Consider the following 72,089-nt stretch of genomic DNA (forward strand, 5'->3'; position numbering starts at 1 on the left):
GTGAGAAGCAAGAAGGTAAATTTAAAATGCTACAAAAGAGAAGATAAAGGAAAGAGAAGTAATTAGATTGGATTCTCCCCAGTATAGATTTTCTTCTCACTAACATTAATGGAAATCTACTGCGATTGGAATGGATGTTCTTATTTACAAGTGATTTTGAATGGCTGTGTGATTAACAGACATTCTATGCATCAGATTTGGGATGTGTGGCCCTCAATGGGCCTCAGTAGAGGAAAAGCTGGTAATGCTATTTGTCCTTCCCATGTGAATAAATCAGGTACATAAAGCAAGGAAAGGAGTACTAACTACCATTTTTATAAAGGAGAAATAAGTTCATGTTTTCTGTCTAATTTGTTTTAAATTACCTCTGGGGAGTCCACTGGGAAATAGAAAACAATGATGTTACTTAATGGCTGAATATTTATTAGTGCAGACAGTGTATGCTTATACAAATGTATTGCTGGAGATTACGAGCTTTGATTGAAGTCTGTGGAGATACCATACTGTGAAACTAATATAGTGATGATGAGGCCCAAAGGATCTCATCTCAGTTTGAATTTTGTTACAGGGATTTCTGTCAAACTTGAGCTTTTTAAAACAAAACCACATTAACTCTTTGTACTGTGAGCCTTTTATGGTGATTGTGTTCTTTCTCCTGGAATTCTTCTCTTTTGCATCTGTCTAGTTTTTCCAAAACTACCCTGTATGACGATGTTTAGCATTTGCTAGCCTCTTTTTAACCTTCTATCACATTTATCTTGACAGCATGCCTGAGTTTTTTTCCAATTGAAGCAATGGTTGTGACTGTGATATAGTGACTTATGTCATTTTTACTTGCACTCTGTTTTCTTTACTTTTTTTTTCCTTGAATAGAACCAGAAGGTTTAAGTTTCTGATACTTGTGAAAAATTCTCTCTATTCCAATAACTAGTTTAACCCCAAAATTATAACATCAAGTTTTATTAATCAAAACTTGGACAAATCTTAAATATTAATAGTTTGCTTAATAATTAAGAAATCCATTAAGAATAGATTTTTAAAGTGTGTGAGTGCAATGGATATGACTCCAGATGGCTAACTAGAGTGTAGACCTGCCTTGCTTTAATTTTTCTATATCTAAGCTATCCAGATGCTAAGCACTGGTGTTTCTATCGTAGCATAGAGATAGCAAGGCCTCCTAAACTATTACTAGCATGTAATCTGAATTTTACAAATCTAATTCAGAAATTTCTGATCTGTCCTATAGCCAAGCTAATAAAGAATCACTTGAACCTGAAGGCTATGGAATTTCATAAGTAAAAATGTGACTGGGTAATCAGAGCTATGCATAGGACAAGAAAAATAAAAGATGTGTAGGTTTCTGTAGTTGTGATGTTTGCCTTTTTTTTGAGTACAAGTTTTTATGTTACTTAACATTTAGTTAAGATATATCTGTAAAGAGTGTGTTAGCTACCTATACTGCCAGCAGAAAGTATTGCCGTAATATTAGCAGTATATGTAAGATCTGGATATCTTTCAACTCATATTCAAGAAGTAAGTGCTACTCTGCAGCAATATAGATCCAATTTGGCTGTCAGATGATTCATAAGTGAAAGTATGTCCCCAAATTATAACATAATTTCCAATAGTTTTCTCTGAAATTGCTTTAGATTTGATAAAGTTACTGCCAGAATGAAGTATATTTTCTTTGCATCAGTCTTTTGAAATAAGGTTATATTTTTAATTTATTTCTAATAAGTAATACATACTGTGAATAATTGTTCTTTTTTATAGATGACTGCTAGAGCAGCTTGGATTTTATAATAATTCATGAGAAATTAATAAGCACTCATAATGAATAAACTTAGGGACAGTTTAATGACTATTCATCAGCAGTTCATGCACAACAAATCCAAATGTTTATCAAAGATGCTCATAAACATAGTGCACAAGCAGCTTTAATGAACTGATAAAGAACATTAATGAACATTCATTATGAATTTCCCTTTGCTGGGAATGACATCCTCAGAGGAGATCTTAACTTTTCAAATTACTTCCCTTTTAAATAAATGTGGATATTTAAAAAAATGCTAGTACTTGAGATAGGAGTGAAAGCAAAATACAGATTAATTTTTTTTATTGAGACCAGGTATAAGCTTTGTTTGCATCTAAAACCACCTGCTCTTGTCATGCTTCATATAAGACATCTTCAGAGACCTTTTCGCCAAAGGTCTGCCGGATTTATAGAGAGTTGGCATCTCCCAGTTTGTGGATTGATGTCTTTGGTGTGGATTTCATGACTGTTTTCCACAGACATTTTAGCTGTTCCAAGAAAATTCTGTGCATTAAATTCTGTCTTAAATATTAGTGGAAAAATATGTGTTTCTTGCCTATCACAGAAGCAATATTAAGTAGAACTTCAGTGCAGCAAATTAAGTCATAAGTTCAAGCGACTGTAAACTTCCTCAGTTAATGGTTAAAGAAAAAGGAAAAAAATATTTGAAGTTAGGAGCTATATATTATTCCTCTTGATTATCATTTCACTGTTGAAAAATGGCTACATGCATGTTATATTTTATTCAAATCACATTCATACTCCAAAACAAAAAGCTTCTATAGTATTTGTTATTTATCATGGTTCATTTTCTTTGATGACACCATTAGTCATATGTAGACTAATCTCTTTTCACAATCATACAATACAGCAATGGGTTCCATGTTATTTCTAGTAACTGATGGAACTCTCCCTAGTATAGTGATGAAGACCTGGATGAATGACCGTGTAGCTATATGCTGGCTCCTTTTCCCAGCAAGTTAAAATGCCATGTGCATCATAGCAACCACAATCCCACTGCAGAAACATTGGAGGTCAGCTGCATAAAATCACATTTATCTGCAGAGGAATTGGAGGAACAAAACTATTCCTTCAAGTGGGATATGTTCTTTTATCTCTGATTCAGAGGTAGTGCAATAAATTGCACTGAATTTGCTTTGCATGCAGAATAACTTAGCTCCTTTTGGTTTTACCACTACTAAGAACTCTACAGATACTCATACAACACATTGTGCTCAAAATCATGTTGGAGGCAAAAAGGAAACTTACATACATAAAACCTAGAATTTAAAATTTGTATAATCTAACTACTCAAGTGATTATTATTAGTCCACATATAATTATTGCAAAAATAAAGAGGTGGAATGGAAAAGTCTAAGTAATGGCAATCCAGTTAAGTTGCATGTAGACTTGTTGAGTCCTGGTGTTGTGCTCATGCTGCCGCTGCCTTTCTGGGTCCTAAGGGCACAGATTTCAGTCTGATGTGTGTGTGTCCATCTTGGTGGAGGTGGAGTACAGTGGACTTCAAGTCCTTTGATGGCCAGAATGTTGTGTTGGCTTTTTTGTAATTCTACTCCATTTGTGGTCATTTTTTCTGTTTAATAACTTATTATTTGTTCTCTTTATTACACCTAGAACTTTTTTGTCTAGCCATTTGAAATACTCTCAATTTTTCTTTGTTTTTTATCACTTATTACTTTTCTACTTGATTGCACATCTTTGTACATTTTCTTCATACATAAGGACTTTCCAAGCATAACAACTGTTTTAAAAGTGGTTTGCATTTGTGTTAGAAAATATAAGCAACCAGATATTTTTACCAGTTTTTTTACCAGATCCTTAAATAACTCGGACTTACAGTGCAGTCACCAGATTCTGACTTGTTTGCCCCTTGATGAGATTTGATTTGTCCAGCAGTGCTTCTGCCAGGGTCTTGCACAAGAACTCTGTTAGGGAGCATAGCAGTGAGAAAAGCCTCTGGTACTGGCATTCAATTAGATATTTAATCCTAGTAGGTATACTTTTGTGAATGAGGTTGACAGTGTGAAGATAAATCATATCCCTGAAAAATATTTTGCTTTCCAGGGGCCACAAAGGGTTCTCAACTAAAATGTGATTTCTTGTGCATTTCAATCGATTGGGAGTTTTTAATGAAAACAGGATTGCTGAGAATGTACGCATAGTCTATGATCAATTTGAGGCCATATTCTAGAATTCTTCAAAGACAGTGACTGTGTCCAAAAACTTCATAGGATTACAGGAAAATTCAACATTGAAGTCTTCTCAGGAGGGCTGTGGCATGAGCAGGGCCGCCTGTGAAGTCGGACTAGGTCATTTAGGGTTTAATCCACTTGGGTCATGGAAACCTCCAGTGCTGGTTTTCTGGGCAGCCTTTTCCACCACTCTGTTTTGCATTGTAACCAGTCTGCAGTTCACAAAGCTTTTCCTTCTATCCAATCATGCTCTCTCTTGCTTCATTCTTCCTGGTCTCTCATCCTCTCAGCATGCACTACTGTAAGGAGTCTGCTCTGTGTCCTTGTTAACCTCCTCCTAACTATTTAAATGTTCTTAAGAAATTGATTTAAAGAGCTTTTACACCCATATTGATAGAGGATAAAATATTAATTGAATTTCAGTGTAGAAATTAACAGTATAAGGATGTATATGGTGATGCTTTTTTTACTTTTTTTTTTCCTCACCAAGCTGCATATAAATCTTTGATCTTAGGTAGGTTTTCTGTTTTCCTGCATGGAAAAAAAAAGTTCTACCCTGACAGGATTATTCTTACTTTTTTGTCAAGCTAAATTTAACATCTGAGGTTCAGGTTTTTTATCGAATGGACACACACTAGATACACTGGCATCTCAATAATACCATTATTTGAAGAATGAAGTCTTTAATGTAGTGTATATTTTGAATTTGGACAGGTCAGATCAATAATATGACAACTGTTCCCTTTTAATTTCACCTAGAAGGTCCTGACTGTCCACCACAAATTGCCGCCGGCCATACGTATTGTTTTTTGTCTTTGGCACCATGCCTGCAATCTTGCAATACAACATGTCAAGAAGAATTTTGCCCAGAATTGTGGAACAAATTAGAGGTAGACAGGCATTTAAAAATAGATTTGATTTGCTGTATTTTGCAAGCTTTCTGAGGCAAAGTGATAAACCATAGCAGCTTGAAGTAATGTGATGAGAGCACTCTTATCACTCTGCATATGCTTAACAATGTTTCACTGTCATGCTGCCTTTAAAAAATGTTTACAAAACAGAAAAAAACCTATCAGTTTGATACAGATTTGTAATATCAGAAATGCTGAATCATGGATCTAAATAATCTCTGTGTATCAAAGCATTACATGTTGAATGAATTAATTGTATATTACCTGGAATTTCCACAGGTTGCTATTTTCCCCACTGTTGCCTGTATAAAAAGTTTAAAAGGTATGTATTAGACTGGGCTTTGTTGAACATTATGGGGTTTTTTATTTTTTTTTTTTTTTTTCAGAACTAAACTAATTAAAAAAACTTCTTTATTTAAACAGTGTTTACTGAACTTTCCATTTCCCATCTTGTAGTGTAAAATTTAAGTTTTGATGGAAAGTTTTGATAGCAAAACCCATAAGAAGGAAAATAGGATGTAATTTGATGAGTGAAAGGAAAACAACATCTAAACCAGTCTTTATTCTCCAAGACCAACGTGCTTAACATTGAACTTTCTTTAGGAACACTAAATATGTATGAGGCAGAGATAAAAAGACACAGTAAAATTACATAGAAAGAAATCTTGAGATGAATTAATTCAACATACAAAACTTTGTAGACATGATATATACTTCAGCATAACCAATGCTAATAATTTATATTAAAAAGAAATCCCACCCAAAGTGGGTTCAAGTCTACATTTTTGGATGGGGATTAGAAATGAATACCATGTCATAATTGAGTTTTTTCAAAAGAGGAACTCCATAAATTGAATAATTTATATTATTCAGAGCTGAAAAATAGGCAATATAATATAGCTGAAATAATAGAAGTCCTTTACATTTTTCAGCATAGGAATAAATTTATTAATTATGAGCTGGTAGCAACAGAAGGCTTTCTTTGAGATATGATGAAACAAAACCTTCAGGCAGAAATGCAATGAAGTACAATAAGCGCTTATCTGATCAAAACAGGATTGGCAGCCTTTATTTTTGGGGTGGGAGAAATATATGATAAGCACTGCTTAAGAATGAATCCACATGCAGCCTCCACAGAGCAGGACTGTGGGCTTTTTGATAATCTCACAGGGGGATTATTTAAAATCCCAGTAGGCTGAAAAAATTAGGCCTCCTCAAAAGTGTTGTGAGAGAAGAAAGACAAAGTAAGGTAGTTCATCCCAAGGAGAAAGAAAGGAAAAATGGTTGCAATAAAAGCCTGTTGTTAGAGGATATGTTTTAAAAATATCTTCTTTCCAAGTCTAAAAATATTAAAATATAAAAAATTTAAAATCAAATATATGCATGTTTGGTTCAAAACAGTGCATCCTAATGTTTTCAATTTATAGGTATTAATGAAAAATTAAATCTTGAAACAGTATCAATGATGTATAAATGTCCCAAGTTTCAAACATGTTTGCATTTTGTGAGATTTTTTTTTCAGTTTTTCTTCAGTTAAACTCGATATACTTTGTTTTTATGAAATATTTTTAGCAGTTTACTTGCCTTATTTCTTAGACTGCTGATTATTTTTTTTCCTGTTACTACACATTGAAAGCTCGAGTATACCACAGTACATTGACTGGAATCTGGGAAAGCAGAAATAAACAATGGTGGCAAAGGAAACTTTCTCTCACGTTTTTCTTCCCTAATAAACCAGGGAAGTTCTAAGTGAATCCTTGCTTAGGGAATACCATTGCACAGTTGATATTCTTTCCAACTTTGTGCTCTAGAGATAAAATCTCAAGTGAGCCTGTAATGATGTCTGGATATTTTATTCTATTGATTGCCTCCTCCCATGAGTTCATTTTCTCAATCAGAAATGTCCCTATAGCTGCTTTATTGCAAAAGTCAGGGAGTGTCCTTTTGCTTTCTCTTAGCATCCAGACTGCCAGATTTTCTAGTTTGGAGCATGTTGTAACCTCTGAGATATACAGAAATTCTCAGTTCATTTGGCTTGCTGAATATTTCTTTGCCATATGCTGAAGCTTTAGCAGAAGCTGAAGAAAGTTGGAATGTTCTTTGAGGAGATAGGAGATGTTGGAATGAAGGCCCTCAGAGTGATGACTGAGCAGTGCACTGATTGTTGATCAGTTTCTAAAATATTTTGGCCCCTTGTTCTGTAACATCTTGTGTAAGCCTTTACCTTCATAGGAGAGTTCAGAGACATAAATCAACGGATTCATTCCCTGATCACATCACTAAATCTGTACATTTTAAATCCTTCTTAATATAAAGTATGCAAGATACAAGTGTAGAGCAGAAAATGAATGAGGACTAATAACTGTGAGGGATTACTATGTTTTAGTAAACTGAAAGGAGCACAGGCTGTGCTGGTAAGTCCATTTGAAAGAAGGCTTTGTCTTACACAGATAACACTCTAAGAATGGGTCTTCAAATGTTTCTAATTAAGCCCTTTCTAAACTCGATAAAAATACTGAATTTTTTAATCACTGTTAGGTGTTTCTTTTTCATTGTGGGTTGCATGAATAAAATCTCAGATTTCTTCAAATGCTTTTCATTGTACAATTTTGCTGTTTCCTACAAATAACCTGTGGCTAGAACTGCAAATGCCCCTTCTTTGGTCATAAATACATAAGATTACGTATTATCAGGTTGCTAGGGAAAAATAAAGTGGAAAACAACAAAAGCACAATGGTATTGCTCTCAGAAAGCTGTCATTCATTCTCCTGGAACAAGCAATGTCAATATACTTTAAAATCGATGGTTTGGGATTTTTTTTTTCCTTTTTAAAATCACTGGGATGGGTTGTTTATGAGTTTGTAAGCTGGTTGGAGGAACTATTCACGTATTCGTCACATTCTTGTCTGCTACTAATAGGCCCTGGAGAAGCAGTGAGCAAATCTAGGAATGTTTGATGTCAGTGCTGTTGAAGTGACTCAGAACTTTGATCTAAACCCTGAACCATTAATATTGAATTAATATTAAAATGACATGCTGAGGGAAAGTTGTAGGATTTCTCCAGCCATCATACAATATGGTCAGTATTTAAATACATGTATTAATGACACTACAAGCAGGCAGTATATCAGTGAATTCAAATTATAGGTATGGACTTTCCTAAGACTTGGGCTTACCCTGCAATACAGAATGATTCCTGAGGCTGAGGACGAGCTTCTGACTTCTCTTACCTGCAGTTCCTGACACTGCTTGACTGGTTGGGAGCTTTCAGCAGAGTCAAGATGTTCTTTAGATCGAATCATCAAGCAGTATTTCCTAATATAGTCTGTCTGCTTTTCATTTATCCATTGCTGAGGAGATGTGAATGTAATCCATTCTGTAATGATGTTTTTGAAGTCCTTCTAGAGCTAGCTGTTTGGTCTGTCCAAGATACACAAACATTAGCCAATATTGTTTTGATTTAGTAGCTCCCATGAGTTCACCAAGTTGGTACGGATAAAACTTTTGTTTTGCAGTCTGAGGATGATATCCCCTTCCTCTTCCTCACATTTTTTTCCATCAGGCATGAAAAGCTTTGGCTTGCTAACTCCTGAAGGATTAGCCCCTGAAGAGCATAGCCAGCCTGGCCCTTTCAGGCAGGAACAGGAGAAAGCTGGGATGTCTCCATCCCCCTACACTGGAGGAGAACTCCGGTGGGACCAACTGCAGCATGCAAGGAAGGGAGCTGTTCCACTTCAGATTCTGAAAAGTAGACCTCTGAATGTAAAAGTAATTTAGCTCTCTAAATCATTAGATGTCTTAATTAGAAGTAGCAAAGTTTTCCAATATTTCTATTCAAATATCCCTTGATTCTTTTGTTTACCGGTTATAGGAATCAGTGTTTCTCTTTTTGTAAATTTTATAATTTAATTTTTCTTCTCATAACTGACCCTCGTGACAAAGAGGTTAATTAATGTTAATTCTGATGAGGTTTCTTAGGTATAGATTCCAAAATGAAAGGAGTCGATGCCACCCCATTATCTCCTGTGGATCCCAGAAGAACTTATGAGATGATGAAGTGTGAGTTGCTACTGACCTCTGAGGTAAATACAAGGGTAGTAAAAATATTCACACAAAAATTGCAGCACTTTTACCAGTCGTCCTCTGCCTTCTTTTATACTCTTCATAGCGTTTGGGTTTAAATGAGGTGTTTCACCATCCCACTTTTCCTGCAGTTTCATGTCACCTTTGTGTTTTTGCTACTCAAGAAAGGGGCAAACGTTTCTTTCTCACAAGTGAGCATATCAACCTACTTAGTTGAAGTTTTTTCCAGAACAGCAGAAGGCTGTGGAATTTATGCACAGGACTTAGCAACAGCCCTGTTTCCTTAAGTTATTTTTACTACTAGCTGTACTTATTATTGCCTGGGTTTTTTTCAGTGTATATAAAATAACTTACTTTTTGTCAAGTCATTGTCACTTCTAAAGCACCCAATGTAGTAAAATGTAAGTGCTGTGTTTCTTGTGGATTTACAGAGTTTCAGCCTTTCTACCTTTGGTACAAGTCAACAAGGACTTCTTGCCTGGGATGTGGTTTTAAAGGAGTGGATTATTCTTTTGAAAAGCTTTGATCAGTGCAGTCATATTGTTGAATCTTTTATCTTGCTGGTACATTGATTTTAGCCAAAGATTGCCTTTCATGAAACTCTGAACTTTAAAAGCAGCTCAGTTTCAAGGAAAAATATTCTGTGAAACATCTGAAAGCTCAGGTTTGATCTTTTTATGTGCATATTACTTCTGACTTATTTTCTGCGGGACTGTTGTATAATGCTTGTGCTTCTAAAATGTGAATTATTCACTACCAGTATGGAAAAAAATTGTGAAAATTTAAAAGTGCATGTAAATAATCACATAATTCTGACTTTGAGTTGTGAAAGCTTTTTTTTTGTTAATTAGTTACCTGGGCAAACCATCTATGTCTTGATGTTGTAATAGATATTGAAACACATAATTCAAGGGGTGAATATGTGTCATATATAATCTTAAATTGTTTTTCTAAATGTCTGTTATTCTTTGGTATTCTCTAGAAGCTTCTCAACTGAACTACATAAAACACCTTACATATTTTTTAAAATGTGTTGAAAGAAACACAAGGAAATATATGTTTGCCTGGAAAGCAGGACAAAGAAAGATTTGGAGTGTATATTACAAGCATTATTACTATATTGCATAATTTCTAGTATAATTGGGATATTAACAAAATAGACATAAGATAAGAAAGCATATTTGAATTCTGTGGCTCTGCTCTACTCTTGTGTGTGTTTCTGAGTTTGAAGTACTAAATTTCATGCCCCTGGTACTGTCTAACTATTAGCTTTATTATGTAAATTTTAGCAGAGCATAAAATGGCAGGAGAAAGCCTTCACATTATTTTTCTCTCTAAACAAAATATATCTGAACCAAGTTGCTCTGCAAAGGCACTGCAAGATTGCAACTACAAGATGAGGTCTGAAAACCTCATCTGAACAGCCAGCCAGGAAAAAAAAATCTGTGTTTAAGTAAGCAATGCTCTAAGTCAAGGTCAGTCTGTTCTCCCAGAGCACTCCAGTATTGACATTTATGTTCTCTCTAAAAGCTGTATCTCAGAAGTCTTCATTTCAGGATATATTCCCAAATGGTGGCTGAATGTGATAAATATATAGAGCTTTCAGAAGCACTGGAGCTTTACAGCCTATACCAAAGCATGTACAAATTAATGTCTTGATTTAATATTCATGTATAAATTCATATTCTTGAGATTTTCTTTTCTAAGAGTGTCTTAAATCTTTTATATTTACTAATTTCTAGAATTAAGGGAAAAGGATACAATATTGCTTTACATTTCAATTGTCTAAGGTTCCCTTAATAATGCTGGACATTAACCATTTGACCAGAGGGAAAAATAAAATTTTATGCCATATCTAAGTCTAGTCTTGCTGTTAAGCTGTATCAGTTTCTTCATTAGAATTAATATGTAGGAATTAAGATAATTTTTTCCTATCTTAATTGAATAAGAATCTGTGAAAAAGTGCATGATTCCAAATACAGTTGATAAATCTGTTTCTTCCATTATCTTTCAACAGTCTGTGGAACTAAAATTTGGGTAGCAATAGAAATCTATCTTTTAATTGAAAAATAACCCCAAAAAACTAAATGCAGCCTAAGATTTTTTAAAAAAATTACAGCCAATAGTGTCCTTTTTTTGGTGGAACTGTAAAAATCAGTCTTAATTCATTTATGAAGCCAGTAGTAGCCTTATTGTAGTGTTCCCACTCAAATAGCTCTTTAAAATGTGGCTTCACAATTACAAGATACTCCTCACAGACAGAAGTATTGGTTGTTTTGTATGCTCGTTTTGCTATAATTTGGTCTTCCAGTCTCACACTGTGCAGTTAAAGTTTCAAAAGCCAGTGTACTGCTAAGCAGTACATACTTCTCTAACACCTTCTTTATCTTTGAGCATATTTGTTTGCTTTCTACATTTAGTGTCAGGTTCAATAAGCCTGTTTTTGTCAGGAGGTGTTCCCGTGTTTACTAATGTTTTTCTGGGACTTTTTGGTTTGTCTATGTTCTTCACTCATTTTTCATTCATATGTGCAGGTTTATTTTCTGTTAATTCTGTTTGTAACAAATTCATTCATTTCTGCAAATATGAGGCAAATAGGTTAGTTTGTCAGATTATCTTTTTAGGCTGTTTAACAAAATAAAGCCATGAAAGTCTCTCTGTGAAAGCCCATGAAATCTCTGGCAAACTCATGTTAAATTATTTTCACGTCACAGGATTTTGCCTGTTTACTGTGCCAGCATTTAATTTCTTCTCAATTACAGAATCACAGAATACTCTGAGTTGGTATCATCCAGTCCCACTGTAAAGTGAAATGGGCCACGTGGGGATCAAACCCTCCAGCTTGGTGTTACGAGCACCATTCACTAACCAACCGAGCTAAATATTGTTTAATCCCACAGACAGCATGTTTAGCTGAGGTGCACTAAATCTAGGAATCAAGCATACATTTCAAGCCAGTCTTGTAAGCACACTCAATTATATAAACAGTAAAGATATGAAAGATTTTCTGTAGAAATTCATCTCACTTCTGTAGAACCATATCTTCAGGTGGGTGGGATGGCATTGCTGGAGATGCTATCATAGATAGGATATCTGCTCCTATCATATCATGTGATAGGAGCAGCAGCTATTCTCTATTGGGTTGGGTGCCTTAATCCACATCCAGTTTGCAGAGCCAAATTCTTGATTTCCAGAACTATATGATAGGTGACTCCTACAGAACTTATTCTTTTTCTCTGCTCAGCCTAGGAAAACAGTGTATTCAGAAACCATCAGCCTAAAGTGTCACACAATTAATCTTTCCCTACAATAATTCATTGTCAGTATGCAGATAAACAAGAATGTTAAAAAAGAGTTTATAAGAGAGTTTACAAATATGTTGAAAGTAAAAAAAAAAATAAAAATCTTTACTGCAGATACTATTGAGCTGCACTCAGATTCAAAATGCTGATGGCAGACTTGGAGGAAGATGTGAAGCAGCCAGGTGTAATGAAGTGCAGACAATGTTTAGCCGCTTTTTTTGATGCCTATATTGGTTAGTAGTAAAACATAAGGATTCTTTCTAGTCAGAGTTTCTCACTTCAACTCTATTAGCAGTAATTCCAAATATGTTTGATTTTATTGTTTGACAACTCCTGAATACTCAGTATTTCCATTGTTACTGGACACAAATTTATGTGACAGGAGAAGCTAAAAAGGCTATAGAGCATTTTTATTATTGCTCAGCACAGTGCATATGACTAAGAAAAGGCATGAGTTCTGTGCATTCTCACTACCCTCAGCCTAATTCATCCACACTGTGGCCTTTTCACCTTCATAAAATATTTGTAAGTCTTTTTATTGTGTACTCAAGATTTCTAGGCCAGTTATTTCCAGGAAATCGTATTTTAAGTCAGAACAAAGAGAGCACTGTCATAACATAAACTTCCCGTCCCCTAAAGCCACCCATTAGATTCTGCTGCTGCTAAAAGCCTGGAGCAGTTGGAAACTGGACCCCCATGGACAACGGGGTGAGGCTCATAACCCCAGCTGCTAAGAAAGCAGCTCCTGAAGGAATGCTGCACTATCTCCTGGTGACCATGGTGAATAGGGCAGCCCCTTATACGTCTGTTTTGGGAATGCACCTGGCCTCCCCGGTGTTTCCCATTTGGATGGGTGGAGGAGACCAGAGCCATGAGGTAGGGAAGCTCATATCCACATCTGTCCAGTTTCCACTCATCTATTTAACACTAATTGCCAACATGTTATTTTTCTTTCTACCTTAAAGAACAGGGAGAGTTCTTCAAAGAACTACTTTTCAAGGAGATATGTGGGAATTTTAGGTGTGAATTCTTAAAAAGCTTTTTGTAATTTTATTGACAACACACTCCTGGAACATCTTTGAAAATACAGATGTATTCACTTCATGCATAACTAGAAAATCAGTTTTCGGGAAAAAAAGGATGTTTTTAAGGAAAAATCTGGGCTCAAAAAGCTTTTCTCCTTAATTTTCTAAAATTGTTGAGGATTTTATGTTCAAAACATAATTCTACAACAGCCAGTAGCGACGATACTGTTTATATTTAGATTTTCTTGAAAGTTTTAAAACTCTTTGATGAGAAGGTTATCTTGTAATTGAATGTGTGTGCACAGTACATATGAAAAGAAATTCTAACTCTGCCTACAAAAGAATTGCATTTTTAAGCATTTCTTGCATGAATGAGCTAGGACTGTGATGTTATTCAGAGTCACGCTATTTAAACTCAGATACCAAATCAATGAAATCTCCATCACAATTCTAAGCAAATCTTGAATCCAGACAAATAAAAAGACTAAAGTCTGGTAAGAAAATACCCGAGGTGGAAAATACCCTAAGAGCTGTTGAAATGTTAACAGTAAGGGAGATTTACAGATCATGAGTTTGTTTGTCTTGACAAGCAACTGCTGCCAGTAAAAACAAGACAGAAAAGCAGTGCTTTGACTGACTGAAGCTGACCTCTGTCAGTTACTTTGTCAGAGAAAAAAATCACAGGATGTCACTGTGATCATGAATAGGCTCATAAATACTCAAATCTCCACCTTGTATTTTGAAATACTCAGATTTCAAACACATATGAATTTGGAAAAATTGAGTTGTGCTGATTTCTTGGAAAAGGAGTTGATTACTATATTATGCAAAGGCACTAGAGCAAATGTATGTGAATGTTTCTGGAGTTCCAAAAGATTAAACGTTATACTGTGACGGCAGCAGCTGGGGAGAGAAGCCTGAATTTGTGCACAGTATCCAGTCCCAACTCTGCTCCCAAATTTATGCCGCTGTAGGGTGCAAGGCATCAGGTCTGCATACAGCTACATTGTTGTCTGGCTGTGGGAACACTTCCCCAGCCATCTGGTGCTTCAGCAGAGTTCATCAAAGCTATTTCTATGTACGTTATTTCTATGTATGAGGAAAGGAGGAAAAGCAAGGCTGAGAGCAGTGGGGAGCCTGTCAGCGAGTTTGTCTGCATGGCATCATCCCTGTGAACTCAGAGTGCCCGGAGTCCCAGGGAAGGGAGCAAGGAGGCAGAGTCTTTCTACCTCTCCACAGAGGGTGCTGCTGCCTGCAGGTGTGGTTGAACTGCTGAGGAGGGGATTGACCCTCACAGTCTGGGCCCCTCTCTTTAGGAGGGACATCGAGTTACTTGAGTGTGTCCAGAGGAGGGCTACGAGACTAGTAAGGGGCTTGGAGCACAAGCCATACGAAGAGCGACTGAGGGAGCTGGGGTTGTTCAGCCTGGAGAAAAGGAGACTCAGGGGCGACCTCATCACTCTCTACAACTTCCTGAAGGGTGCCTGTGGTGAGCTGGGGGTCGGTCTCTTTCTCCAGGCGACAACAGATAGAACAAGAGGACACAGTCTCAAGCTGCGTCAAGCGAGATGTAAGTTAGAATTAAGAAGGAAATATTTCACAGAAAGAGTGGTCAGATACTGGAATCATTTACCCAGTGAGGTGGTGGAGTCATCATCCCTTGAAGAATTCAAAAAAAGACTGGATGTGGCCCTTGCTGCCATGATCTAGCTGAACAGTTAGAACATCGGCTGGACTTGATGATCTTATAGGTCTCTTCCAGCCTTGAACTTCTGTGATTCTGTGATTCTGTGATATTTGGATCAGAACGGCAGCAGGTTGGGCTATTGGATCAGGCATGCGGGGAGCGAATGCGTCTCTTTGCCAGACTACAAAAGGAAAAAATTGTTTGGAAGGTTACTAGAATTTTACAGTGTTAAAAGCCTAAAAATGTAACTATTATTCACCAGTAAAGAAACTCTGTTCAGAGTAAAGGTTGTCTTATTTTGAGAGAATTTTGTAACACACCAGTGAGGTGATTAATGTGTAGTTTTTGGCAGGACATGAAGGGCTTTGAGTTTTAACAATTTGCAAAGAAAATCTATGTGCTAAGCCAGTTATGAAGTAAAAGTCAATGTTGATGGTCTTTAACATCACAGTATGACTTTTAGACTTTTTTTTTTTAAATATCACTGCAATACAAGTGATTCTTAATGGAATTTTTATTCTGAAAACTGCCTACTGACTTCTGCATATGTAGGCATATATGTTTACAAAAAAACTCCCAACAGACTAAGGAGCTACCTCCGTGCACTATGGGAAGAAGAAGAAAGGTATAAGAATATGCTGAAAGTAAAGAAGAGAAGTTTAAGAGGTGCAATTTTTAGGATCTTTACTGAATTTTTCACCATATAGCATAAGACTTTCCAAATAAATTTTAGTTTTCTATCAAGACTCCTAGAAAATTAGTATGATGTCTGAAATAAATAGAGGTCTAATTTGATTCCACCGTCAATTTTGCAGAGCTAAAAGTACAAACAAAAATGAAAGACACAAAAGATATCCAAGCTTGTTGTTTCTTTTGCTGCAAGTACCAAATAGAATAGCAAAAAATTGCCTAATGGAAATGTTGAAATACATTGTGACATTTCTGAAAACCAGATCCAAAAAGTGTGTACATTTGCTAGCTGTAAGTGAACCATATACCTGCTAAATACTTACTAGATACACATACATAAACACATGCCTTACTGTAAATGATAGATGCTGTGGTTCATTCTTTCTTTTCTGCAACAGGTTTGGAACCTCCATTTGGAATTAATGCACACAAAACAAGGGGTTTTGTTAAGCAGGTGTCACCTTCGAAAAGTAAGGATTAAGTCTTACAGAGATAATTTGCTGTTTCTTCATCAGTTTCTGTGTTAATTCAGGAAGATGATTGTGCAGATCATAAGAAATGAAGAAGCATGCTCAGGTGATGTATATTCTGGTTTCTGCCTTGATGAATGCAGTGTTGATTGCTTCCTAAAGATGCAGCAATTCACATGTTACCACTTTCCAATGTACAAAGGCACATAAACAGGAGCCAAGAAAAGTCTGGAAAAACCTTGAACTTTTTGATAATGACCATCTTTGCATTGAAATTACTTTTCATAAAAAAACTTCATATATCTGCCTAGCTGTTATAAGCAGTAAACCTTTTAAGAACAAAGATTGTTATAATATTTATTTGATCAAATTAATAATATTTATTGTATTACATAATCTTTTATGGTAAAGAACAACACAGAATAGCACAAATCTGAGAAGTTACCCATCTTTTCACATAAAAATATCACCAGCATATTTTTGCATGAGGGACAATGTCAGTGGAAGAAGTTGTTCCCTGGCAAGCCATCAGTAGATAAAGGATATATTAATTGAAGAATTGAAAATGGAAGAAATGTGTATGGGAAAGACTAAGAGCAAATGCACAAAGGGTGATAGGGGGAGCACAGTTATCTCTGAGGATGAGAGGAACAGATGTATGGGTATATGGCTACTCAAAATTCTAAAAAAATTAGACACATATTCATAAGGAGAAATAAAATGTTCACTTTCAGTCTGTATTTTTCTGCAGAATTTTCTTGTGTGTTTTTTTCCCAGTCATAAAAGCCAAGAAAATAAGGAGTGTAAAAAAAATATATTGATATTCATTTAGATGTCAGGGTTTTATTTCCATGAAAAATGCAGTAGATGTATCAATAAACATGCTGAAGGTTGTAAGGATTATAAAGAAAATTTTATAAGTAATCTGATTTTAAATGAAGTTTAAGATCTAGAGATCAATGTATCCTCGTATCTTCAAAAATAATCAAAATAAACATAATTGAACTTGTAGTATTTGACCTGTAAGGCTGATTTTCAGAAATAATAAGTTGAGTTTTTCCAGCTTCCATTGATTTTACCTGGCAATCATTACAGAACTGAATTTGATAGAAGAATACAGATAGAAAGAGAGAAAGGACAGACAGGAAAATCATAAAATGTCTAGAATTGATCCAAAACTGAATAATCATGTGTTTTTTTTAATATAAATATTATTATCTCACTTGATGTATCAGGTGAAGTTCCTTTGCTCCTTCACATATCTGTTGGTAGCCTGTGATTCTGGTAGGAGGGAGAAGTAAAGTAACAGATGAGAAGACGGGGAAGAAGTTTTTGTCAGATACAGCTGGTTTTATGAAATAGAATCTGTGTGTCTGAACAGAAGATTAATTTTATGACTGACATCGACCTGAGGCTGTCTTGTCTGACATGACAGAAACTGCAGAAGGAGATGTGTGAAAAGCTGGGACTGAAATATCAGGCCGTGTAAATGTCATAGTGGTTATGCATTACACATTCCATCATGGGAAATTAAAAGGTTAATGACAATCCCTGTTTTCCAAAACAATACACTTTGCAATTTTAAATGTTTTGTCAGCAAAAGGAAAACAATGTCTAGGGGAACATGGGGGAAAACAATAAGCCCTTCTAACATCTGTTCTGGTTTTTACTCATGAAATAAGCTCAGGAAGATGCAACGGATTTGAGAATGTTTGCTGGGTGTGCTCTGCTATGGCTCAACCTCAAGGGCACAATAAACTTAGAACAAGTGCTTAGAAACAGATCAAAGATCCAGTGAATTATTCTGCATTTTTAACCTCTGACCAAAACACCATATCCTGAATACTGTTGCTGCTAATTGGAGAGCTTAAAAGATAAGTAGCATACAGGGACAACCATTGCCATAGGAAAGTAAAACTGTGTGATTAATTATGGCATATTCCCTTGTCTATTCAATATGTTTATGTAAAATATTTTTTTAATTCTTTCAGCAATAATATTAGAACTTTCCCCCTATTGAGTAATATTTAAATTCATGAATATGCAAATTTTAAAGGTGAGAATGTGCATAAATATCTATTGTAGTTATTGCTACCTACATAAAAAGTTAGGCAAAATTTTCAGTGAAAATTGTTAACTTACATTTTTCACAGTTTAGTGGCAAAAGTTAAATTTATTTTGAAATCTAGGTCCATTTTGAAGAGGTCAATACTTAAGCAACTCCATTTTCAATTTACACAATGGTTTATAACCCAATGATATTTCTTTAAAGTTCATTGAAAAGTCAATATCTTCTTTTCAGTCTGTCTTGAATAATAAGATGGCTCTGGATCAAGTTGGCTGTCTGTTAATTGTTGATGATAAAATGATTTGTATAAATTGATACAAAATACTTTGAATTATATGCATTTAATTTGATGACTTTTTTTGTTTTTTCCCATGTTTTGATGACTAGTTACCAAAATATGTGAAATACTTTCTAATGCTATAACAAACTTAAAAAACAGGGAAAAAAGTGCTACTGAATTTTAATTTCATGAACTGAAATTGAATTTCATATCAGTTCAGCACATTTCAACAACCAAATACAACTGAATAGTGAATAAATGCTTTCATTTGCATGTATAATGGTTTCCTTAAACAATAACAGAAGTGCTTCTTTATACATATGAAAATCCTAGGATATGAATTTGATTGAAGTAAATAAGGTTTTGTTATTTAAATTAATAGTCTTAAATCCTTTATCTTGCATACTGACAAGTCTGTGCCTGTGACCAGATTGGTCTTCTTTCTATTGGTTCAACCATGTACTTAGTGATGTGGAAGTGGGAACTTGAAATTCACTCAAAATTTCAAGATGCATTTATAAGCATTTACCTGGTAGTAAGAAAGTGTTATGATCTACAAAAATCTACATTTGATGCTATTACTGGATTTAAAGAGAAAAATATAAAAGTAGAAGATAATTCCTTTTAAAGCTAATTGTAGTCTGTGTTGTTTTGTATTAAAAGAAAAGCCTCTTGATTGTCACACCTGGGTATATGATCTATAGTTTTAGATTCAGAAGAAATTTTGGTCATAAATTCTTTTAGCATCAAAATATGACTTCAATATCTAGATTTTGCTTTTCCTAACCTTTTGATCTTGCTTTTTTATAATAAATAGTGATGGACATTTATTCCTGTTAGTTTGGTCTTTCATAGCAAATATAACAATTTCAGAATTTACAGTCTCATTGTGTAACAAAAAAGACTAAGACTCAGAGAATGACCTTTATTAATTGCCTATAATTTGTCAGCTGGCACATTAGGGTTTGGTTTGTTGCTTTGTAATGTTTTTCTAAATGAGAAAACTCCTGCTTAACATCATCAGTAGCAATTAAAAGAATTACATATGGCATTTTCCTTTTTTTAGCATAAGGTCAAGAAAAAAATAAGCCGATGCCATTTCATTAAAATGTAAATATGTCAAGTGAAATTTAGATAACTGAGTATTAATGATTTAATTAACAGGATGAAACCTTTCTAGAAGCAAAGAGAAGATTTATTAATACCAGTCTGAGCGCAGGTAATAACTGATTTCAATGGAGACATACTATCTTCAGTAAGCAAGTCTTTTCATAAAATCACAAGCTTGAATATATAATGGTTTATCTTTAGTGAATATATTAATGGAAAAATAAAAGCTGAATAAAAGTGAAAGAAAACTATCAGCTGTATCACAATTTCAGGTTAGGCAATTTAGATTTACTTCAATAGTTTTTCTAAATAAAGCTTTGATATGTTTCATGAAAGAAAAGTGCAATTTGCTATTAAATTGGTCTATTTACATAAGTTTTGAGAGGAATAACCATTCTTGGTAAAAAAGTAAGCCCTTGTACTCTATATAGCTCTGAACATTAATGATTATGTGCCAAATACATCTAGCAAATACATTTCTCTTCTGTAATTCCAATAGAGTTGCTGTTGCTGAATTCAGAGATTAATTTAGTTCTGTGTGCTTCAAGATCAATTACTAAAACTACAAGAGGTGCTAGTCCTCAAACACCAGTAATAAGCATATCAATTTAAAATGCAGGCCCTCAAAACATTTGTCTATTTGTCTTTTAATTCTGGAGTTACCCATGGCAGACAGGCAAAGATTTTAAACTTTGTTGGTAAAGTTAACTTATGTGTGTTTCAAGACATCTCTATGACTGCTTAAGCATTCGCAGTGCTTAATGGTCAGGTTGTACCACAGCAGTTACAATAGCTGTTGTTCGAATGTGTAAGCATTGTTACTCCACTTCAATTTTAGACATGTGCAATGGCTTTTAACAAAGTTTGGATCATTAATTTCATCACTTGAACCCATTGACCAAGTGATGTCAGGATGGCTATGAGTGAGGTTGTGCACTCACTCAGTTGTATCCGCTGCAGCTTTCCAGGTACCTGAATCAAAGCATAAAGCTGTAGTTAAAGCTTTTCATAAAGCCTGTTTGCAGCCAGGAAACTGCATGTCTAAAGCAACATTAGTGCAAGACATTAGAAGCAAACAGGGCATTTCTTGAGCATTTAAGTACAACTTGTTACTCATTTAGGATTCAAAATCATGACAGTTTGTCTCTATGTCATTAACACATCAGTTGTCTACTAGAATCTCCGGGTACTTTGGTACATCTTCCCTAGTATTGCGACACTGACTTTTGCTACTTTGTGCTATGCCACTATTTTCTTTCAGTTGTTATGGTCCACAGTTGAGTCCCTCTCATTTGCAGATTTGATTTATTAGAATAGCAGACTTCACATGGCATCCTAGAAAAAATACAGTTGTGTTGATCTGGCATTGGACAGGAAGATGGATTATAAATGTCCTATTGAAGTTTATTTAATGTCTATTCTAAAGGAATTCTTCTGAGAAACTAGCTTCCTATGGCTTGGACAGGTGCATTTGTAGCTGGGTTAAAAATTGACTGGATGGCCAGCCCCAGAAGTTGGTGGTGGATGTAGTTACATCCAGATACCACTACATACTCACTAGTGGTATGCCCCAGGGCAGAGTGTTAGGGACAGTCCTGTCAAATACCTTCACTATCTGAACTATCTGATTGAGAGAACCCTCATTGATTTCAGATGACAACATCTTGGGTGGTGGGAGTGTTAATCTACTGCAAGGCTCTGCAGAGAGACTTGGACAGGCTCGATTGATGCCAGGGCAATTGCATGGGGTTCAAAATGACAAAGTTCTGAGTCCTGCACTTGGGTTACAACAACCCCAGGCGGTGCTGCGGGCTGGAGCAGAGTGGTTGGAAAGCTGTCTGGTGGAAAAGGACCTGTAGGTGCTGGTAGACAGATGGCTGAATGTGAGCCAGCTTATGCCCAGGTGGCCAAGGAGGCCAATGGCATCCAGGCCTGTGTCAGCAGCAGTGTGGCCAGCAGGAGCAGGACAGGGATTGTCCCCCCGTACCCGGCACTGGGGAGGCCACACCTCAAATCCTGTGTCCAGTTCTGGGCCCCTCGTTTCAGGAAGGACACTGAGGGGCTGGAGCATGTCCAGAGAAGGGCAAAGGAGCTGGGGAAGAGTCTGGAGCAAAAGTCCTCTGGGGACCAGCTGAGGGAGCTGGGAGTGTTTAGCCTGAGAAAGGAAAGATTGGGGGGAATCTTATTGCTCTCTGCCACTGCTTGAAAGGGGGTTTTGGACAACTGGGAGTTGGTCTTTTCTGCCACTTAACAGGTAACAGAATGGGAGGGAACACTCCATTGTGCCGTGGGGGGTTTACATCAGAGACAGGGTTTTGTGGTGACAATGGCAGGGCTAGGCTAGGGGCTGGAGTCAATGATTTTAGAGGTCTTTCGGCAACCTTAATGATTCTGTGGTGCTCCGTATATATTCTATGTAATTAGAACTGCCATTCTGGATTAGACCTCAGGAAAGATGTAGGTGAAGTAGTACCATGGGACTTGCATCAACAAGAGAGGGTATGGAAGTTAAAATTATTGCTTGCCTGAAAAACCTGAGTATTTCCTCTTACAATATAGAATAGTATGTTAAAAATTATCTATAATGCATTCTGGGCATTTAATTTGTCTTGTTAAATAGTAAAGAGCTGTTTAAATTTGAGCAGTCATATTATGCCATTTGCTTTTTGGACTCCATTAATAAAATAAAATGGAAATAAACAGAATTAGGGAGTTCTTCCCACTTGCAGGACCAGTGGATTAGCAAGGTGCCAAGTAAAGCTATGGATGATGAATTTTCATTGGAAATACAGAGATATGTGTGGCCTGTGGTGGTTTGAGGTTAGGCAGCCACTGAGTGGCAATTCAAAGGACATTGAGCAGTGAGGTGTGAGAGAAGACTGACAGGGAGCCTTCTGAAGTACCTCTTCAGTTACTTCAGCAATATTAATGTCTTGAAAGCTGCTCAATTTAGATGAATCAAAAATTCTATGGTATAGGAAAAAAACACATTTTATGCATTAGATCTCTGTTTCTCTTTCATAATTTTGAAGGCTGATCATTGCTAGAGCAATAGTAAAAAAGTAATTTATTTACAGTGCCAGTGAAGAATTCTGTTCCTAGTCAGTTATGTGAAAATAAAATTAAACCAGACCAGTGTTCAAACACAGAATATTTTCTTGACTCTTGTGAGTTATATTCAAGCACAAAAAAAACCTCATTTAAAAAAAATCTTCCAATGGTAAAAATGCCCATAAACAAATTATTCTTTCATATTAACTGCTGCACACCTACATTAGTCTAAAATAAGAATGCTTTCAGGTATTGTATGGCTAATCCTTATGAAGTAGCAGGATTGTTGGCTCATGGCTATTGCTAGATTCTAGTAGTATCTGTTGATAAATGTTGGTTTTCTTCCAGTGATGATGTTTTAATAGTAGCCACTGAAGTTATGTAAAATTCTTAGTCTTCTTTAATCAGCACTGAATAGACAGTAAAGCTTTATTGCATTTATGTTAGGTCACCAAAAATTGCAATAGTCATGGAGTTTCTAAAGACTGCTCATTTCTAATATTAGTGTATTTTAGAAGAGTATTATTCTAATTGTTCATCTCTCAATATGCGGAGATTATTATTTAATACATTTCAGTCAAATTGTGGAAAGAGCAAAACTCACTGACACTTCTGAGACCTCTATTCACCAATGTCTTTATTATAACAGTTTCTCAAATGTAATTGCTCTGAAATTCATTTTCTAATCCTACAGTTTCAATTGTTGGCCAAAGATTGAATTAGGAACAAGAGCCTAGATACTCAGAGGATTCTCTGAGGACTTGGACTTAGGTATTGCTGTTGTGTTAGCAACTACACAGTAATTGTGCCTTTGACCTTAGTTTAATTGCAAAAAATGGTCTGTAATAAGAATTTGTATGAAATGTAAATAAATGTCAGTTGGTGTATTAACAGGCTAATTTATTCATTAGAATAACAATAGCAAAACAAAAGTAGTATTCATAAATAAAAGCCAAGCATATGTTGAGGCTGAGAAAGCACTGTATCTGTGTGGTTCCTCCAGTAAATATTTGGGCATGCAAAGTTACAACTCTTTCTGAGGAAATGCAAATGAATAAGGGGAAAAACAAACTGGAACACTGTTACTGGGCTGTTGGTATCAAAGTTTTTCAGTGATCAGACTGGGGACCACTTTAAATAATTTTTTTTTAAACTGGCACAGAAGTGAAGTTCTGAAAATTCCAGTGAGCAAAACTGGAGGACACAGCAAATAAAAGAGTCAAAATAGCCATATAGTCAGAAGTGAATAATTTTGAGGATGATTATTTGCTCTTTTATAAGAAGACCTCCTTAAGGATTTTCTTTGTAATAATATTTCACTGTTCCCTTCTACTAAGTTGAAGGAAAAGTGAAAGTGGTTTTAACTTTTGAATGAGTAAGCCAATTTTCCATCAGTTATGATACTGTGTGATGAGGTTGAAGAAAGATGGCTGGGGATAAAATTAGAGGAAACTGGGAAGTTATATTCACATCATAAAGAAGTTACAATGGTATGGAATTTATGGGGTTGCTACTTCTTGGATGGAATGCTGCTAGCATGCTCAAAACCTGTCCTATGATGATTCCCCATGCAATCTGCAAACATCAGCACCTGCTAGGGGGAATGGAATGGAGGATGAAGCAGAGTGGGGACACCGCAGCCAGGCTCAGTTGAAATCCTTGCAGGGAGGGGAACCTGGTGGTACTTTGCAGCTTGAGAATAATCCATGTAACACCTGTCAGTCAGGGAAGAGGGGAGAAGATGCCTTGTTGCCAAGCCATCAACTGAATCAAAATTGCTCTCCTCAGAGGAACTTGCTTTTTTATAATCTAATTGTAATATTGATGCACACCTGCATCCCAAAGGTACCTGCATCCAAGGTGCAACCAACCCTCACTAGGCATGTGCTCTGTATTTTATTGACTGCACACCCATCAATAACAAAGGTATAAATGACTAGAGTCACTCAAGTTCCACCTAACATAAAGAAATAGTATAAAAGTAAGCTGAGAATGGGGAAAAGTTAGGTAAGACTCTATCATAGTGCTGGGATCAGTTGACGGGCTGAACTTGTCTTCTCTCCTGTGGAGACACCTATTGGGTAAGAATCATAGTCTGTGCACACTGAATACTTTAATTGGGGATTAGAACTTGTCTGTGTATTGCTTTGAATACATTTTTGCAGTCAGATGCTATCGCTGTCAGTCCTTGAACCTTAACCTGCCACAATTTTATATTAAAGCAGAGTGTGACTGTGTTGGTGTAAGCCCTTCATGGCGCTTAGTCACCATGCAGTCAACATACTCAAATGAAGTGGAAGATCCACTGAGAGGTCCTAAAGTGGGAAGACCTGCTGAGGGGTCTCCTTTATGCCCAGGTGTGTCCCTGAGCCAGTCAGTCTGAGTGCTCTCTGGTCCAGCAGGAGCGCTCAATGAAGGTTGCCCCAACAGGATGCTGACAGGCTGGTCAGATACAAGGGTCTCAGCTTTCCTGGGGTGCTGAGAGACAAATTAGAAAGTAAGGGTTGAGGAAATCTCCCTTTCCATGTGACTTTGTGGATACTTGCTATGCTGTTCAAGAACATACAAAACTAGAGGAGGATACCATCCTATGCTTTTCAGAAACTTGTGAGTTTAAGAAGTATGGGTCCAATGTGATTAAGTTATTACTGATAAATAAGTCCAGACCAAAAAATATGTATAAAAACTAAAGAAGGAATAAAAAGGGGAATTCTGTAGAATGGGAATAGCCCATAATTCATAAAAGAGTGAGTGCATTGGGTTTTAGTGTGTTTAGAGCTATGAAAAGCGCAAACCAATAGCTAGAAACTTAGGGGGCTAAACACTAAACATAATTTTCTTGTGTGTAATTTGTGCATACTTTGTTTTCTAGCCAACTAAATTGAAATCAAGACAGCTAATCTCAATTGCCATAAATTCTGCTACTATATTCTGCTATGCAAAATTCATGAACAAAATAACTAAATAAGGAAGCACTCTAAATGAACTAAGCAGCACAATTATACCAAGATGCTTAAAGTGAAATCATGCAAATCCATCCTGGAAATATTTGCAATGTGTGTAAAATAGGTGTGAAAATGAAGGCATATGGCTATTTCTCACCAAGTACTCCTGTCACAATACCATAAAGTCATGAAAATATGTAGCAGCCAACATGGTATGTTGTAACAGATTTTGTTCAAAAATGCATAGAAAGGAAGCAGGAACTAAATTTTCAATAAGGAGGAGGTGAGAAATCAAGGTACGTGGACTAAATATCTGAGGGGGTAAATATTCACAACAATTGGTACATTCATATAGTCCAATAGAACTTTTGAAAAATTGCATCAAGACCTGTTCCTAGACATCTACATGCATGGCACTCTTGGGTTTTTCCAAACATACTGTTCACTCACTGCAGAACAAGACTCTTCAAATTTTAAGAAGCACTAAAGTTATACAGAATGAATAATTAGGTTAAGATTTCTTTTCCTAATCTGGTCTGCATACATGCTGACTGAAGCATCATATCAGATATTTAGGGTTTAATTTTTTGTAGTAAAGCACACACCAAAATCACTCAGCTTTACCTGGTTGGTGTGTGGGTGGTTTTGTTTGGGGTGGTATTTTGTGTTTTGTTTTGATTTTTGGCTATTTTTTCTCCTTCTATGGGGGGGAAAAAAAAATAATTTCAGATTATCCTAACAAAAATAAAGCAGAATCCCAGAATCCAGAAATGAAAGTAGTAACTTCATTGAAAATAGATGAGGGGGAGGAAAATGAATGAGTTTTTTTTGTTTGTAAAAAAAAAGTATAGTTTCGGTGTGAGAAAAGAAGCTAAATGCCTAGGGGGAGTATTCTAGGGACTCGTGGTCGATGGCAAGTTGAATCAGCAGTGCCCTGGCAGCCAGGAGGGCCAGCCCTGTCCTGGGGGCACCAGGCACAGCTTGGCCAGACAAGGGAGGGATTGTCCTGCTCTGCTCTGGGCTGGGGCAGCCTCACCTCCAGTGCTGGGGCAGTTCTGGGTGCCACAGTGTAAGAAGGATTTAAAGCAATTGCAGAGCCTCCAAAAGAGGCCATGAGGATCAGTGGAGGATGTAGAGGGGAAGCTGTATGAGGAATGGCTGAGTTCATTTTCAGCCTGGAGAGAGGAAGACTGAGGGGAGAAATAGCAGTCTACAACTTCCTCACAAAGGCAAGAGGAGGGGCAGGCACGGATCTCCTGTTTCTAGTGACCAGTGACAGGACCCCAGGGACCAGCAAAGTCATGTAACTGGTTAAACCTAAATGAGCATCTGGGAAAATTCCTAATCACCTTTACTTTGCCTCAGTTTGCTCCTCTGTTATTGTCTCACTAAAAAGAATTGCAGATAAGGCTTTGTTGAATTCCAAGCTTCATCAGCTGACTTTATCAAGCTTTATATGAATATTACTCAAAAGATAATATAGTTACTAAAAAAAAAAAGTTAGAAACATATAATTTATCTGCTTAAGCTGGTTAATATTCTCACAAATTATCTGGACAAATACTGATTCACTAAACAGGAACCAACGCAGGTTTTGGTGAAATAGCATTATTCCTTATTGTTTATGGAAATAATTAAGACATGTAGATATCCAAAATCTGGCAGTCACAAAGAAGAATGAAAAGTGGCAAATAAAGGCCCTGTGTTCAACTATTAAACTATATCTGTCACACATAATGAGTGCTATATAAAAATCCATTTAACAACAATGTCACTGAGCCCTGTCTTACAGATCCTTCCATGACTGATAATGTTTCACAACTACATAAAGACCCATGGACGAAAGCAAATTTGGAGCAGTCTAATCACATGAAGAGTTTTGCAGTCTATTCAGATTTATTTCCCAGAGTGTTGCTTCTTATGCTGTCTATTTCTGTTTAAAACGCTTATATACTTAATACATATTTGCAATACCTAAGAAGTAATCTTGTCCATTCAAACTCCACACATACTAATTTCCTCAAGACTCTTAAACACTTTATAGTGCTAATTATGTCTATTACTGTCATTTACTTTGAAATTATATGAGGGCTCCCTTCTGAAACAGAAATCCCCAATTTTGCTTAGTAATGAAGAAAGTTCTATTTCAGTAAGGCTTTCTGATCTAATAACTCTGATTTCATTTAGAAATAATAGATTTACTTGTACAAAGAATGGTGACACATATGTTTAATGCAGATAACTGCTTATCAAATTTGTTCTAATTAGACATTTTTGTATTATAGGATTAATGCAGACACTTTGGGGACACTGCACAAGAATCACGTGTAATTCACAAGTAAGATGATTTTTTAAAAGCAATTTTGCCTTTTTTTCATGCTGTTTCTCCAATGTATACAGGGTCAAATATAGTGCTAAAAATCATCAAGGTCTAGAATAAAGCTGAGAAACCTTTGATTCTAATGATGTTTGAACCCGATACATTGCATATGTCTGTGTCTTTGTGCATCTATGAATTTTGTTCATCTTTTCATGAATATGAATCCCAATTCAATCACCTTTTTGTTACAAAGAGCTAATTTACATAATTGTGCGCCATAGTTTCCATTGTGACCACCTTGAAAAAAAACGAATTACTAGAAAAACAAGCCTCTTATTCCATTAGTCTGAGGACTAGACAAAATGGCTTTTTACTTAATGAAGGCCTAGCACACTTTATTTACAGTTGTGTCCTCATACCAAAGGCATGGCTAAAGATGAAAGTTCCAGTCTACTGATCAGGGTCAAACATTTAAATCCTGGGGAGAATCTGCACATAAACCGTTATAAGTATATTTTAGTTTTGTTTTGAGTTGATTTTTGTCAGAGAAAGGTAATTCCTTTTGGCAAGATGAGCATGAGACAAGTAGTCTTGTGTTATATGATGCCATGAAGCTGATGTATTTCAGATCTTTCTTTGCCCTACACTGAACTGTAAATGTACCTGAATGCCATATAAGGCCTAATAATCATCTACATGAAGCTACTGTAAAGAAGGAAAGCTGGAGGGAACACTTGATCTTTCGAGAGTGCTAAAAATTACAAGAACAAGGAGGGGTCACTGGTTTTTCAAGCACATTTTGAATAAAACTGGAAAGCTTTATGAAGAATTGAGGAATTTTATCAGAAAAAAAAATCATTAACTGCTTTCTTCTAGGAATGAAGAGAACAGGAATTGAGTGGAACGAATCCAATTCTAAAAGTCACATCACTATAAAACAGAGATTTAGGAAAGATGGACAGATGAGTTCAGAATGTATTATATGCCTTCTATTTGTTTTGTTTTAAGTCAGGGCTTAGAGTTAAAGATACAAAGCTATGACATTATTTTATATGTACATACACCAATTTGAAAGGAAATCTAAAGAAGAAGATAAGAAGCAGGAAGAATAATATTGAGAATTTTTTTGTGAGAAACCCAAAACTTCATGGTGTTATACTGATAAGAAAGGGAGATAAACATGAGAAATCTGATCAGTTAGTTTTTCTGAGGATATCAGAAACATTTATCCTCTAGAAGAAGAAAAATTATAGTGGAAGGTAAATTCTAAGGGAAATCAGAGAAAGCAATTAGTGATTTATGCAAGTTACCTAAGCTCCATATCTCTTGGAGATATGGCAGGATATTTGATGTACTCAGGTGTTGATTTATTACTGTGTGATAGCAAGAAGTCTTCCTGACCTATGTTGCATGTTGGCACTCACAGCCTGAGCCATTTGGTCAGAGACTGTTGGGCACGTTCATATCTCAAAGCAGCCCAGTCCCAGCCGAGGGCTGTTCTGGTTCCACCCCAGCCACTGAGTTCCCCCTTTGCAGGTAGGGAGGGCAGCTGCTGGTTTGGCTCCAGGATGGAATGTCAAATCCAGTATGACTGCCAGACTGTGAGGCATTTTAACGTGCTTGGTTTATACCATGGGAAGTCTTAGGGAAGTCAAGGTGACCCTTCGTGAGATAAGTGCTGCTAGTGATGAATAAGGTCATTGCTGCAAACCGATTATCTACATGTCACTTGAAAAATAATTCACTTATTAGTAGAAAATAACAAAATCACACCAGCCTCAACAAATCTGACATTCCTGTTGAAGAAAATGACAGTAATTGGATACCAGCTTTTGCTGCAAAGAAGGCATTACTTTAATATTAATTCTATTTTATGCAGATATTAAAAATTGAAACAGTTGATTTTACTGACAGCAGCTAAATCAGAAATGGAAAAATACATTGGCATAACAGAAATATTCTTCAGTCTAATAAAAATCTAAAATAATAGGACATGGAGAAAAAAATACAAAAGTTCCTAAATAAAGTGATAAAAAAAACCATATACAAGAAAAGAAATACATCTAAGAAAAGAACTCAATGACAGAGAAGTATTAATGATCTTAATTAAAAAGTACTGGAGTCACTATGTCAAACAGCTTAGATTTTACCTAGCAATTGGAAACCCGGCAGGATTTATGAAGTGCATTTTTCTATTAATAGCAGTCCGTAGAAGTATCGGGAAAAAATGCAGAGAATGCACATTTCAGATCCACTTAATGACATCCATCACATCCCACTAGAAAGAGATGTTTAAGTTGTGTACCAATCTCATTTTGCTGATAACACTTTCCATCAGAAAAGATGAAACAAATGTGACTTTCAAAATTTAATCATGAAGGACAAGGACATTGGATAACAGTAACCACTTTAAATGTCTCAGGAACTTGCACTGTAAATGTGCATGTTATCAACTTGAAGGCAGAGCAACATACTTCAAGGCAAACTACCCAGATTATTTTAGTTCTTGAAGGAGGAAGGACACAAAGTACTTTAAATGCATTATGCAGGTAACAAAAGAAAGGTGTATTCTCAGCATCACATAAATATGAAACAGTCTGAGGGAAAAAAGAATCCTGTAACCAGAGGCCATTAGATCGCTTTAGATGAATAAATAACTCCCAATAGCAAAGCAAATATGCAAAATTTCATCAAAGCTACAGCATTGCATTGGTAGTAGGCCTGAAAGAAACATTTACTATACAGAATGATGATTTATTGACAACTAATACTGAACAAAAGAAATTATTTCAAAAATACATTTGAAATTACTGAATATTGTTTTGCAGTTGAAAGATACAAGTGGATTTGCAAGAATGCTGACTAACATGAGAGAATAATTACAAAGATCTTACTAAGAAAATCAAAAATTAGTCAGAGTCAGAAAACCTGATTGTAAAAATGATACTGATACACAGAATAACGATAATGTATAATACTGCTGAAGCACATTTTGTAATGCGAAAATACATAAGAAGGGTCAAAAAGCACATTTGCCTTTCTAGTCTTGCAGCTAAATAGAAAAAGAATAAAACTTATAGCTTTACTCTATTGGGGAAAAAAAATCCTTGAATACAAAACTTTATTGAAGGCTATTTTAATTATTTCAAGTATTTCCTTATTAGGCACACACTTTTTCCTATCCAACTATGAAGTCAGGGATGGCTATGAAAGGAGCCATAGGCAAAGTGTTTATACATATTAAATTCACATACAGCCATGTCACTGTCAGCGTGATTCTTGTGCGTGTTTCCTTTACTCAGGCACGTTTTTGCAGACATGTATTCATCTCCTTGGTCAACAAAGGAGGAGAGGGACTTTTTTACACGAGCGTGTAGTGACAAGAATTGGGGGAATGAATTCAAACTAAAAGAGAGATATTAGATATTATCAGGAAGTGGCAAAGATACATGTTTCTTTTGAGGAACATAGAAGGAGGAAGGTAAAAAGCAGTCTGTCAAATTTGTCTTTTAGATTGACTGACTTGCTGTGGAGTGGTGAGGCACTGGAACAGGTTTCCCAAAGAAGCTGTGGATGCCCCATCCCAGAAGGAGCTCAAGACCAGGCTGGGTGGAGCCCTGAGCAGCCTGGTCTAGGGAAAGGTGTCCCTGTTCAGGGCAGGGAGGGTTGGAACTAGATGGTATTTACGGTTCCTCCTAAGCCAGGTCACTCTGTGATTCTATGATCCTATGATCTTCTCCCATCATTGAGACTGTAAAGTGAACAATTAGCTCTAGATTGCAGAACGAATTTACATATTCATTTAATTCTCCATCTGATCTTTTACAGAAAGAGTTTTGATTTTTTTTTATAGTCAATTTATATGTAGCCATTGTTATTTCTTCCCATTTCATGACACCATTATACTGGTCAGAATAAAATCTAATCTGAAAGAGAAATTTGACAGACTGAGTGTTTTATACCTTCCTCCTTCTATGTTTCTCAAAAGAAACATGTATGTTTGCCACTTTGGGACTAATGCAGACTTGACTAGTTCACACAAAACTTTCTGACATCTTTCCTCAAGTTTGAACATTTTTGTCTTCATTGCCACTACTACTGAAGATATTGAATACACTGAACAAAACCATCATACTATTCATAATTAAATGTTGAAATGACAGAATGAATGTGTAAAAAACATTAAATTACTTAGATAGATATGTCTCATTGATTTCAATATGAAAGTATTAATTCCAGTATATACCTTTAATTCCCTAAGAATATCAGACCACACTCATTCTTTCTATGAAGACAGAAAGCTTGGTCTCTCGAATGCCCAATTAGAGAGCAATATTTTAGTTCAGGGGATTTAGCTTTTATCTATAACATTGCAATATTTTTATTTCCCAGAGTATCTTACATAAAGATTTATAAAAGAATTTCCATTGAATAGTAGTTCTCAGTCTTCCATCTGTAATAGAGGCCAGAGCTGACAGAGATATTTAGGAAAAGAACAGGAAGAGAAGTATGAAAGTATTTTTACCTAGCGTGTGCTCTCAACTTCTAGCACTTTATCTGGACAATCATTATGCAATTTGCAAAGAATACCTGATAGAAAGAGTAAAGAATATGAAGCCGGGCTCTTCTCAGTGCTACCTGATGACATGACATGAAACTCTGGGTGCAAATTTGAAGAGTGGAAATTCTGGCAGGGAATACAGTGAGGGTAATTGAACACTGGAATTAACTGCAAAGAGATGCGGATTCTCTGTCCTTAGAGTTGCTCAAAACCTAAATCCTAAAACCTAACTGGACACATTCCTGAGCAAGCTGTTCTGGCTAATCCTGTTTTAAGCAGGGTGTTTTTCCAGACGACCTCCAGGGGTGCCTTCCAATCTCAGCAAATCTCTGATTCTGTGATTCACTTACTCAGGGGTGAGAATATTTGTGATATCCATGAAAAATGCCACACTTCAGAAGTGCATATGGTTTTAAGTGCACTTGGAAAGCAAAGCCTGTGCTACTTCCTGGATCTAAGCCCAGGAGTTATAGAAGTCTAACCTACACCTCTAAATAGGCTTCTCAGGCAGAAATGTACTTCCTAGTGTATCAGTGATATTAGCAAAGAGAATACAGTTTGTAAAATAAAAAAAAAATAGCAGTTGGAAATTGATATGTAAAAGTGCCTCACCAAAATCCTTATTTTTATGCTCTCACTTGAGTTTAAATGTAAAAAGCCCCAGTGCTCTGCTAAAATTATAACTGATTTCCTTTACACTCACCTGTAGAAAAATAGTATCAAGATAAAAAATGCCTTTCTATGAAAATCTGGTAAAGGTAATGTGTTCAAAGTAAAAAAATAACAAGTTATAAGTAGATACAATGGACTTGTAAGATAAAAATTTCAAAGTGTATGGAAATACAAATAGCTGAAGAAAGCGTAATGACGCATAAACTCCTTATTCGACATTTCAGGTGGCCGGTCTGAGTCAGAGTTTTCCTACTTCCATTGTTCTTTCCTGGTCTTTACTGACTGTAATAGTAATGGAGAAATTTAATTAAGAACTGTTAGATCATGTATATCTTTCATGTAGAAACTACTGGAATTTAAAATTGTCCTTTTAACAAGGGAGGGATCTACAGAAAAGAAGGGCATGTAACTGGGGAGTGAACCTGAGGTTTCAACTCTCCTTCCTGTTGAAGATCTTCCATATAGCACTCAAATGCTCAAACTATTTGCTGAAGTTGCCTTCCTTTGATTTCCTTTGACAGGAACCCTAAAATAGCTCTTGCCTTGAGGCCACTCCAAAAAAGTAATAGATGCATAAATAGGCTATTAGTTGTCCCATAAAAAGAAAAAAAAATAGTGTTTAAATATCTACATATTATGGAAATCTTGAAAAAAAGTAGAAATCAGAAGGCACATAAAAATGCCATTCAGGACCAACCATATCTGATTTTTCTTATTATTTTCTTGTTATTTCCTGTAAAGATTGTCAAAATATTATCTTATTTTATAGAATATTCCAAACTTAGGATTGGATTTTATATACAGAATAAGAGATAGACTTTTTGTCCTAGACTTCACAGAGAGAGAAGAGAGATTTTTTTTCTCTTTTAAAGAGCAATTAAGTGATTTGCTGTTGGACAACTTTTTTGATCATGTACAAATAGGATTCAGATTATTTGACTTTCTGTTCTGTTCTTGATACACTCTTATTTCCTTCTGAAGTTTTTCTCAGGATGCCTAGAGGCATATTTACAGGTAAGTAAGCGAAGAGCAAAAAATATTTCAGGTTTGTAAATACAACTTTATGACACTTTTCAAATCAAGATTCATAACAACATTAGTGATTCTAATTTAGAAAGCATTTCAGAAAACTATTAGTATTGAGAAACTGTTCTTAATTAATAAGTGCATTTTTAACACAATAGGCACCATAATTACCTGTCAGTAGAAAATCAAGAAACTTTTATAATAGTGTAGATAAAAAGATGAAATTGTGCATTTAGTCTTATTCATGAACCAAGAATTAAAATAAATGTCATTAACAAAATTTTTAAAAAGATTTTGACTGAAACACCTTGGCAACTCCAAGCAGAATAATGATCAATTATATGTCTAGGATCTATGTAGTGCAATTAAAAGATTCTCAGAATTAGCTTTAAATGATATATTTGTTTGGTGTACCTCACGTGAAAAAATAGAAAATGAATTGCATTGAGCTAACAGAGTTATTCTATATTGAATCATTTTTCCTCTTAAAAGACAATTGAAAATAAGGCTAGTCATCCCTTTGAGCAGTTTTAAAACACTGTGGCATCTGAAATAAGTTAGTGAACATTACTAGAGAAATGGTAAAAAATAAAACATGCAGATTTTTGGTAAGGAAATTACATGCTGGCTGCTATCAAAATCAAATATCAGTCAAAGAAATAGAATTATCACAAGAATTGGACAAGGACTACTGAAGATAGAAACACACGGATTAAAGATGAAAAAATGCAGATCTAGAAGAACGTTGAGTATGCAATCAGTTTAAAACAATTCAGTCATATAAGTATTACATTAAAGGGTACTAAAAATAACATTTATCCTCTTTATCATTGAAAAAAAGAAAGTTGTTTGAATAGGACAGTTATCATATGTAGGTATGTAGAAAACATTGTAATTGGTAATGGAAGTTTGTTGTATTATCAATTTACCTAATTTTTGTGAATTAGCTAGTACATTTGATGGTATGGGATAAGGGAGAGAAAACAGAGCACAGTAACCAGACACAGAATTTTGCTTTATCAGGACATTTAACAAGGGATTTGATTCAACGGGGTATTTTCTTTCTTAGGAAAGGAACAACTTTTAGGCTAGAATCAAAATGTTTGATTGTAATCATGGTAAATTAGAAGTAATTTCAGCAGATAATGGCCATTTTCTTTAATCTATTTGTTTTCTGGAAAAGGAATGTATATATACACATTTTTACTCAATCCAGAAATTATCACTTTGTAATCAACCAAAACTCAGGTTTATCTAAAAATGGAAATCAGTCAAAGTTTCCTAAAGGAAGGTTTCTCTCAATATCTCTTTGGGAGTGTTTGAGGGCATTCTAATTATTGGTTCATGTCATTTGCTCATTACAAATGAGACTCTGAACTTTATGGATATTAGGAAGATTGAAGAATAATTCTTACTTCCCTCCTCAATAGGGCTGCAAATAGAACTACCCTAGACCCAGGGAATAGCAGAGCAACTTTATGGTGGCTGGTGGGAATAACACATCTTAGTATGCCTTTTAAATTTTTTAAATACTTTTTAAATTATGAAAAGCTTTGCACCTTCAATATTTAGAGCAAGTTTTTGAAATCTGGCCTGGAGACAAGTTTGAGATAATAAAAAAATAAAATGCATAAGTTTTTCTTCTGAGATTCTCTTTAGGTTTGGGTGACATGTAGTGTGAATCTAATATCAGTTATCCTTATGGTAAAATTCTGATTGCATGTTAAGATAACGCATCAGGAAACATATCTGTCAAGACATAGTCTGCAAATCATTTGACAATGATTCCAGCTAGTGGCACTGGCTAGTTTTCCTCAAATTGATTTATATTTTGTTATTAAAATCAAATTTCTAAAAGCTGAAAATTTGCATTTAAAAGTCTTGAAGACCAATGACCTTTTATGCCAAAAGTCTTTTCAGGTGGTCTGTGTGAGAGCCATTACTTTTACTCAGGAGCAAGGATGGGAAAAGAATGCATTTACAATAATTGCCAAATAAACATGTATAAACTGACATTTAAAAGTGATTTTATTTATTTTTTTATTTAGAAAACTGGTGTCCTTTCCAAGGAAAACAATGACATGGGAATAAAACATCTGGTGGGAAGGAAAGTTCCTCCTGTACAAACATAAATGTGAAAAGTCATGGCTCTTCACATTAATAGTAGAGGAAATCCCCTGTACATCAGGGAAATCTGTGTTGCACTAGTATAAAGAAATTCACTAACAATTTTTTTATTAGTGTATGTGAAAAAAAAAAATCCATATATTTCACCTGAAATACTTGATCTGTCCGAGAAAAAAGAAAAGCTTTGATATTGAATTAAATAAATAATGAATTAACTAAATAGTGAGTGCGGAAAAAAATGTTGCTTGGTGTTGTGATGCAAATAATGATATCCCATACAATGTCACAAATCCATTTGTGGCTATAATGGTGTATATATCCAGTTGTTTTTCTTCTTTCTATCACCTTTATCACCAAATTAGAACCAATATATTCTTGATGACAATCAGGCAACTGAGGACTGTGATTTGGAGAGATTTCTTTATAATGCAGAGGCCACAAAAGGCATCCTGGGTAACATGTGATGTTCCCATGCATTATTACTTTTTCTCCCTTCTTGTGACCTGCAGCAAGAGGAAAGGATGAAAGAGAAAGAAAAAAAACCTTTAACCAAACACCTCCCACCTGGAAGATGAGATACAGGAAGAAAGGATGTCATATGCAATGTTACAAAAGCTGTACAGACTTAAAATCAACTTTTATGTCCCTGCAAATTTTCTTGAACATCTCCACTCAGCTTACATTCCGAAATGATAGAATCACAGAGTATCCTGAATTGGAAAGGGCCCGTGAGAATCATTGAGTCTGACTTCTGGCCCTGGTGAGGGGGGCATCATATGCCAACTACATCAGGAAGTAAAAATCCTTCTAGAGTTTGTATTTCACAAAGTTGGTTTTCAAATTAAAATTTAGTACTTGTTGCATAATGAAGAATTTGTATATTACACTGACTACCATTTGAGAGTTTGCAAAGATAGCAGCAGTGTAATTCCACTTGTAAGAAACCTTTCTTCAGGGATTGCTGAAACTCTGCTGAATTCAGGCTTTTCAGAAGAGAATGTGGCTTTTCAACAGAACATGTCAAATGTCTTACATTTCAGTTAGTTTGCTTTCTACAAGAAGAGCAACATTTAGAGTTATACAGTACTAACAGAAAAAGGGTATATACTCTTGACAGAAGCTTGTCATAAAATGCACTAGAATCACAAAACAAAAAACCAGCTTGTCTTCCACTTGACATGTGCAGCTTAATGCAAAGATGAAATCAGGTATTTCTGGTGATTGCCAGTATAGTGTATACAGTGGTGTACAGCACTTACCTCCCTAATTGAGGTCAAGTGGTGTCTGCTTTTCAGGAGAAATGTTTTGTAAGAACCCATAGAATGCAAGTACTACCTGTTGTTTCTAATTTTACTAGGATTACTCTCGGTTTTGTATCCATCCCTTTCTAGCCCTGTTAGCCTGTCTTCACCAGGTACAGTTTTGCACAGTATTCTGCCCTATATGCTCTGAGTTTGCAAAAGTTTTGGCTAAGGCTATGTCACCTCATTACTCATTTGAGATTTTTTCAGTTTCAAACTGTTTGCAAGACAACTGATTCTGCTGTATCTCTGAAACTGCTGTATACAACACCAGATTGTGCACCGAGTCTGACATTATTCTGTATGCATCAGACCTGCAGAATATGTGCAGATCCATTGGGAGCAGGCATCACCTAAAGCAACCCCTTCTCACAGAGATAAATGAGTGCCCTACGTTTGGGAAATCTTGGACTTGGAAAGTCCTTTGCATTGAAATCACCTCTTACACAAAATATAACTATGATAAAATCCTAAATATCTGGATTCTAGTTTTTTTCTTTTTTACGCTAGAGCAATCAAGCTGCAGCACATCTGTATTCTTGGCAGACAGTTACTGTCAAATCACCTGCAAAACTAAGACAGTTCATTAAAGAGAACACATTTTTCACAAAGATGTCTTTGGCTCCAGTGAAAATACAAAACAAAGACTGCAAAATAAAAGGACATAGGAAAATAAATTCTTGAGGAATAGGCTCAGACAAGTGAGAAACACAGAGTTGGAGGACAACAAAAAGAGTACATCCAGTAAACATTGTAAACCAGTGAAATTGGTCAAGACAGTTCTTCAAGCACAAATCATATGGCAGAGCTAATGAGAGGAAAAGCTAAAAAACACCAGCTCTAAAATCAGATCTCAGGTATTTTGCATATGTGACAATAATATAGAAATTACTAGAAAATTGTTCTTAGTATCCATTTACTTTGAGAATGTAAACCAGATTTTACTTCAAAAGAAATTTCATAATAATGACTTTTCACATGGAATAGATAAAGCAAAATTAGAGATGAAATTCAACACTGAAAATATTTCTTTGGTTTTATTCCGGCTGACATCTTTGCTTCCTGGATATTTCCTTTTCTTTTATTTTTTTTTTTTCACTGTGGCAGACCTTTACCCTATTTGGCTTACATTTTAAGACCAAAGTTACTGCACCTTTCATTCCATGATTAATATTTGCAAGCCAGCAGGTGCTAATGGTGCAGAAAAGTGCATATGAGCTTGAGAGAATATTGTTGAATCACAGCATGAAGCCAAAGATAATATGGATATATACACTCTAGTTTTACTGACACAGACTTTGAACTGTCATAGATTTGGATAGCAGTTGGTCAAATATTTCATTTCAAGGAAATTATTTTTTTGTGTGTGTGTGCCAAAAGAAAATATGATGTTAATCCAGTGAGACTTGGGCCCCACGCTGCTTCAAATAAGATTAAAGGGATTGCCTACCAGGGTGAAGTTCTATTAAGTTTATAAATATTCATTGCTATATTGAAAAGTTTAAAGCAGACTGAATTTCAGTTAATTGCTCGCAGAAAGTAATCTTCTTATTTAAAAGAATACTGTTAATTAGATTTTCAAGGAAAAAAGACTGAAAACCCAAGATTTTTGTACAAAGAGAGGGCTTTAGGCAGCTGAGTTTTATGAAACACAGAAGTGATCAGATCTGTTATGAGGGTAAAATTAGTTACTACTTTGTTATGAAGATATTTAGGTATTTTCCAGTTACATGATAGTATCAATATTTTTTAAAAGGATTCTTTGCAAACGAATTTACTCAGCCAATCAGAAGTTCCTGGGTGTTAGTTCAAAAGATAGAGTCCCTGCCCATATCACGCAAAAGTAAATTAGTTAAAATACTTGAGCTATGTCGTGCAAAAACACAGACCAGAGGTGTCAGAGTAGAAAAATTATCTGTATCAGAGGGCATACAATAAAAAAAAAGCAAACCAAAACAAAACAAAGCACATCTCTTCCCTCCAAAAAACCGCATCTCCAGTATCAGCAGACAGCACAACTCACACCAGTACTGTAATGAAGACAGTGGCCACAAAATGTTGTCAGTACTGAAAGAATTACTTGGTGACTGTGTGAACAATGTTAACAAAGCAGCATTTTCCTTTTAACGTCTTGCAAAGTGCACTACTTTATCTGTATTTCCAGGAACAGCATTAACAAGGCATGTTGCAATTCAGCAAAACACAGGAAAACACCAGTGTTAAGAAAAAGTACTCCTGTAGTTTCTTTGCCAAGAATTGTGTATGCTCATGGAGCTCAAGGTTAGAAGCTACAATTTGTCTCCTAGTCAGTTTGTCACAGGCTGCAATAATTGAACAGTTGTCTATACAGAAAAAAAAAATGGAAAAAGAAAAGGAAAGGCTGAATTTGACTAGAGGCTCTACATGGGGAAATAAGTGGGAAATTAACTAAAATGTAAAATGAGAGGCCATAGCTTGTCTCAGTAACTCTCCAGAAGAGCGCTCCTTTGCTGTAAGAGTGCTGCTGTGAAATGGATTTTATTATGGTTTGGAAACATATTAAGATACAATACATTAAAGTTTTCTTTAGTACAACATTTTCTTTGCCAAATAGGCACTGAAAGAATGGCAACAGTGAAGTAAATAAATTCCTTCTTCTCATTAATTTCCACTTGTAGACAGTTTCAAAATAACACCTAGTGAAAATTTGTCACACAGGTTATGCTGGTAGAGAGAATCCACTTTGATTATTTACACCAAAGTTTAATCCTCCTTTTAACTTTTCACACTTAGGATATACACATCATTGGCTTTCAGTCCTTAGTTCTTTTTTTCTCTTCTTTTTAACTATTCAAATAAGGGGCTTTTTATAGTCTATTATGAATATACTGAATGAAAAGAATTTTTAAAGTCAGTGGAAAAAGCTCTCATTAAGTTCAGAAGATTTGAAACTGCTCCAGAAAATCTGAGAAAGTTTTCTTACTTTTTTTTTCATTCCTTCATGAAGTTTGTTTTCCAGTCTGCTGAATAATGAATATTTTGTTCAACATTGAGGGAAAAGGCACAAAATAAAACTGATTTGTTCTGAGGGGTAATGCATAACTACTTCTAGGTTGTTTTTAAAGTAGGAGTGAGCCCAGGAGATGAATCTGTAATTACATGGATCCAGTTGTTTTGATGTTTCTCACAGCTAACACAGTTCTGGATCTTAAGTAGGACAGATGATTGCCTCAGTATGAATTTGTGGTTTAACCCCAGCCAGCTGCCAAGCCCCACACAGCTGCTCGCTCACTCCTCCACTGGCACAATCAGCAAGAGAATCAAAGGGGTAAAAGCAAGAAAACTCATGGGTTGAGACAAAGCTTAACAGAGAGAATTAAAGTCGTAAAACCAAACCAAAACAAGGAATGGGATGGAGATCTATTAAGTTTTGCGTAGTTCTGAAAGCGTTGTTTCCTAAATTAAGTTCCCTGAGAGTGTGACTTTAGAAGAAGCAAACAAGTCAATTCTCCAGAAAAACACTATGAAAATATTATATAATCCCAGGAATTGATATTTCCCTAACAATTATGTAAGTATCTAAATTGCAATGAGATATGTCCTTGTTCTTTGAACTTGGGTTTAGAAGAGTGGTTATAAAACAATAAATTTAAAGTTTCTTAGCCAGAAAAACAAACCCTAAATCAGAAAGGAGGAAAATATAAAACCCCTTCAATACTTTTTTGAGATAGCTGCTCTTGTAAAACCCAAGATTGTATATGCATATTTCTAAGTTTTTCTTTTAAAATACAAAAAAAGCCTTCTCCTTTCCAGCATCTTATATTATACAGAAAAAAACACCTTTAAGAGGCTGCCATCTTGGTCCTTTTTCAGTCTCGCCTGTATCTAGAAAATAATTGTGCTGATTCTGCTGTCGTAAAATAATTATAAATTATGACTCAAAAAGACAGCTTTATACTTTGACTTACGGCGCATAGGATGTTTTCTAAAAATGTAATTGTTGACCTTAAGTTGTAGTAAAATCCTATCTAACAATTTCTAGGTCTGTATAGCTAACAGGAAATCATGGTATAAATCGGACATTAATACGTCTCATGGAATTTTCTGTGGAAGTCTATTCACGGTTCTATAGAGCACAAGAAAAATATTTCTATGTGTATTTACATTAGCTTTTTTTATTTCCTCTGGTGAATATTATTCACAATTATTCACAAATATTTCACCAGAAATATAACTGTTTCATTTTTTTTAGATTTTTATTTCATTCCATCTTGAAATTATGTAAATCTTACAGCCTCCAAACCCACTTTATGTGTGCTAGTTTTGTGCTGGTAGATAATCTCACAGGCTTCAAAGCCTGTTCATGAAGATATCTATGAAATGCTTGTGATATTTGCAAACAAACATTGATTACAATTTAAAACAAATTTTAAAATTATAAATTTTAATATTAAAGTTTCATTTTAGAATATTTATCTTTTTCCACAGCTGTTTCTTTTATTTTTTTTTTCATAAATATTGGAGTAGTTAGTAGTTTCAAATGAGGCCATTCAAATGCTTTTTTTTTTTTTTTTTGTAGATACTTTCCTAGCAAATAAACATTGATCAGAAAAACTTCAGACACCTGCATTTATAGAAGTATTTCAAGCTGCTTTGATTTCTTACTTCTCAATTTATTTTGCATGCTAGTTTGGTATCACACCGATAATGTTCTTGAAGTCAATACTGAATAATAAAGATTTATTTTTCACATAAATAATTGGTTTTTCCAGCTTAATATGGGATTTCAAACCCATTGCAACTGAAACTTGATTGATGCACATGTAATCTCAAGTCTTTTTGCCGTAACCTTCTTACATCTGAAATCAACTTTTACAAAAATCAGCTATTTATATGTTAATATAATCCTATGGCACACAAACCCCAACCCCTTTTATTTAATATTCATAATTATATATCATTTAAAGGAAAAGCTTGCAGTTGGCTCAGAGTTTGAGGGACGGGCTTATGAGTCTGAAATATTACCTTTTTTCCCTCTCTGATATATAACTGGGTTGATAATATTTCTCATTCATAACAAAGCTTTGAAAAAATATAAATAGTTGCTAATACAATAGCACAATTCTTTTCAAATGGAATCAAAAGAGATGGATTGGGATGTTCTTTACAACTAGCACTGCTGGTAAAAATGTCTGTGAAGGAATGACCATGCTAACCCCTGGGTACAGGTGTGTTAAACAACCATTAACTGCAGAGATACATTAAATCTTTAATAAACAATAAAAAATGCACATTAACAATTTTAGGTTGTGGGAAATTTAAAATTAATTCTTTAGGAACATTAGCATATTTGTTTAAGTACATATAGCAGTCCTTACCTTAAAAAAGAGAAGCTCTTCATGACCTTTCAGCAAATTTTAGACAAACTAACCGACCGTGTCCTTTAAACAGTTTTGTTTTTTTTCTGATTAAATACTGCAGAATTGTCTCAAACACCTTCGTATTAGAGTACTTACTCCTGCCTTACTAAGTTTAGGTTGTGTAATATTTCTGTCTTATATATAAAGTGGAAAAAAATGGCAAACTGATCTTGAAGTCGTATGTGCTCCAATCACTTATCTTAGAGTTGGAAGCAAAAAACCAGTGTTTTGCTGCCTCTTTTGAATTGACACAGTAACTTTTACTTAAAGTGGATTACTATTCATTTGGCAGAAAGAGAAAAACACATACCTGGATACTGACAAAACAACAGACTATTTTTTTGGCCCAAATTTCTGACATTAATTTCTTTCAAATGTTAACAATGAGAAATAAGTGGCATGTCACAATGAAGCTAAATGTACCGCCAATTTTTTTTTTTTTTTAATTAAAGGTTATAGAAACTGTATATAATTTTCTCTGCAAGGAGAAATTGGATGGAATTACTACAGGCTTTGAAGAGAAGTGGTGTCTGAAGTAAGACTTAACGTATGTTCTGCGTCTTTCAGGTAAGGACATTGTGTAAGAGGAATAAACCACCATCCGTTAGCAGCCAGAAACAATTTCTGACTGTAGATGTCACAAAAACTGGAAAAGTAAATGAACATGTCCCGAAGGAGTATCATGTATCTCAAACAAATAATCAAATAAGACATTTGCACTTTGCTGAAGTACTAAGTGTTGAGAACTACGTTTGGAGTCATTGAGAGATGTAGCTCTCAGAATTCCAGAAAATAAGACTGACTAAAGATTTAATTAAAATTATGCTGGATAATCATATACAAATCACAATTTTATTTAATCCTGAATCTTTTGGCACACCTTGAGTTCTTGAGTTGTTATTTAAATTTTTTATTATACAACAACAAGAGACTGTATCAATAATCTATAAAATTCACTAGAAAAAAGTCTGGTCTAGGAGGTAAATATTGAAACAGCATTTATTAAACATAGTGAGGAACTGACCTAAATCCTCAGTTTAAAAGGCAAGGAATAGGCTGCTTCAAAACAAAAAAAAAAGAAAATAATCTATGTTTCCAATGCATACTTACTTTCTTTTTTTTTTAAATTTATTTCTTAAGTTGTACACAACTGCGTTGAACATGGTCATCTAAATATGGAACATCTGTCATAAAAAATATTTAAAATGAAATAAAGTATGAAACAAAATCTTTTGACATCTGATGTATTAAAAATAAGTTCTTTTACTTTTCCATGTGTATAATTAAAAAATTCAGGGAAGGATATTTAAGTTTAATAACCTAAAACCACATGAAAATTCTTAGAAAAGTGGGAAATGATACAATTTGGTTATATTTTGGATAAAATAATAAAATTACATAGAACACCTTTTTCCCACCTGCAACAGAGAGTAAAAGAAGATCTTTATTTGCAGCTCCAGGTAGTTTCAACATACTGAACAGGAAACAGCAGCAATATAGTGAAACTAAAATTGGTGAAGTTTATAAAACATCCAGTACAGGCTGACCACCATCTTTCTGATTAGTTCTACTTAAAGGTATCTTGAAACCTTTATTATTGCATATTTCTGCATTTGTAAAAAATGCAAAATCCCAAGGTCAGAAAATAATATTGCATCAATATATCGAATTAAAATATGATAGAATTTTAGCAGTGCTGCCCAAAGAATATACAATGAATACAATTTTTATGGTGTTTTCCATGAATTAGGAAGAAAAATTTTCCCTCTTTAAAATGTCCTATGCTCATTAACATTTTATCTGGATTATAAAAGTGCTGCATGATATTGGGGTGTTACAATGTTTAACATAGTGCTCCATTACCTTATATGTAGTATGGTAAAATGATGGATGGAGAAAAGAGCATCTATTGAGCAGCATTTATAACTGAACATGGTTTCTTATAAATTATGGTCAACAGTAAAAAGAAACCTTATTATAAATGTTCAAGAAAATATGAGGGAAAAGCATTATATGTAAAGGAATGTAACGGCATGTAGAGAAAAACAGATTTAGATTTTTCTGGAGCTTTGCAGGTGAACTTAATTTTTTTAATTTGGAAATTCAATTTGTTTATCAGTAGGAATTAGATTTAGATTGTGTGGTCTCATTTAAAAAAATTGACTTACAGAGAAGCATCAGATATGGGAAGAGGAAAATGTAAAAATGCATATAAAAATGATTTTTTCAACACGAAAATTAAAAAAAAGAGGAAAAGCAAATGAATTTAGGAATTCAAAAAATATGAAAAAATATTTATGCAAAGAACACTTTTTGAGTGTTCATCAAAATCAACTATAGAAAGAAAATATTAAAACATCTGGGCCTACAGGATGAGAAATACGGAAAGAAATAATCTACCACTTGAGCACCATGTAGATATCAAATACTCAATTAAAAAAACAAAAAAACTTTTGGTCTGTGACAACTCTGCAATATCAACAATTAAATTTAAAAAACACATTAAATTAAAACACATGCATAAATTCCACTGCCTTGAACTAGGTGCAGTAATAAATAGAGAACAACAGATTTAGATTTTTCTGGAGATCTGCAGGTGAACTTGGATTTTTTAATTCGGAAATTCATCATTTCAACAGATAGGTCCTAAGTTTTTTAGGCCATGAGAAAAGAAATATTCTGGTGTTTTGAAAACTTTTTTTTCCTTAGTTTGACCTGAGAATAAAATCTTAGGGGCCTTACACAGTAAGAGGAAAGAAAAAACCCACACCTTTAAGTTATCAAAACAAAACCTATTTTGGTGGACAAAAACTGTGCTCATCCATTCATTCATTCATGTCATTGAATTTTGATGACTTCACATTTTCACACCATTTTTTAGGCCATGATTATGGATTTTTCAAAACTTCTTTAACAATATTATAGTTTTATTTCACAGGAATATAAGAACCACCACATGGCCTGATGTCTCGAAAGAGAAGACTATTCTTTTACTTGTGATTGCATTATAGAAAGGGGATTGATGTTTAAAAAATTAAACAAAACATGGTGGGTATATTCCTTAAATCTGAAGCCAAGTCATACATTCAGTGTTGATGTCATATCAGTGATTCATGTTTTATACGACTCATGATTCAAAAGTGAAATTGTGCTTTTACATTCTTATTTCAAACTGTGAAATTCATGAATTAGTAATTTTTTTCTTTAGTGTGAGGAGAATACGAGACAATAACTCTGGATTTTCTAGCAGAAAATAATGAAAATTATCCCTATGACTTGGAGTCATAAAAGCAAGGGAGACATTTCTGAACTTTTTTCCAGTAATATTATTCATGCAGAGTATAAGACATTATGCTCTGGTATAAAGTTCTGCTTTACAGCCAGGACAGGTTTCTAAAATATAATTTTGCTTCTTCATTTAGAAGAAATAAAACTTACAAAAGATCAATCTTAGGCTATTGTATCAAACACAAGTGCTCAAACCATCATGATTTCTTGCTTAGTGACAAAAACATTTTATTCCAGCTGCCAGAATAGATTTTCAATCCCTACCAATCCTATTCAGTACTGCCACTGAGGCAAAGAAAGATGATTTTATTTAGCTGAAATCCTTGGGCTCCCTTTAAAGTACTAGAAAAGTATCAGTTGTAGTATTCACCAATAAAAAAGTAGAGAAGGAGAAACTAGAAAGAAGATTCTGCTCATGCAGTTAAAGAAATTAGGGGTAAAAATAATAAAAAAAATTTAAAAGGCAAGCTAAAATCACCTCTATCAAGGAAAAAATAGATTGCATATGAAAGAAACAGTCAAAAAATCTTTTGCATAGGCTTTTCTGAACAATAAAATCTCCCTCACTGTTCAAGATTATGTTTGGTAAATCTGATAATGAAAAATTGAATTATTCTATAATAAAAAGGCCGGGTATTTTTATCAAATGATCATAAAAACTGGTATCAACTTCTGTTTCTCTACCAGTCTTGCTATAATTTGCAGAAACACAGTAGCTTTTGACAATAGATTAGAGCATTCACACTTGCTGAACCCATCCCAGCAAGGGTGGTATGAAAGCCATGGTGCTCAGGATGAATCGATGCAGAGAATGCAGGCCAAGAAAAACCTGCTCCATGTTCTTAATATACCAAAATCCCAAGAAATTCTGAGGTAACTCGAGACATTCTGTTAGTGTAATGTTGGGATTCTATTGATAGATACACAGAGAGATACTTTCTTTAAGCTTTTTGTACTGCAGTAAATTCTCTGAAGCTTTTCCAATTTTGTCTCCACTAATGTAATGCATGCCATTACACTTAAAAATCCAACCAACCAAAAAAAACCAAAAACAAAAAAAACCCCCACATTGGAAAAAAAGATAATGGATGGTTCTGCTTTAACTGCCAAAATTCCTGGAAAAGACTAATTTTCAATGTCAGGTCTTTAAAATGAGGCTCAGGGAGACTGATTTTACCTACTTTCCAAGTATTTTAATAATTTCATTTCTATTTTATTGGAATTTTAGGATCAAATGTATACGTATGTGTCAGTATAACATTTTAAATGATAAACCAGGACTGTATGGCAATTTTTGCTAAGTTTGGAAAATACTGAAGGAGGTCACAATGTTTCAAGTTAACTATATGTGTGATTCCAGAGCTGCGAACTCTGCCATGTAATATAAATATTCAAGCAATCACTCCAAGACATGTAATGTTACATTTATTAGGTGAACACACACTTACAAGGTTTTAGCTCTCAGTCTAATTATTTAAGATTTCTGATAGCAGCTGACAGCTATAAATATTAATTCTCAATTATCCTTGTTTACATGATGTGAGGATCTGGGCTCAAGTAAGGAAAATGTTTCATATGTGGTTTTCAGGCACTATGTTTTTTCTAATGGACTTCGGGTATTTAAAATTCTTGGGAGTATTCCTCTGCTAAGTGCAACACTGGCCTTAGAAGATGAGAAAGTGGGTGAATTTGTAAAATTGTATGACTTCCCTCAAGTTGGTATTTTGTAGATATGCAAAATAAGTGACAGTGGGCAAGGAAGAAAAGGAATATATTAAGCAATGTTTTCAAAAAGTAATGTTAAGCAGGTTTTTCCCACCTTATTTTTCCTTTGTTCTCTGTTAGCTATTTTGATTTCATATAGCTTAAATAGCCTCTAAGTATTGGTTTGTTAAAAGTAATATTAAATAGTCTTTTACCATAACCACCATATATAGAGTTAATTTGATCAATTTTGCATTACTGTAAATGTTTCCCCATTAATATGATATATCATATTACCTTACATTATGGCAATTTCAAATATTTATTATATTTTACTGTTTGTTTTTATTTTAATAGACATATTATTGGCATTGCATAACATCTGATGGTATAGAATAATGCAACTAGAATTCCAGCACAAAAAAGGTATTTTTCACTAAATACATCACCACCCACTGTTACAATTCTAGTAGCGCTTAGAGTGAAACTCCCTAAAAAAGGACAATCACACAAAACTACGACCCTGCTTTACCCTACTTTATTTTACCACATATTGTAACACCACCTGTTGCTTTCAGACCAAGTATGAGTGTCTCCCAAAAACCATGTGCACTGATGAATGAGCAGTATTTGAAATTGCTGTGACATTGCTAAACTAGCAGGCATTTCTGTGGCCAAAGACCCCCAGCCCTTGGGGAGAGTCCAACATCTTTATGAGAATACTTAACCAGTGAGCCAAGAACTTGGTGTTCTAGACAAACAACACTTCAGACACATTATATGTTAATATGTTAATTACATAGACAGATGGGAAAAAACCCCCCAGACCTCTATCTCTGTGGCTGTTGCACAATAAGAGTGTTATAGCAATGTGCCCAACCACAGAGGATGGAAAATCATTTTGTGGAAATTGTACAAGGACCTGTCACTGTATTTCTTTTCAGTTACAGCTGCAGTGAGAAAGTTTCGTGGAGGTGCTGTTTGTGATTCCTTTTTGCAATTTTGTGCAAATGTAAATTTTGTTCAATGCAAACTGTGACATAGCAGTGATATTTTCTGTATTTGATATTCGATTTCTTTATTTGATATTGGTTTTAGAAAACCTGAAATCTTAGCTAGATTTCTCTGAAAATTTCCTTAGCCCTTGAGCTTGTTCTTTTGATGCCATGAAATGTAGCATTCAGTCAAATGGAAATTGTGTGATACTTAGTCTACCTTACTAGAAAATAAATATGCCAAATTTAGGGGCACTTTCATTCTTTCTAAAAATAATAGAAACTGCAGAACATATGCAACATCTGCCCAAGTTGAAGAATGACTATACAAATAGAAATGAGGACTTCATTTTGGTTTGTGTCAGATGAGGCTTTTGTTTAGATAGAATCGAAGTCCATATATACAACTAGACTTTACATTGAATAAAAATATGTAGATATAAGAACTGAACAAACTTGAAGTAACATTTCTAAAATAATGCAGTAAACAAAAAGAATTTCAATTTGTTTATCAGTAGGAATTACTTTAGATTGTGTGGTCTGATTTAAAAAAATTGACTTACAGAGAAGCATCATGTATGGAAGAGGAAAATGTAAAAGTGCATATGAAAAATGACTTCTTCAACACCAAAATAAAAAAAAATGAAAAAGCAAACCAATTTAGGAATTCCAAAAAATATGAAACAATATTTATGCAAAGAACACTTTTTGAGTGGTCATCAAAAATCAACTATAGAAAGAAAATATTAAAACATCTGAGCCTACAGGATGAGAAATACTTAAAGAAATAATCTACCACTTGAGCACCATGTAAATATCAAATCTTCAGTTAAAAAACCAAACAAACCCTTTGTCTGTGGCAACTCTGCAATATCAACAATTGAATTTAAAAAACACATTAAATTGTCCTGAACTAGGTGCAGGAATAAAGCTCCACATGAAGAAGGAGGGAAAACAAGGAACTGAATGAAAACAAAACAGATTGTGCTGTTGATTCTATGAAACATTTGATGTTAATATTGTGCACCAGAACATGTTCTAGAAAAATAGACATATTTATTTTACCTTAGTCATTGGGGCAAATATCCAATTTTATGGAGTTAAAGTTTATTTAAAATCTACAAGTATTGATAACATGGAAGACTTTTGTGACCTTTTTTGTGGGCATGGCTAACAGAGCTTTTCACTATTTAAAAACCATTTTTTATTCCAGTTTGAGAATACTAAAATAATCTTTTATGCATAAGTATGGATGATTTTTTTTAATAGTCTGGAATATTCTATGAAGGTATTACCCAAATATGACCTGTCTGGTAATAGGAGTAAATGTTCTTCTTAACATATTATGCAAATTTTCCATTTCATTGATTTATAATTTTTAAAAATGCACACTGTGCAGTGTTGGAGATAAGATGCTAAAGCATTTCACTCTAATGACTACCTTTTTTTTGTGACTTCACATGTAAAAAAAAAAAAAGGTGACTTTAAAAATGTAATCTCTCTTAAAATTCTTTCTTTGAATTAAAAAAAACCCAACTCCAACAAAATCTGTCATTGGATAGATTGGTTGTTTAGGGACATTTATTTTTCCTGGTATCTGGTTTTCTTCTGGCAGGGAAGGAAATAAGAGATCTGACTAAGTAACTTGATGGATGTAATGAAAACACAACATCTACAAGTGATTAAATGAAATCTTATTTCATGTAAGTAACAAAGGATTGGAGAGCCGATTTCTCTTTTATAAAAGGTTATGTTAAAGGTTATTCTATTTCTTCAAAAGTCATTCTGAATTCTGCTTGATTTACTCTTAGGACTCTGTGCTGCACATGATCTTAACCTTAAGATTTCCATTACTTTCCACATTCTCGTGCAGCAAGTTCTCCATAAACAAAGGTCAAATTCCCCTCATTTATTGTGGTATAATTCTGGGAAAAAAATGTTGAAATCGGTGGAATTACTTTGTAAACCAAGCTTTTACACAGAATATGAGAATAATTAAAATTAATTCGCATCTAGACAATGTTTTATAATACTTCATATGTTTGTACCTGCTTTATTGTCAAAATCAATTTTGCTGGCATTTCATCTCAGGCATCTGATTATTTATTTTTAGACCATGGTCTTCATTGTAGAATTTGACATGAGCATGTGCCTTCCCCAAAGATGACAATTTAAAGAACATTCTATCCATTTTTATGTCCAAAACGTGAAGAAGCTGCAGTTTTCTGTAACTGATCTAATTGGATTGTACTAATTGGATCAATAAGGCTTGAAGGGTTCACATATTAAACTTGTGCATTTATGCTAAATCTTCTGTTGTTTGTCTTCAGTTAAGGGCAACTACTGCTCTTAAAGCTCACAACACCACTATGTTGTGGAAAAACAACATTTGTAAACAGGGACACTAAACAATGGCAGTGCTACAGCAGCTACTGCAACAGCAGCAACTGCAAAAATGTCTGAATTTTGTGTACCCCTTTTGATCTAATAGTATCATGCAATTCATGTACAGAGCTGCATATACAGCTCTATATATTAAATGCCACATATGCAGGGAACCTGGGATGTGCTGATCTCAGATGAAAACCATTATGTGACAAGAAGATATGTGTAAATAAATATAGATGACACAGAGCATGCTGGTTAAATAGATAGTTTGAAAACTGATACTTCAGGGACTGAAGCAATCCATTAAAGAGTTTAATTAACAAAGGGATTATTTTATTAATTTCATTATCTCTTACTCTTTTTCCAATTCCTTCCCTCCAATTTTTCTTCACTCTTTTGCTCTTTCTTCTTGTGTCTAAGCATTAACTTGGTCTTAAAAAGATACTTTGAGAAACTGAATTTATTTTCAATTAATTTTACCAAAGAAAGCTAGTTTTTTTTTTTTTTTTTTTTTTTTTTTTTTTTTTTTTATATCAATATCTAATGCCTTTAGAGAGATATTCGCATTCCAAGTTGAAAATAAAGTGGTGAACTTTTTTGCATTATCAGTCCTTTTTTTCTCATGGTGCTGAAGACTGGCTCCAGAGAACTTGCTAATTCTTATTGTTTAGCTCTTTGACCACACTCAAAGATCTCCAAAGATGATACCTACTGCTTCAAATGTGCACAACACCTTTGCACAGATGAAACAAGTTTGCAGGTAAAAAGAACAAATTTACTGTAGCAGTGAATTTTCCCTGAAATTACTCTGAAACTCTATTTTCATTTATTTTAATAGACAGTATATTTTCTTATGAGAAAGGCTAATAGACAAAAAAAAATGCTGTTGGTAAACATATTGACAGTTTCTTAATTTATTTTTGAAGAAAATAAAATTATAGGGAAAAGGTATAACAAAATGCTACACACAATACATACAGAATATGTGAGGATGAAAATATAACTTAGGTTACTATAAATAACCTATTACAAAATTTATGTATTGAGAAGAATTCGTTGTGTCAGAAATTTTGTCAGGAAACTTGCATATTTAAAGACAAAAATCCTGTTTGCTGTTTTGTTTATTTATTTATAAGCCATTTCAATGTGAAATGCACTGCTGGACAAAGAATTTTAATGCACAGTGGATATAACACCAGGCTTTTACACAGCATTATTTGCATACTTTATTTCCATTCTTTTTATGAACAGCATGCTATTGCATTTGTATGGAAGTGTAAGTTCATACATATTTAAACCAAATTCTCTTGGCAGGATAATATAGAAGTGTCATTAATCTTATAAATTTCAGCAAGCAAATATCTTGTTTCTCACCTAACAATAGCCATTAACATGGCATCAGCACAAAATGTGTTTTACCTTGAGTACTGCTGTAAAATTATCATCTCAATCTTCTGAACTGGTACAGAACCCTAAAGATTGATGGAGAGAAATACTAGAAAAAAATTAAGAGGACAGTACAAGTGGCATTCTGAGTGAACAGATCTGCTCAAATACTGTGTTTGAACTCTTGAATTCACTTAAATACTGACTCTCCTAGGCAGGCAATTTGTAAGCGGCCAGAAGACAAATGACCACGGTATTGTTTGAGCAAAATCTTTTGAAAACCCTTATTTCAATCTAGATAATAAGCACAAATTTAAGATAGCTCAATTAAAAAGAAAATACTCTCGACTTAAGACTTCAAGGCCTCCATTGTTACTTACCCCCATCACCACTCAGGTCTGGTGGATCGTACAGTCCAGTACTTCTCTGTCTGACTGGATAACAAGTCAGCATGTGAAATTGGCCGAGTGGCTTATCAGCAGGGAACACATCTACTAATCTGGGCTGATTCCAGTGCATCTCATCTTTGTGGGTCGCTTTCTCTTGGTGCTACTGGAAAGGGATTTAGAAAACAGGGTCACTCTGTCCTGCAGAAGTATTCAGGGAAAGTCTTCTTTATAAGGCAGAAACTCTTCAGGAGCTGTTTTTGTGAATAGGCTGTTAATGAGATACTGCTAGAAAATAGTTTTTTGTATACAATCTTCTTTGCTAGGTAAACAAGAGTTCTATTTCAGCTACCTCACCATTACCTGTGACTGAATTAGGCAAAAGTATAAAACTAGATGTTTAAGATTTAACACTCAAGAGCAGATTTTTCGAAGAACCTCAAAGTAAGTATAACCACTTGTGTAGATAAGGCTTCTAAATTCTAGGATCATGGTTATTCTCAGCATCCTGTTACAGTGTGGATTTTCCTGCTCCTAGTGTATGTGTTGTGCACCGGTTTTGCAACATAGCTAAATTTGCCTGTGGCATCCAGAAAGCCTTAGACAGCTTCAGGTTTGTGAATGCAACATCATGCTTAGATGCTAATTCCAGCATCCAGAAAATAATGCTATGAAGGCTCTCAATACCATTACTGGATTTGCAAGTAATTTACACATTACTTGTATGTGAGGCCAAAGACCTGTGCTGGCTTTTATGGATTTGTAGTTCAGTATGTCTTCATTTTCCTTATTTTCCTATTAATAATTCCTTTCTTTTTTCCCTAATGGCAACTTAAATCTGAACAAACTTATTGAAGACAGGTTGTGTTCCACTATCTCCCTCTAAACTAATTTTTTTTCATGACCTTTTATTTTTCTTCCCTTATTCTTTGAAAGTCTTTAGTTAATCTGAAACGTCAGAACTAAATTGGATAGCTACCATTCCTTTTAACAGGATGTTCAATGTAAGCACACAGAGACACACTTCTGTCCACTTATGACTGCTTTGTAAGTTTATAAGGATGTTTATAAGTGTTTTGGAAACATTCTACTCCAATGCTGTTGAAGATATTGTAGCTCTATGTGGTACTATGGGCACAGGTTAAATGAACTAAGAATCTCTTTTCTCTCATTTGTGACTCATAAGATTGAAGAAAAAAGGAAACAGTAAAGCTTCTGAAAGATTAGGCAGTGGGAAAAGAAAAGAATCAATATACTTCATAAAGTTCCACACTGCCTTGTGGAAATCACTGTTGGCATTGCTGCAGATCTTCCTCTGTCCTTGGCCTGCTATATCACTCACTTGCACAATTTTTCTTTTTCAGTGTTTTACCAGATCTAGAGGTATACCAGGTTTTGGTTAAAATGCAGAGTTCTTCAACTCTTGCTATTTATATATCCTATTTATATAGAAAACTTGTCCTATTTACATAAATATACTGGTTTTGACTGTTAACTCAAAAGTTTAGATGTATTGAAGGGCATTTCTATCTTAAAGTCACATCTTGGAACTTCCTAAATTACTTCTAGTGATTTAACTGTGAGTTGATGCCTAACATTCCAATGAATCTTATAAATCTGGTTGGTTATGGCCAGCCAGCGTTAATTTGGAACTACTGCACTGTTACAAAAGGCATTAGAATCTGCTAAAGCAGTAAGCTCAGGAGAGTTACTTGTTCTCAAAAATAGTACTTTACTTTTGCATACAAATTGAATTGCGTTTTCTTTTAAAAGTAGAGACAACTTACTTACCCTGAGGATATGTTTTATTATCACGTGAAATATGGAATGCTATTCTGCTTCAGGACATAAAAGCAATTTTCCTTTGAATTCCTCTAGAAACTACTGCATCAGCTTACCTAGTTATCTAACATCTGTGAGAACTGTCTTTCAATAAGTGTTCTTCAGTGTTATTAATTTGTACAAGACTGTACAAACGAAATATTTTATAAAAAAGAGGAATTTGTATTTCTTCTAAAGTTAAATAAGAGTAAATTTTAGTTTTTATGAGCAGATCTTACCACACTGTATTTAGATTTATAAATCTTGTGGTGGGTTTGCCCTGGGCAAGGGGAGAAATAGGAAGAACAGGAAACAAGCTTATGGGTCAAAGACAGGGAAATTTCTTATCAATTACCATTATCAGCAAGACAGCTTTCACTAGGGAAAAATTTACTGATTGCCAGTGAAAATAAAAATGTAATTATTAGTTCAGGTAGAAGGAAATAAGAGAGGAAACACTAAAGCAACACCATTAGTGCCCTTTTTTCCAGGCTTAACCTCACTCCCAGCCCCTCTGCCTGCATGCCCCATCCTCACCCTGCCCCTGCAGCATCCCTGGGAGAGGGAGATGCAGCCAGTCCCTCTTAGCTCATCTCCAGCACTGCTTTTTCCTCACACATTTCCCTTGATCCAACATGAATGCTTCAGAGGCTTTCTCTGGTGCCATGGAACCTCCTCCTCCTTCTCCTTGTCATGTTGGTTTCCCCTCTGTTGCTGCTCTTTCTTAAACACACTTTGCTAGAGGCAGCACCACCCTGTTGTCCCCCCAGTATCTGGCTGGAGCTGGCCATGTGCAGCATGGGGCAGCCCTGGCTGCTCCTCACAGAGGCTGCCCCACAGCCCCCACTCTAAGGACTGGGGCGCCTGCACTCTAATTTAAAAAATAAAATTGGTAACAGTAGAAGCTGTACTGAAATACAAATGTCTTTCACCATAATGCTATCCAGCCTTTAAGCTTCTTTTTTCCTGAATGTTTGCTGTCTTCTGTGAAAAGTCCTTCAGACACTTGAAAGGATCCCCAAAAAATCTTTTCCGATCTCCCAAGTTTCTATCAGTTTCAAAGTCCATGTGGACTGTGACCAACCAGAGCTCATTGCCTAATGGTGTTAATGGTAATTCATTTCTTCTTTTAATTAAACACAGATGTAGATCTAAAATTTAAGAAAATAGGAAAAGCTGTATTCCCATGCCAAGCTCGTAATTTCCTTTTTCTGCCACACTGCAGGGTCATTGACAGTACCCCAGAGTCTTCCATAGATGCACATTAATTACCCGGTCTCTAATTACCAGGGTATCAGGATAACTGTTCAACCGTTCATTAAACTTTCTTCTTTCAAAGCTCCAGAGACATGTGCAAGAAGCTCACGACTTGGCAATTTTAATTGAACCCTATTAACTCATAAAATTGTACAAAAACCGCTGGTTATCAATAAAGAATCCTTTTTCATTTTGTCCACTAAGCCCACAACATACAAATGTTCATTATTGGTGCAATCTATTTGGACATCTAACAGTACAGCTGTTCACAGTGTTAATTATTGGGAATACATCAACAGGATTAGGGAAGAGTCCAGGTTGTTAAATTACCAGTAGAATTCTCCATTGAAGACATGCATGGAGGCAGTTAGCTAAATAAGCAAATCTAAATAGGATGATTATCTAAGAAGTTAGAATATTAAGAAGAGGAGGCCTGTGAAAATTAATAGAGATGCTAACAAGTTAAAAACACAATAAACTGTTCTGTGGTATGTATAATTCCGGGACATAAAGTGAAATTTGACTATCTTAGAACATTTTCCCCCATCATTCATTATTTGACTGAAGGAAGGGTTATGACATGAATGAATCAGTCACAAAAAATGATGTCTTGCTTTTGAATGTCAGTGTTTTCCTTGTGTCTGCCACACCTTTGATTTTTAAGGTTTATTTGTTTTAAAAATGTCACACTAACCATCTCCTGTTTGTAAGACACCTGTGAGATGTCATGACAACTCTCATTTGCTCTGACTTTGATTTCACATTGCAGCTTCAAAGTGTATCTTTTCTTTTACTGCATTGGTATAGGAACAATTTCTATACCTTAATACAGTTAGCATTACTTGATAAATATGAGTTCATTTTCTGTGGTTTGTAATCTACATGTTGTTTTCCAAGAGTCAGAATCCACTGGTGGATTCTTGGTATTCCTTAGCAAATTCCCTGTATCACTTTAAATAATCATGTCTTTTCAAAGCCCCTCTCAATATATTCAGCAGGATTAATTGTCTACCTAAGCAACTTTTCAGAACAGAAACAAATAAGATATGCTGTTATACAGATATATCCAACAGCCCACAAAAATTTCCAGTTCCTCCTATTTGCTATGTTATCCATACTGGAATAGTCAACGAATGTTTTCTTGTACTTGGCTGATCTATTAGCATATTTTAAAAGTTCTATACAATTCCACACAAAGAAAATTTAGGATAAGTACTCTTGATTCACGCAATAAAGGTAAATAGTTTGAAATACATGTAGGTCTTTGAAGTAAAATTAACTGCTGAATACTTGTCATTAAGATAGATGCCACATTGTCCGATTAGTGTAAGTGGTTGGCTAGAACTTATTTTTGTAGTGAGTGTAATGCTAAGCCATATAAAAACTACTTTTTACAACAGGTATAAGGCCAGTTTCTCATAAATGAACAGTTTTTGCAGTGCTATAAAAATTAGCTCTATGTAGAAATTCTTATCAAATATGTGAATTACCATTTTAAAAATATGTAGAAAATGTAAAGGGAGGTTCTTCTCCTCACAGTGTGCTTCTGAATACTGGACAACCATGTTGTATCAAATAAGATCCAGCTGAATCGTTGCTTTGTGCTAATCAATAAACAGATTAACTCCATACTGATGATTCTGCTTAAATAAGCATGTGACGCTTACTGCAATTAATCAGAAAAAAAGAGAAGACGACATTTGTTGATTGATCCTGTCTAAATTCATCCAGAAGAACCTCAGCTATCTTTTGCACTTTAAAACAGTAAAAGAAATATGCCAGGAAATTGCTCAATCTTCTCTCTGGTATGTAACATTGACTGTTTCTTGATTCAGTTTTTTTTTTTATTCCTTTTTCCCTGATCAGTTAAATGAGGATTACACTTGATTACAGATTACACTTAAGTGTAATCATGCTGCCTTTATTAAACATTTCTCTGATTTCTCTGGGTTATTTGAGTACTAAGATAACTAAAAATCTTTCCCATCAGAATGAATTTCTGTCAGCCCTCATGGCAAGCAAAAGTAAAAAATCAGGAAATTAATTACACATAGTTAATGCCTTAAGTGGGATGTTGGATCACTGAGAGAACAGAACCAGGGGGAAAAAAATCTTAGTAACAGTCTCAGTATGCTGAGATTAAAAAAATAAATAGCAAATAAAATTACATGTATTGCCAGGCACAGATACAAAAATGGTGACTAAGTTCGTTAGACATAAGAGTTGTAGATTGATCCCCATGTGGGCTATTCACTTAAGAGCCGTAACTGATGATCCTTTTGAGTCCCTTCCAACTCAGAATATTCTGCAATTTACTCTCCAAACTCCAGGCACTATCCAAGAATCTCTGTGGAAGATTACTGCAGAGGCAGCAGAGGTGTGGAACAGATTTTGGGGTCTGTGCTGTCTTTCGGGCAAGGCTAATGCCCGCAAGGATTGACAGCGCCAGCCGCTTGCTCGGCCGCCGTCCCTGCGGCTGCTCCGGAGCGGGGCTGCTCCTGTGCCTGCCCACAGGCCCTGCTTGCCAGGGGGACCTGAGGCACAGCTCTCATCAGAGAATGCATCCCCCGCAGGGAAAATATGGAACCTACGTTCCATGAGAGACAATGTAAAATGAATGGTACGTTTATCCACCGGTAATTTGAAGTAAAAAATTAAAATGAGTTTTATAACCTGCTGTCCAGAACCTCGTTCCTTTTTGTAGTCTGCCTATGTGATAGGCAGTGCCTTAATTCTGTTTTAATAGGGGCGCCACTGAACACAGCAAATTTGAAAGATGTTTTATCCTAAAATTAAGAGGGAATAGAGAGATGGTAAGGAGGAAGCAAACAACCTGTTTAATATCTTATATTTCCAATTAATGATGCAGAGGACTATGTCATACCATGATACTTGTTTTGATATGAAAATAATTTTAATGGGATATTTAGATGAGCTATTCTTTATTATTCCTATTCAATTATATCTGTATATATCACTACATATAAGGATCCTGGTCAAGGACTTCATTTACACTTAATTAGTTTCTCTGTAAAATTATTTCTGCTTTTGAAATGATGCATTTGTACATTACAGAACAATCAAATTATCAGCCTCACTGCCAAAGATCAGTTTGGAACTCTGAGAAGTGTGATGAAGTATGTTTTCCATCATTAAAATTACCTGCAAATTCTTCAGCACTGTCAAAATGCCTAGGGCTGTTATTTAATTTGTTTATCACTAACAGGAGTAAATGGGACTGTGTAATAAAATGGAATTTTCAAGAAAGTTTATCTTTCCATGAGTGGAGTACTCAGTGGAAGTCAAAGAAATCACCAGAATAAATGGGTCTATATTTTATAGATCCTTGCTTCCTCAAAATATGTAGCCTTAAGATAGGCATAAAAATGTTACATGGGTTCTAATTAAACCTGAAGGATTCAAACATCAGTGAAGTTTACAATTAGTGCACTGGCACGTGAAACAGAATATTAAGACAAAGGAAAGTCTAAGCTTAATTCTGTTTCCTGATTCTTTATTCTCATGAGAACAGTCTTGAAGATGGCAATCTGAGAATGACACAGTAAAATAAACAAGTGGTTCCCTCACATGAGGGAACACAAATACCTAAGCAAAGCTCAGTGAAATTCTACAATTACTATTTTCACACACCTAAAGTGCTAAGAAATAGTTTTTAATTGTTAAAATATTACCATAGTGTCCTCTCCTTTCCTCGGGACAATACGAGAAGTTTTCTGTTCTACACAATTCTGTGATTTTTTAGAGAGCTAGAGTGCAAAAAGGTGATATTCAAAATCTGTTGCCAATACAACTGTATAAGGTTAAGTAAATCTTCCTACCCAAGGGAACAGTTAATGTTGCTTTTAATAGGCATATTCTGAGTTTCTGTAATCTAAGTGCAAAACATGAACAGTTAATAACTAGCAAGTTTTTACTAATTGTAAAATGAAGTAAACGCAAATCTCACATTTCCTTGGGAAAGAAAAAAGTTAAAAGAGAAAAACACTTTCCACTGCCATTTCTTGGAGTGTTAACATATATAGGGCAAACCACTATATTAAGCCTGAGATATTACTATGACAGCAACTTATATAATTTATAGTTACTCATGTTTGTGGCCTAGAAATGTGTTGTTTGTGTTCCTATTTGATTATAAAAAATAAGAAAGAAAATCACTAAGCTTTAGTCCTGTTTTGGGCTGGTATAGTGGGAGAGTGGGAGAGTGTAAATGTTGTGAATTGACCTTGAGCAGCAAAGGACTCTGCCACTTGCTCACTCCCCACTTTACTCCCACTAGAAGCACAGAGAGCAAGAAAAACAAAAGTGTGAAATCTGTGGGTTCAGGTAAAGACAGCTTAATAGGTGTGGGAGAGAGGAAAAACACAAGTAATGCAAAGACAGTCACATGGCACTTCCTGCAATCAGACCAATGCTCAGCTCATCTCCAGACAGCAGCGACCTTGAAAGCCAAAAAGTCCTCACCTTCTTCCTCTGCCCCCAGCTTTTAATGTTGAGCAGGAAGTTACATGGCATGGAATATCCTCTTAACTGGCTGGAGTCAGCTGGGCCAGCTGTGTTGCCTCCCAGTTTCTTGTTCTCACTCAGTATTCTCACTGCACGTCAGGGAGGGTGGGGAAGAGAGAAAGCGTGATGCTGGTGCAGCCACTGTTCAGCCACAGTGTTATCAGCTGTGGGTTAGCCACAAATCCAAAATGCAACACCTTTTGGACAGATATGAAGTGGTACCCAGCCCAATCCCTTAAATGATTTCGGTGTTTTAAATCAGCTGCTGCCGTCAACAAATGTGAAGTCTGGAAAATAAACCTTAATAAACACAAGCTACTCTTCTGAAGATTTTTCTTGGGCTGGTCCAACTGCTTTACCAAACAATAATAAAGTAATACAGACTGGGGATCTTTGCAATGCATATTCCAACTTCCAGAGGTGAATTCCAAATCTAACAGAAATATTTACTGTCATTTTACCGAAACCAAAACAAAACCCAAAAAACCAACACAAATATTCCAAATCAATCAACCAACCAACCAAATAAAAAATTATCTAGTCTGTCCTGGCATTAGGACCTCTTGAAAGTATCACATCAGTGAAAATAGCTGGCCTTCCTTCCACTGGGCTTTGGCCATCCCAGTAGAGAATGATATATAACTGTGGAAGCTCAGTTAAAAAGAAGTATCAAGCTTGTAAAATTCAGTGTATTTTTAGAAAGAAGGTATATTTCAGGATCTTTTCCTGACAGTCAGTTATGTACTAAATAGAATTTCCTATTAGCAAAAATAAAATGAGTGGTTTTGTTTTCAAGTCAGTATTTCAATTTCAATTGTTTGCTTTAAATCAGGCTAGAAGGTGTTTAAACAGCCTCTGTCAAATGTTCTTTTAAGTAATAGTTTTGAGCCAGGTGGCTGTTGACCACAGTAAAATAAAAATGCCAAATATAAGAATAAAGTTTATTTTGAAATAAATTTCACAGTTTGGTGAAGAGAGTTTACACTTGTGTGAACTTCATAAGAGTTGAATGAGTTGCTAGCAGTTTGTAGGTGGGGGAAGGAAATGTGCAAAATTTTGTTTTTCTGCGTTTCTGCGCTTCTGCTAAACTGACACCTCAGTGGGGACTGAATGTCTTTGTCTCATTTAAAAACAAAAGCTTAACTCTGAGACACAGCTCCTGGCTCCATTGAGATCAGAGGTTTGGGAGTCAGGAGCTCAGTATATGGCCACAAACCTTAGACTGCTGATAGGAAAACGTGCCTCAGATTATTTTATCTTCTGTGAAGAAATTATTTATTCTTAGGATATCTGTACCAATAACCAAGCATTTATAAATAAAGGGATGCTGGAATTCTTCCCTTGTATTTAGGATTTCTTTCAGTGTAGCTGAACTGAATGGAAGGTATGAGGAAGAAAATAATTGATTTTACAAGATTTTTCTTTCATTTGATAAACACTGGTGGTCATACATATAGGTCATGTATGTCTTGGGACAGGGAGCATGGCCCTGCTTTTTTATTTTCTTTGCCTGGTTGGTGGTTGGTCAGATATTTGGAATAGGATTAATTTTCTGTAACATTTTACTCCTCAGTGTAAATGATGACATCAAAATGGAATAAAAATACTTATTTTGTTTAAAATTTATAGATTTTAATGCAAGAAGGTAATATACTTCATGGCCTGAATTTCTGGGGAAAAAACCAAACCAAACCAAATCAAACCAAAAAACCCAACGACAACAAAACAGAACAGGATTTTGTCCATAATCTTGGGTAGCAAGTTTCAAACTTCTGTTTGAGCTTTATATGTCTTTCAGAAATATATTTGGAATTAATTTGAAGGCTTTTGAGTGATGGAAAATAGAGCATATCACTTACTAGAAGGTTTCTCATGGATAATTATCTTTACTATAAAAAATCATGCCTTATTTATGCTAAAAATTTTTCCAATTTCAGCTGCAGTCACTGGTTATTGTTATGCCTTTGTTTAGTAGATTAAAAACCCTTGCCTTTGAAAAGTTAAGTAAATAGAGCTTTTAGAATCTCAAACTGCAGACTTCCAAACAGCCTTATGAGGTTTGTCTGAACATTTTCCAATTCTTTTGAAAACTTTTTGGAGGGTTAGGCAGTCTAATAATCTTTCCAGTGTTGCGTTCAGAAGAAATATTATCTTCATATTTCTCATATACATGCATACTGCAAAATATGTCTTCTTATGGGATTTGTTTGGATTTCTGTTAATTTTCATGTGGCTAATGTTTAGACTGTGGGTTTTAGTGTTAAGATGCAGTGTTTCAACAACAGTTTGAATTTGAATTACAGAGTATTGAATTACAATAAACCGAGGCACTAAAAAGAAAGTCAAAATTAACTTGGGCAACCTAAGCAAATTCTGGTTAATTAAATATCTGCAAACCTATTAGCTCTAGTTTTCTTCTCATCTAGGTCAGGGTCATCAAAATTTCTAAGAGCAGAGAGCTGTGGATTTTTCCACGTGAAATGCATATTTTTTCTTCTAGTGGAGACAGGTCTTCTAGAATTTATTTCAATCAGTAATGGCACAGTAATTACATACATTTCCATATATACATTAGCTGCACTGGTCTGCAGGGTGAAGGGGTGGGTAGAAGGTGGGAAATAGTCTTCCAATAGTTCATTTGGTCCCTCAAATAAAGGTAGAACAACCTATTTGCAGAGGGAAAATAGCATTTTCCCTGCCCTGAATGTTAACAACACAGGACAATCTCTCTCCTTTGTAATATGACATTGAGTTTAACAGATGGTTGTCTCTGTCTGCTTCCTGTTTCTCGTTTGAATCCTCAACAGCCAGCAGAATAGGCAGCTTGCTGGGCCAGTGGCTGAATCTTCTAGGTCAGCCAAATGAGATGTGTTCTCATTCTTAGCTATTTTCTGGTTTGGTTTTTGTTTGCTTGATTGTTTTGTTTTGGTGGGTTTTTGTTTTGTTTGTGATTTGTTGTTTTGATTTTGGTTTTGGTTTTTTAATGATTATTTGCTTGTAATCAAGTAATTTTCTTCACCTACTTTCAATGATTTCTATGTCTTTAATATGATGCCTCCATACCAGCCAAATAACTTATAAGCACGGTACAGCCAAGTGCAAAGAGAAGTGAATTGAAGCTGCAGCGCATACTTTTGGGAACTGGGAAATAGCATAGAAAAGACAGATGCAGGCAGATGGCCAGCCAGTTTGCTGTCCAGGAGAGTGCTGCACAATTCCAGCTGGGAGTTTCTGCTTCGAGCAGATAGGACCCAGCACATGGAGTATGAGGCCTCTCTGAATGTTCATTTTCATTTTAAAGAATATCCTTCAGCTGGGGGTTGCATGGGATTGAATAGCCTTTTTACAATTTCTTTGCTGGGTGGAGAAGGGTTAGCAATTACAAAATTGAATGTGACTTCTTGAATGTGATATTTTGTCGATAGAATTTTAGCAAAGCTATTGCTGCTTTTACTTTTGAGAAAGAAAATGAGAAAAAAATGATGTGCTGTATTTTCTGCAAACAATCTGATGTTGATTAACCCATTTCTCCTGATTATGTTTTTCCCTTTTTAATTTAATGTAGAAATGCATGGGCACAGGGGGTTGAATTTCCAAACAATGTATATGGCTTTTAACAAAAACTGCAGCCAAATCACAATTTTTTTAAAGAGAGATACTGAATTTACCAGTTTACTGTGGCTTAAATGTCTTTATAGATGGGAAATTTTTAATTAATAAAGCATTTATTTTTTAAAACACTCCCTTTTCACTTGCCATTATGAATATTTTTCCACGAGTTCGCAGGGTTTCTTACCAAATCATAAAAAAATATATAATATTGTCTCTCAAACAGTTCTTGTTCCACCTCTCTGTTGCTTTTAATGTAAACAAAGAGTGGTTGACCAAATATGGCAGAGACAGGATGACTTCACTGGAGTATGGCCACAGATTGCCATATATTTGGCCACTCCAGTTTGCCAAAAAATATTTGGCAAAAAGATACAGCTAAATATGAAGAGGCAAGTGAAAACTGTATTTGCATTTCTCAAAGAATCTCTAACTGTAACAAATCACTGGCAGAAATGCTCATTCCCTCTTTGGAGGCAATCCATCAGCAAAACCAAGGGTAGCACACACCAGAGGCAATCCAGAGTGTCGGACTGCAGTCCTGCTCTTTGGAGACTGGATGTTTCTAACAGGGGTAAGCAGGATGGCTTGAGTTACACCTGTGGCAGAGGTGTGTGCAGAGCACAGCGACTCATCTACAGCACATTTAGCAAGCCAGCCTTTCAGCTGCTCTGAGGACTGGAAGGATCCCTCAGATGATTTTCTTTCCCTTGCTGGAGGACCTAGCTTAAAGCAGATTGTTATAGAGAACTCACCCTGCTTCATTCAGTGAAGTACACTAATGAATCAGTGATTGAAGAGCTATATAGATTACTTCTTTCCTTGTTTTGAAGTGTGATGTGATGCAGCTATGAGCCATTTTACTGGTAGAAATCTGAAACTGATTGAATGATAAACAAAAAATAATGTACAAAGTGGCCATACAGAAAGTTGCTCATTTTTTCAATAAATTGAAAAAATAGGAATCATTCTATTTCTATTCAGAATCTAAAAGATGGCAGGTGGCTTTCAGGTAATTTACTGCCTGTTCTTTCTCCAGGAACATCTGTTAAAATTATAGCCACATTCAGTGCAATACTTAGCCTGAAAGCAATTAGAATTTCTGGCTTTAATGTGTGGCTTGCTAAACTCTATTTTGTCATTCAGGCTCATGCTGCAGTTCTCTATGGTTTTAAGTTCTGGAAGCAGTATTTCTTTGTGCTAGGCAGTGCATTTATTATGCTGGACTTCTGTTTACTCAACACTTCTACAGTTTTAGAGACCAAAGCATAAGAGAAAAAATCGGCTCACTGCTGAAATTGGAATGTTACGTGAGAAATCAGGATTCCTTGGGTGGCTCATGCTCTGTTGTTTCAGAAAGAATTTGAATGGAGGAAAGCATTAATCTTTTAACTACGCAGTCAAAGTGGCAATGTGGGTATTGCAAGAAGAGAAAAAGAAAAACTTTTGTGGGAACTAAAGGGTGATGCTTTCCAGCAGCCTGAGAGACAGTCACAGACTGGTCTGTACACGAGTAAATGGCAATAGAGGTTCTGGGGCACGTGCTGGGGGTGCTGTGTAAGATGCTGGAGCAGCACTATGTGAACATTAAAGCAGACTGTCTATGATCTGGGGAATATGTAAGGGTTTGACATTCCCTCCTCACACCATAGAACATGATTTCCTCATGACAGCTGGAGATCAATAGGAAGCAGGAATCAAAGGCACACTTGGACTCCTCAGTTCCCTTTGGGGGACGTTTGGGCTCAGAGGTGTGTGCCAGCATGAATTATGAGGGCCACAACTCTTCTGATATTAGTGATGATATATCAGAAGTCATCTTACAGCTGAATTAATTCCTGTGTATGTGACTATCAGTTTATGGCCCACATGACTAAAAAGCAGATGGCAAATGTCCCATGAGCCCTGGGGTTGAAATGGGCTTTTCTGCTTTATTTTTCATGATTCAGTATTGTATTTTGGGTAGAATGTATATTGAGACTGGATGATGGCAAAGCAGCTGTGTTTTTATACTTTCAATTTGAGAGAGAGCCGTGATCATCAAGAAGTAATGCTCATTTTGTGTGAAAAAAGTCAGAACAAATATATACACCTGAATTTCAGAAAGATTGTTGACCCTTCAGTATGTGAAGGACCTTCTGGACCTTGTTAGAATAGGCTTGCCAGCATTCACCGTAAAAGGTTGCCCAGTTTTGTCATGAACTATGGGTTTACTTGGTATGAGAGTACTAGTGGGAAAAAACTCTGAAAGATTGAGCCCAACATGGTGGGCACTGGCTTGCTGCTACACGTGTTCCATTTAGAAGTTCAGAATATTGTTGGTATTTGTTGTTTCACAGAGAGAGAAGTCCATTCACAGGCATTTTTACAGCATTTTTGGGGTTATTAGGAGTTAAGCTGGCTCAGTTTTCAGTGTAAGATATATCAGAAAAGAGTAGATATCCCTTTGTTATCAGCTTACAGAGAGCTGTCTCAGTCAACTAAAATTAATGACATTTATAAAAACTAACGATTGAAGTAACCTATACTCTAGGCAACTCCAAGCACTTCTCAAGTACTAATGTCTCAGGTCAAAGGATCTCTAATCTTTTTTAAATGTTCCACATATTTCTATTAATGCAATTAATAAGTTTTAGTTGTGAGAAATTAATCCATCAGTGTTTTTTGGCACAGTTGTTCCAAAGACATTAGTTTTGTTTGCTGGATCAAGAAGTGCCAATGGGTTGATGAAGATTGAAGTTTTGTGAGTGCTTCCTGAGTGAGAGAATTTTAATAATTGTTAAAACATCCTACACCGACTCTTTTTTTGTATTGGTGACTCAGTCTGAAGGTGACAAGCTTGATCTGAAACCATGCAGCTACATGACAGGAAAATGCATTATCTTTTAGTGTCTCTGGGAAAACACAGATTAGCTCCCAGAGGAAATGCACATGTGGAATAGTGGGATGGTACTGGCATGGTACTGTGCAAATCCATGCTCAAGAACCAGACATTGCAGACTGGCCATTTAAGTAGAAGAACTGAAGATCCATTAATCTTTACTACTGGTTCTGAAAGGAAAGTAAGGGTAAAAATGTTAATATGCTTATTTTTGAGATCAGTGACAAAATTTTTCTGTTAATTTGATATTCTACACATGTCAAACACATACATAAAATTTTGTGGTATACATTCTTCAGAGAATAAGCCCTTCCCTCTCTTTTAGTAGAACATAAAAAGAGGCCCTATTTTTTTTGTTAGAAATATTTTCCTTATGATACATTAATCTGAACACAACAAAGATGGGCATAAATTTTAAAGTATGCTTATAGATTTGTTGTGTTAGGATCTGCATAAATAAATAACAGGAAAACTCTATCTCTGAACTACAAATTTCAAAATGACTGCCGAAAATCACATTTGTTTCTGATAATATGTAGGTTTATAAATTATTTCATATATAAATAAACCAGTTATTATGTCTAATAAAATATTAAAAATGCATTGCCAATACTGCTTTTGCATGCTTTGACAAGAAATTATGTTGTGACTTTAGCCATTCAGCTGAAGAAATGAGCAAGTCCTTGGTGTTTTTGCTCTAATTCTCATTCAAGGAAGACCATTAATGATTTTCTTTTATCTTTTTTTTTTTCTTTCCTTACATTCCTCTCCCAATAATTTGATTAATCATTTAAGTTACATGTTTCTACTTGGCAACCTTTGAATTCAAAGGTTCTAACTCAGCAATATGTCAAAAGGAGTGACACTGCAAAGGCTGGACTAAGCTTTGGCACGACACTAAATGAGGAACTTTATCTCTTGAGACATCAGGGTGGATTAGATTAAATGAACTTTAAGAGGAACTTTAGAGCTATGAGCATAACCCACACAATCCATAAATATTGAATATATCAGCAAATGTGCGCTGTCTAGCACCACTCTGTGGTTTCAATTTTATATTCATTCTCTTTAAGAACTGCCCTATGTCCTTATAAACATGCAAAAATTAAATGAAACTGCAAAGAAGTAAAACAGAAAGGCTTTCACAAAATGTGGGGAAATTCTAAAGGTAGCTTCAAGTTATGTATTCTGCAATGCCCACCAGAGAATTTTGAAAATTAGTCCTACCAAAAATTGTAAGACTTTTTATGCAGATAACTACTCTTGTACAGAGAGGGTAGAAGTTTCAATGGAAGGTATGGTCTTAAAAATTCCCTTCCCTGCACAGCTCGTCCATACTTGGCTTAATGTGTGGTTGCAGAAGTGTTGAACAGGAAAGAAGACTTCAGTTTTCTCTTCTGGTCTTTCTGTGCTTTGTACACAGCGAGGATCTGAGACACTTTGGCTTGGGGATCTACTGAAAATCTCTGTGATAGATCTGCATTTGACTTTGCTCTCTGAAATAGTGTGTTATTTTATTTTTTCTTGTCAAACATTTCTTTTTTCATTGTAAGTCAGACTTTTTGGTGCAAGGGTGAGACTCCCACTTCTGTGGCATGCTAGAAGCAAATATGTATGTTGTATAGGTGTAAATTGTGTAAACAGTGTAAGTTGTGAAGATGTGTGAATTTAGGTGTATAGGGATTTTTCCACAGCTCCCTTTTGTTAATAAACTTTTAACTTCTATAGCTTAGCATTAAGATAAAATTTTGCCCCTTTTTTGTGTAGCTAATATTTTGTGTGTGACAGTATTTGGATGTTGCACATGAGAATTGAATTCCACGTGAATTTACCTCACCTAACTTCAGTAAAATAAATAACAGGCCTGAGTTTTAGATACTGCTCTGAGCTCTCCTTATAACTAAGGAATGACAAGAATGGATGGTTTTTCCATTTATTTTAAATACATTTTTACTATGTTTGGGTGTGTACAGGCTGCTGTAGATACTTAGCAGTGTTCCTACTGCAGAGTAAGACTAGACGACTGGCTTAGACCAGAGACTTGCTTTTAAAATGAATTCAGATGAATCCATTTCAGGTGCAAACCAAAATTCACTAATTAACAGAGTTATTTCCTTAACATTAAGGTCAGTTTCTTCCACATTCATAGAGATCAAAAGGCAGAACATTCAGATATGAAAATTTATAGGCCCTGTGGATAGATTAAATTTTTGTGTAGGAAACTGGAGACATTGAAAGAGACCTAGAAAATTGACACCGTGGACTGCATAATTTTTTGAATCATACCTCAGCAAAGGCATGCTATAATCAAGAGTGCATATGTTAGATGTTGTTGTTGCTATTCCACATAATTCCCTGACTAGATATTAAAAAAAAAAAACACCTCTGCTTTCTCTTTTCTACAACAGTGTATTACAATACACCATAGAAGGTAAAGTACCATACAGAAACACTGTATGATGTATCATACTGACTTCTGACATCAATAACTATTAATGACCTTTGCTTTCAGATTGCTCAGAATTTTTGATTTTTCACATATCTTGGACATTTTGCTAATCTTATGCAAAATCATTATCGATGATAAATAATATTTTAGCGGGAGGTATATTGCACTGTATTTTGTGAAGCTAAAAGCATGTACTTGCATTGTTGTGAAAGTAGACTATTTCCAGGGTCTAGGTTATATGCAAATAATTTGTAAAGTTAAATTTGCAGGTAAAATTGTCAAATGGTTTTTAGAATAATCAATTTATTACTATCCCAGAGAAGCTATTTTTGTAGAATCCCATATGTTATTTCCAGTTGATAGATCTGATATCTGTGTTGTGATTTTACCAGCAAAAGCTGTCACTGAGTTTTGTCAAATTAAAATATTTGAAAGGCAAAGAAAAAAGAAACAGTCTTTCAGCAAATTATTTCTTTATGACTAAGAACATTTTAGAGACATATGAATATTTTCACTAAAAGAACATTTTTCATGATCTTAACTTTATTGGATATTTATATAGGTGAGAACTTGATGACTGACAAATGGAATTGTAAACTTCTTCCTGAGACACATAGTCAGTTGAACTTTCTTCTTTCTTCTCCAATTCTCTTGTCATTTTTACCCAATTACTTCTGTTTGCATAGCCACCTCTTCCTTTCTCTAATGAAAAAAACGCCATGCAATTGTTTTTCCCTAAGTAATTGAAAGGTCATCAATCAATATTTTATTACAAATATGATAAATGGTCAGTAACTCATGCCAGCTCAGGCATCTGCTAGGAGGAGCAGTAGTTTCTGCCATACAGCAGGAGCAGTATCTGCTTAGCTCTGTTGGTTTCATTCTGTACCAGCCTTTGAGGCATCTTTATTATTGCCATAAAGGTTTTAAAATTTGTTTTTATATAGCCTAGTCTTTCTCTTGCGGGAGTCTAAAGCAGCCTTCAATGACATCCAATTATAGACAGATCATATAAAGGAAGTATTCATCTAAATATAACCTGATCTTGCTCTTGGGTAGTCTAAGGCAATCCTCAACCACATCCAATTATAGATGTATCATATGAAGAAAGTAATCATTTAAATATAGCTGACAGGTCCATAGATGACTAGAAAATGGTCATCTAATCTTACTCCTGAGTTACTACAGGCCATAGGATTTCATCATTGACCCTCTAGTCTGCAGAAAAAAAGCCTTCTAGGAAGCAATCCAGACTTGACTTATAGGAATCAAAAATCTGTCGCTCCCTTCAGGCATGTTGGAAAACAGTTTAATTTTCTCTGTAATTTGCCTGTACGATATTTTAATTTGCTCACATTTATCAACTTTGTATGAAACATATGCCTTCTGGGATAACATTTCTAGTGGATTTTTTTATAAGTAAGACATTACAATTAAAACAAAATTATTGTATGCTGTGATGGTTTCTTAAAATAGGCTGCAATATGCCCTGGATGGTAAACAGCAGAATGTTTTCTTTGTATCCTAGCTTCCTAGATATGCAAAGCACACACAATTTTATAGTCTAATTAACTCATAAGGTGCTGTCATATATTCACTGATGGAGGAATGTTAGCAGTGGTCTTTTAAGTGTTCAGGGTTTTCTTTACAACACGCTAGTAACAGCCTCTTTTTCAAGTTCTCTAATGTTTATATTTGCTTTGTAGAAAATCTCTGATCTGTTGCTTAGGTTTTTGGAAAATAAATTATCATTGTTTGCTAGAAGTTCCAAAGACTGAGAGATGCCGTGTGTTGGAGAGCAGGACAGCATAGGTCATTACAGTAATTTGGGTTCTGGCCATACAAGACCGATGACAGTCCTCTACATATTTCATAATCCAGATGTGTTTCCTTAACTTTATTTTTCTGTTTAACACTGTAATTGCAGACTTAGGCTACAGAGTGATTGCATGTATTTGTTAAGATGGCATTGAATATGAGAAATGCTAATTTTTTACTGTGCGTTGCTCAACTGTGGAGGGATAGAATGTAAGAAAATAAAGATAGTGCAGAAGGTAGTCTCACACCTGAGGAGTTGCAGCTGTATTAATCACCAAAGACTAGGAACAGGCCTGCCCTTAATAGGCCACAGCTGTGCCCAATAAGAAGACAAGTGCTACAAAAGAGTGGGTTAGGTGCATGAGAAGAGATTTGGAGTTTGTTGGTTTTGCTGTGAAGAAGAAGGAGTAGGAGTTAGTGCTCTGAGGAGCTGCATGTGAGAAATCACTGGGAAGGTATGGGGGCTTTGCAATAAGGTGACAACACTCCACTTAATGTTTGTCAAAGATTAAGGGTTTTTTTGGTTCAT

This window comes from Ammospiza nelsoni, chromosome 4 (assembly GCF_027579445.1).
Source record: "Ammospiza nelsoni isolate bAmmNel1 chromosome 4, bAmmNel1.pri, whole genome shotgun sequence".
Taxonomy (NCBI): Eukaryota; Metazoa; Chordata; class Aves; order Passeriformes; family Passerellidae; genus Ammospiza; species Ammospiza nelsoni.